The sequence below is a fragment of the Salvelinus fontinalis genome, chromosome 22 (genome assembly GCF_029448725.1).
Source record: "Salvelinus fontinalis isolate EN_2023a chromosome 22, ASM2944872v1, whole genome shotgun sequence".
Lineage (NCBI taxonomy): Eukaryota > Metazoa > Chordata > Actinopteri > Salmoniformes > Salmonidae > Salvelinus > Salvelinus fontinalis.
In genome coordinates this window covers 35,126,178-35,198,108 of record NC_074686.1, presented here as the reverse complement: position 1 = coordinate 35,198,108, position 71,931 = coordinate 35,126,178, and the positions used below count along the sequence as shown (strand labels likewise).

Below are 71,931 nucleotides of genomic sequence, written 5' to 3'. Positions count from 1 at the left end.
TGTAGTGTAGAGTACATTCGTGCAGTCTCGCAATGTGTAGTGTAGTATAGCATAGTACAGTGTAGTGTCGTGTAGTGTAGAGTACATTTGTGTAGTGTAGCATTGTGTAGTGTAGAGTAGTATAGTACAGTGTAGTGTCGTGTAGTGTAGAGTACATTAGTGTAGTGTAGCATAGTGTGCATTAGTGTAGGGTACAGTAGTCAAGTCTAGTGTAGTGTATTGTAGTGTAACGTAATCAAATGTAGTGTTTTGCATTGTAATGTAGTGTGGTGTACAGTAGTATAGTACAGTGTGGTGTACAGTAGTATAGTGCAGTGTACTGTAGTGTAGTGTAGTTTAGTCTATTGTGTTGTATTGTATTGTAGTGTAGTGGAGTTTAGTGTAGTGTAGAGTGTAGTATTGTACTGTAGTCTAGTGTGGTGTAGTGTAGAGTATTGTAGTGTAATGTAGTGTAGTGTAGTGTAGTGTATTGTAGTGTAGTGTAGTGTGTAGTGTATTGTAGTGTAGTGCGGTGTACAGTAGTGTATTGTATTATAGTCTATTGTAGTGCATTGTAATGTCGTGTATTGTAGTGTATTGTATTGTTGTGTAGTGTGGTGTACGGTAGTGTATTGTATTGCAGTGTAGCATAGTCTAGTGTAGTCTATTGTAGTGTATTGTAGTGTAGTGTTCTGCATTATAATATAGTGTAGTGTACAGTAAAGTAGCTTGGTGTTGTGTATTGTAGTGTAGTGCAGTTTACTGTATTGTAGTGTAATGTATTGTAGTGTATTGTATTGTAGTGACAGTAATGAAGTGTAGGGACAGTAGTGTAGTGTATTGTAGTATATTACAGTGTAGTGTAGTATATTACAGTGTAGTGTAGTGTAGTGTGGCGTAATGTTGTGTATTGTAGTGCTGTGACAGTAGTGTAGTATAGTATAGAGTGGTGTAGTGTGGAATAGTATTGTATTGTGTAGTATAGTGTAGTGTGGTCTAGTGTGGAATAGTATTGTATTGTATTGTATTGTATAGTGTGGTGTGGTGTAGTGTAGTATAGCACTGTGTAGTGTAGTGGAGTATAGTGTATATTAGTGCAATGCGGTGTGGTGTGTAGTACAGTGTAGTATTGTGTAGTGGGGTGTTGTGTTGTGACAGTAGTGTAGCCCGGTGTGGTGCAGCGTAGTATAGTATAGTAGAGTATAGTACGGTGCAGTGTAACATAGTATAGTAGAGTATAGCACTGTGCGGTGTAGTGTGGTGTAGTATAGTATAGTGTAGTGTGGTGTAGTATAGTGTACTATAGTATAGTGTAGTGTGGAGGAGCATAGTGTAATATAGTATAGTGTAGTATGGTGTGGTATAGTGCTGTGTGGTGTAGCATAGTGTAATATAGTATAGTGTAGTGTGGTGTAGTATAGTGTAATATAGTATAGTGTAGTGTGGTGTAGTATAGTGTAATATAGTATAGTATAGTGTAGTGTGGTGTAATATAGTATAGTGTAGTGTGGCGTAGTATGGTATAGTGTAGTGTGGTGTAGTATAGTGTAGTGTAGTGTAGTATGGTATAGTACTGTGCAGTGTGGTGTGGTGTAGTAAAGTATAGTGCAGTGTGGTGTAGTACAGTGTAATATAGTATAGTGTAGTGTGGTGTAGTATAGTATAGTATGGTGGTGTGTGGTGTAGTATAGTGTAATGTAGTATAGTGTAGTGTGGTGTAGTATAGTATAGTGCGGTGTGGTGTTGTATAGTGTAGTGTGGTGTAGTATAGTGTAGTGTAGTGTAGTGTGGTATAGTACTGTGCAGTGTGGTGTGGTGTAGTATAGTATAGTGTGGTGCGGTGTAGTATAGTATAGTGTAGTGAGGTGTGGTATAGTGTAATATAGTATAGCGCTGTGCAGTGTAGTTTGGTGTAGTATAGTGTAGTGTGGTGTAGTATAGCATAGTGTGGTGCGGTGTAGTATAGTGTAATATAGTATAGTACTGTGCTGTGTAGTTTGGTGTAGTATATTGTAGTATAGTATAGTACTGTGCGGTGTAGTTTGGTGTAGTATAGTATAGTACTGTGCAGTGTAGTTTGGTGTAGTATATTATAGTGTAGTTTGGTGTAGTATAGTGTAGTGTAATATAGTATAGTGTACGGAACCTATCTGGATAAAGGTTGTTGCTGAGTGGACTATGCTGACTAAATAAAATGCATTCAAGTGAAGAGTTTCAGAGAGCCTGAAGAGCTAGAGCAGTTCAACACACTGTGGGGTCCATTGATTTGATGACAAATGAGATCGAACAGCATTATAGAGAACAATGAGAACTGCGGCCAATTACGTTAGGGGAGGAAAAGGGGACCACCAATGAGAACTGGGGCCAGTTACATTAGGGGAGGAACGGGGACCACCAATGAGAACTGGGGTTAGGTACGTTAGGGGAGGAACTGGGGACCACCAATAAGAACTGGGGCCAGTTACATTAGGGGAGGAACGGGGACCACCAATGAGAACTGGGGCCAGTTACATTAGGGGAGGAACGGGGACCACCAATGAGAACTGGGGCCAGTTACGTTAGGGGAGGAACAAGGACCGCCAATGAGAACTGGGGTCAGGTACGTTAGCGGAGGAACAGGGAACGCAGTTCTCATTGCACTCTTTAATACCGTTCTTTCTCATTTCTCATCGAGTCAATGGGCCTCACTTGTGTTGAAGTGTATTGTATTCTAGTGTAGTGTTTTGTATTGTATTCTAGTGTAGTGTTTTGTATTGTATTCTAGTGTAGTGTTTTGTAGTGTATTCTAGTGTAGTGTTTTGTATTGTATTCCAGTGTAGTGTTTTGTATTGTATTCTAGTGTAGTGTTTTGTATTGTATTGTATTGTAGTGTTTTGTAGTGTATTCTAGTGTAGTGTTTTGTATTGTATTGTAGTGTTTTGTATTGTATTCTAGTGTAGTGTATTGTAGTGTAGTGTTTTGTATTGTATTCTAGTGTTTTGTATTGTATTCTAGTGTAGTGTTTTGTAGTATATTCTAGTGTAGTGTTTTGTATTGTATTCTAGTGTAGTGTTTTGTATTGTATTCTAGTGTAGTGTTTTGTATTGTATTCTAGTGTAGTGTTTTGTAGTGTATTCTAGTGTAGTGTTTTGTATTGTATTCCAGTGTAGTATTTTGTATTGAATTGTATTGTAGTGTTTTGTATTGTATTCTAGTGTAGTGTATTGTATTGTAGTGTAGTGTTTTGTATTGTATTCTAGTGTTTTGTATTGTATTCTAGTGTAGTGTTTTGTAGTATATTCTAGTGTAGTGTTTTGTATTGTATTGTATTCTAGTGTAGTGTTTTGTAGTGTATTCTAGTGTAGTGTTTTGTATTGTATTCTAGTGTAGTGTTTTGTAGTGTATTCTAGTGTAGTGTTTTGTATTGTATTCTAGTGTAGTGTTTTGTATTGTATTCTAGTGTAGTGTTTTGTATTGTAGTGTAGTGTAGTGTTTTGTATTGTATTCTAGTGTAGTGTTTTGTATTGTATTGTATTGTAGTGTTTTGTATTGTATTCTAGTGTAGTGTTTTGTAGTGTATTCTAGTGTAGTGTTTTGTATTGTATTCTAGTGTAGTGTATTGTATTCTAGTGTAGTGTTTTGTATTGTAGTGTAGTGTAGTGTTTTGTATTGTATTCTAGTGTAGTGTTTTGTAGTGTATTCTAGTGTAGTGTTTTGTATTGTATTGTATTGTAGTGTTTTGTATTGTATTCTAGTGTAGTGTATTGTAGTATATTCTAGTGTAGTGTTTTGTATTGTATTGTATTCTAGTGTAGTGTTTTGTAGTATATTCTAGTGTAGTGTTTTGTATTGTATTGTATTCTAGTGTAGTGTTTTGTATTGTATTCTAGTGTAGTGTTTTGTAGTGTATTCTAGTGTAGTGTTTTGTATTGTATTCTAGTGTAGTGTTTTGTATTGTATTCTAGTATAGTGTTTTGTAGTGTATTCTAGTGTAGTGTTTTGTATTGTATTGTATTGTAGTGTTTTGTATTGTATTCTAGTGTAGTGTATTGTAGTGTAGTGTTTTGTATTGTATTCTAGTGTAGTGTTTTGTAGTGTATTCTAGTGTAGTGTTTTGTATTGTATTGTATTGTAGTGTTTTGTATTGTATTCTAGTGTAGTGTATTGTATTGTAGTGTAGTGTAGTGTTTTGTATTGTATTCTAGTGTAGTGTTTTGTAGTGTATTCTAGTGTAGTGTTTTGTATTGTATTGTATTGTAGTGTTTTGTATTGTATTCTAGTGTAGTGTATTGTATTGCAGTGTAGTGTTTTGTATTGTATTCTAGTGTAGTGTTTTGTAGTGTAGTGTAGTCTAGTTTATTGTATTGTATTGTAGTGTAGTGTTTTGTAGTGTAGTGTAGTCTAGTTTATTGTATTGTATTGTAGTGTAGTGTTTTGTAGTGTAGTGTAGTCTAGTTTATTGTATTGTATTGTAGTGTAGTGTTTTGTAGTGTAGTGTAGTCTAGTTTATTGTATTGTAGTCTAGTTTATTGTATTGTAGTGTAGTGTAGTGTAGTGTTTTGTAGTGTAGTCTAGTCTAGTCTAGTGCATTGTATTGTATTGTAGTGTACTGTACTGCATTGTACTGTAGTGTATTGCACTGAGGTGTAGTGTAGTGTTGTGTATTGCACTGAGGTGTATTGTAGTGTAGTGCAGTCTAGTGTAGTGTATTGTATGTATTGTATGTAGTGTAGTATAGTGTAGTGTAATGTAGTGTAGTGTAGTGTAGTGTAGTGTAGTGTATTGTAGTGTAGTCTAATGCAGTGTATTGTAGTGTAATGTTGTGCATTGTAGTGTAGTCGAGTGTAGTGTATTGTAGTGTATTATATTGTATTGTAGTGTATTGTTTTGCATTGTACTGTAGTGTAGTGTAGTGTAGTGTATTGTAGTGCATTGTATTGTAGTGTAGTGTATTGTAGTGTAGTGTATTGTAGTGTAGTGTATTGTAGTGTAGTGTATTGTAGTGTAGTGTAGTGTAGTGTAGTGTAGTGTATTGTAGTGTATGGCAATGTGGTGTATTGTATTGTAGTCTAATGCAGTGCATTGTAGTGTAGTGTAGTGTAGTGTAGTGCATTGTATTGTTGTGTATTGTAGTGTAGTGTAGTATAGTGTATTGTAGTGTATTGCAGTGTGGTGTATTGTATTGTAGTCTAATGCAGTGCATTGTATTGTAGTGTAGTGTATTGCAGTGCATTATATTGTATTGTTGTGTATTGTAGTGTAGTGTAGTGTAGTGTGGTGTAGTGTATTGTATTGTATTGTTGTGTATTGTAGTGTAGTGTAGTGTGGTGTAGTGTGGTGTAGTGTATTGTATTGTAGTGTAGTGTGGTGTAGTGTATTGTGGTGTAGTGTAGTGTAGTGTAGTGTATTGCAGTGTGGTGTAGTGTATTGTAGTGTAGTGTAGTGTAGTGTATTGTAGTGTATTGCAGTGTGGTGTATTGTATTGTAGTCTAATGCAGTGCATTGTATTGTAGTGTAGTGTATTGTATGGTATCATGGCGTATTGTGTTGTAATGTAGTGTATTGTATTCTATGGTATCATATTCTAGGGTGCTGTACTGTAGTGTAGAATATTGTATTGTATTCTATGGTATTGTATCATATTGTGTTGTACTGTAGTGTAGTGTATTGTATTGTATTCTATGGTATTATATCGTATTGTGTTGTACTGTAGTGTAGTCTATTGTATTATATGGTAGCATAGCGTATTGTGCTGTACTGTAGTGCATTGTATAGTATTCTATGGTACCATATGGTATTGTATTGTACTGTAGTGTATTGAATTGTATTGTTTTGTATTGTATTCTATGGTATTATATCGTATTGTGTTGTACTGTAGTGTATTGAATTGTATTATTTTGTATTGTATTCTGTGGTAACATACTGTAATGTGTTGTACTGTACTGTAGTATAGTGTATTGTATTTTATGGTATTATATCGTATTGTGCTGTACTGTAGTGCAGTGTATTGTGTTGTAGTGTATTGTTTTGTATAGTATTCTATGGTGTCATATTGTATTGTGTTGTGTTGTATAGTATTCTATGGTATCATATTGTATTGTGTTGTAGTGTATTGAATTGTATTGTTTTTTATTGTATTATATGGTAGCATAGCATATTGTGCTGTACTGTAGTGAAGTGTAGTGTATTGTATTCTGTGGTAACATATTGTATTGTGTTGTACTGTACTGTATTGTATTGCATTCTATGTTATCGTATTGTTTTGTATAGTATTCTATGGTGTCATATTGTATTGTGTTGTGTTGTATTGTAGTGTATTGTACTGTATTCTATGGTATCATATTGTATTGTGTTGTATTGTAGTGTATTGTACTGTATTCTATGGTGTCATATCGTATTGTGTTGTGCTGTATTGTATAGTATTCTATGGTATCATATTGTATTGTGTTGTATTGTAGTGTGTTGTATTGTATAGTATTCTATGGTGTCATATCGTATTGTGTTGTGCTGTATTGAATTCTATGATAGCATATCGTATTGTGTTGTGTCCTCCCACCTTTGAAGCCTGTGATGTACTCTAAACTCTAAATCAAGATGTTTATCACAAGCCTCAAACGCCATTTGTAATTCGCTAGCAAACGCCAACTTCTTTCATGTTGAAATATGGAGGGTTTGGCTTTTCTCTCTGTGTTCTTGGGTTATTGTTTTCTTACTCAAAACGTTAGATAATTACAGGATGAAATCTGCTAGACTCTCATTATCTTGTTTTTTGGTGTTGTTTCAAATGTTTTGGTGGTTTTTCTGGGTTTGGAGTTTTCTCTTAAGGCCTGTACACATCTCGTTTGTTTGTCCTTGAGAAATCTGGGTTGCGGTTCAAATCTACAGTGAGGCTCGCCACTTCTGAAGTACTGTGTGCGTGCATTTTGAAAGGCGCATTGTTTCTAGTTACTTCCTCTAAGATGGCACGGTCAGTTTGCCCTCACATCATGGCAGTAGTATAGAAGTTGTTGTCTGAGGAAAAGAGACTACCATACTATCTGACACAAACAACAACTCATCCTCCACCGGTGGTCCCACATTCCTCCCCTAATGTAACCGGCCCCAGTTCTCACTGGTGGTCCCCGTTCCTCCCCTAATGTAACTGGCCCCAGTTCTCACTGGTGGTCCCCGTTCCTCCCCTAATGTAACTGGCCCCAGTTCTCACTGGTGGTCCCCGTTCCTCCCCTAATGTAACTGGCCCCAGTTCTCACTGGTGGTCCCCGTTCTTCCCCTAATGTAACTGGCCCCAGTTCTCACTGGTGGTCCCCGTTCCTCCCCTAATGTAACTGGCCCCAGTTCTCATTGGTGGTCCCCGTTCCTCCCCTGATGTAACTGGCCCCAGTTCTCATTGGTGGTCCCCGTTCCTCTCCTAATGTAACTGGCCCCAGTTCTCATTGGTGGTCCTTGTTCCTCCCCTAATGTAACTGGCCCCAGTTCTCACTGGTGGTCCCCGTTCCTCCCCTAACGTAACTGGCCCCAGTTCTCATTGGCGGTCCTTGTTCCTCCCCTAATGTAACTGGCCCCAGTTCTCATTGGTGGTCCTTGTTCCTCCCCTAACGTAACTGGCCCCAGTTCTCATTGGTGGTCCCCGTTCCTCCCCCAATGTAACTGGCCCCAGTTCTCACTGGTGGTCCCCGTTCCTCCCCTAATGTAACTGGCCCCAGTTCTCATTGGTGGTCCTTGTTCCTCCCCTAATGTAACTGGCCCCAGTTCTCACTGGTGGTCCCCGTTCCTCCCCTAACGTAACTGGCCCCAGTTCTCATTGGTGGTCCCCGTTCCTCCCCTGATGTAACTGGCCCCAGTTCTCATTGGCGGTCCTTGTTCCTCCCCTAACGTAACTGGCCCCAGTTCTCATTGGTGGTCCCACGTTTCTCCCCTAACGTAACTGGCCCCAGTTCTCATTGGTGGTTCCTGTTCCTCCCTTAACGGAATTGGCCGCAGTACTCATTGCTCTCTTTAATGCCGTTCTTTCTCATTTCTCATCAAGGCAATGGGCTCTCGAGTGGCACAGCGGTCTAAGGCACTGCATCTCAGTGCAAGAGGTGGCTCTATAGACCCTGGTTTGAACGCGACCCTGGTTTGATCACAACTGTCCTTGATCGGGATTCCCATAAAGCAGTGCACAATTGGCCCAGCATCATCTGGGTTAGGGGATGGTTTGGCAGGGGTAGGTTGTCATCGTAAGTACGGATTTGTTCTTAATGGACTTGCCTAGTTAAATACAAAAAATGCACCCCAGAGCATGTTGAACTTCTCTGAAACTCTTCACTTGAATGCATTTTATATAGTCAACTCAGCAACAACCTTTATCCAGATATGTTCTTTCACACCCACCAATTCCCACATTTAGAAAGCTTGTGAAAGATCTCTGATCCCTTGTCCCCTAAAAAGCCATGTTTGACTCTGGATCACCGGTCTGGGACTGTCAATAAATAACACTTTTACCTTCTCTTCATGGGTCATCACAGTCTTCACCTGACTGACGTTGACACTGACATCACTCTAATGGATGTGTGTTGAGGACACAGGGGGCATAGTGTACACGTTAAATAAAATGGTTGCTCCCTCCCTGCCACTCATGATGTGGCAGCTGCTGCTCTGCGGTGTGTGTGTGTGTGTGTCCCGGCAGTGTGTGTGCACAGCGGTGTGTGTGTGTGTGTGTCCCGGCAGTGTGTGTGCACAGCGGTGTGTGTGTGTGTGTGTGTATGTATTTGTATTGGCTCCTGAGTGGAGCAGTGGTCTAAGGCACTGAATCTCAGTGCAAGAGGTGTCACTATAGTACCCGGTTTGAATCCAGGCTGCATCACATCCGGCCATGATTGGGAGTCCCATAGGATGGCGCACAACTGGCTCATTGTTGTTGGAGTAGGCCGTCATTGTAAATACAAATTTGTTCTTAACTGACGTGCCTAGTTAAATAAAAAATATGCCCAGTGGTATGTGTCAATGTTTGTATGCCCAGAGTGCTGCCCGCAGGGCGATTTATGGCTGTGTTTTCCAAGATGTTGATTTATGACTGTGTTTTTCCAAGACGTTGTCAGAGTTTGCACAACGTATGACGAACGGACGCAGCCCGGATGAGACCATGCTCCTAAAATATCCACCTTGCGGTCCGCAGTCTGCCCTGTGTGTGTCGGTATGTGTGCTCCTACAGCAGACTCAGTCCACACAAAGCAACATTGCCCCATCCCTCCCTGCCTCCCAGAGCCCACAGTCTAGCACCCACTTTCCACACAGCGCAGTAAGAGAATCCTGTCTCTCCATCCTCTATCCCTCCCCCATCCCTCTCTCTCTGCATGTCACGTGTCTGTCAGAAAGCTCAGCTGGGTGGACAGCTCTAGCTGTTTCTTGGGGTCAGCATTGCTCGTAAATGAACTTACAGACATGCAAATAAGGACAGGCTGTCCATAAAATGCCCAGGGCCTTGCCTGTCCTCCTCCACCTGTCTAGAACACACACAGGATCCGAGAGGGGATAAGGCAGGGTAGATGGGAGGTCTTGTGTGGCTAGGATGAAAGGCCGGGTCCTATGAGACCACCCAGACCTTTAGCTGAGTGATTGTTAATATAGAAGTGCAGCCGAGGGACTGTGGTTTGAACCTGGTTACACTGCGTGAGACAAGACTGCTGTTTAGTCGCCTAAGCTAAAGCCTAGGCATTGGTTCAGGGAGTGAACTGAACGACCATAAATATCTGTAGGATAGGTCACTTGATTACTGTGGGGCAGGCATGGCTTTCTGAGGAGATGTGTTCGTACTCCACCAGTTGCCGTAGAGCTGTATTATTCTAGGTGTACTCCTGTCGCTTCTCTAATAAACTTTTATCTGTATTTGTCAATAGACTCTTGGTTTTCCTTGTAAGACACTTCTTCTCTTCTTCCCTCAGTTATGTACTGCACTTATCAGTCCTTTAATATTGAACTGTTTTCTCCTTCGTCTCTCATTTACTTTTCTTTCCATTTTCTTTCTCTCTCCTTCCTCCTTCCTCCGCCCATCTCCCTTTTTACTCTCTATCTCTTCCCCCCCCTCCACTCGCTGGTCCTTCTCTCTCTCTCCCCCTCCCTCCCTCCATCCCTCTCTCTCTCTCTTTATCTCTCTCCTTCTCTCCTTCTCTCCCTCCATCCCTCTCTCCCCCCTCTCTCTCTCCTTCTCTCTCCCCCCTCCATCCCCCTCTCTCTCTCTTTCTCTCCTTCTCTCCCCCTCTCTCTCTCTCTCTCTCTCTCTCTCTCTCTCTCTCTCTCTCTCTCTCTCTTTCTCTCGTCCCTCTCCACCTCTCTCTCTCTCTCCCTCTCTCCCAACCCTCTCTCCCCCTCTCTCTCTCCCTTTCTCCTTCTGTCCTTAGCTGTGTTTGGCTGTGCTTTCTCCCCCTTAGTGTAAATAGCAGGTTGGTGTGTGCAAAGGCCCCAGTACCAGCCCCGTCTAGACAGGGTTTCCTCTGCTCTGTTTATTTTTCTTGCTATTGGAGCGCTGATGTGTACCTTTAGGAATGCCTGAGGGGTGCTGGTGCGCCCCCGTCACCCCCTTACACTTTCTTCCCAAACCTCCCTCCTCATGGCCCTCCTTGCCCCTTCCTGCTGATGATGTGAGGGGGGGGGGGCGGACGTGAGGCAGCATTTCTAACAAGGCGGACCTATACCCCTCAACGTCCCATCACCCGCCTTCTCCCCCACGCACCGTCTCTCCAACGAGCAAATCACTCAGCTGCTCACCTCGCTCCCTCTGCTGTCTGATTACTCACCCGATTGGGGAGTGGATTGGGTGGGTGATTCATGGAGCGGAGGGAGGTACGTGGTGTGGTGGCTGCTGTATCCAAGCACAAAACCCTAACTGTTATTTAGCTTCTCTACCTCCCTTCTCCATCTCCCCCTCTCTGTAAGTTTCCTCTGTGGTTCCCCTTGTTCCGCTCGTACCAGATGTCTTAGGTCAGCTACTCCTTTTTAATTCCATAAGGCCAAAAGTATGTGGACACCTGCTCGTCGGACATTCCTAAATCATGGGCATTAACATGGAGTTGGTCCCCCCCCCTTTGCTGCTGTAACAGCCTCCACCGGAAGGCTTTCCACTAGATGTTAGAACATTTCTGCGGGGACTTGCTTATATTCAGCTACAAGAGCATTAGTGAGGTCGGGGCACTGATGTTGGGCGATTAGGCCTGGCTCAGAGTCTGCCTTCGATGGGGTTGAGGTCAGAGCTCTGTGTAAGCCAGTCAAGTTCTTCCATACCAATCTCAACAAACCATTTCTGTATGGACCTTGATTTATGCACGGGGGCATTGTCATGCTGAAACAGGAAAGTGCTTTGCTCAAACTTTTGCCACAAAGTTGGAAGCACAGAATCCTCTATAATGTCATTATATGCTGTAGCATTAACATATCCCTTCACTGGAACTAAGGGGCCTAGCATGAACCATGAAAAACAGCCCCAGACCATTATTCCTTCTCTACAAAACTTTACAGTTGGCACTATGCATTGGGGCAGGTAGTGTTCTCCTGGCATCCGCCAAACCCAGATTCATCCGTTCGACTGCCAGATGGTGAAGCGTGATTCATCACCCCAGAGAACGCGTTTCTCTCTGCTCCAGAGACAAATGGTGAACGAGCTTTACACCACTCCAGCCGATGCTTGGCATTGCGCATGGCTGCTCGGCCAAGGAAACCCATTTAATGAAGAACCTGACGAACAGTTCTTGTGCTGACGTTGCTTCTAGAGGCAGTTTGGAACTCGGTAGTGAGTGTTGCAACCGAGGACAGTGCTTCAGCTACGCACTTCAGCAATTGGCGGTCCCGTTCTGTGAGCTTGTGTGGCCTACCACTTCATGGCTGAGCTGTTGTTGCTCCTAGACGTTTCCACTTCACAATAACAGCACTTACAGTTGACCGTCACAGCTCCAGCAGGGCAGAAATTTGACTAACTGACTTTGAAAGGTGGCATTCTATGACGGTGCCACGTTGAAGGTCACTGAGCTCTTTAGTAAGGCCATTCTACTGCCAATGTTTGTCTATGGAGATTGCATGGCTGTGTGCTCGATTTTATCCACCTGTCGGTAACGGTTGTGGCGGAAATCCACAAATTTGAAGGGGAGTCCACAGACTGCTGTATATATAGTGTATCAGACCAGACACCTATATCCTGCCAGGCCCAGGCTCCTCTCCTCTCCTCTCTGCCCATCACCACACCACACGCTCCACGAGGACAATAAAGGTATTTAGTGGGGCGTTGGGTGTGTGTTTGGTGTGTGTAAAGTTGCAGTGTGTGTTGGGTGTGTGTAAAGGTGTGGTGATACCGATACTAGCCAGAGACAGGGTCTGATTCTGAATGAACTTCTGGTTTGGTGAGAAGAAGTTGTTCCTAATGTTTTGACTCACTGTATATTAAGGCAATATTTTCTGGTCTAGCTGGATGTTTATGTATTTATTTATTCAGTTGCCAAGATTTTTTATTAATCACTTAAATACATATTAATGTGTGTGTGTGTGTTGTGTGCGTGGGCATCAAACAGGCAGATTGATTCTGCTCACAGGGCCATTGCAGCTGAATCCCTGACCTTTGAGAGTGTGTCAGTGAGGGTGTGTCCACCATTATCTCTAATAGCTGATGTTATCGTCTTTAGTGGCCCATCAATACTGCTGCACACTCAGCCATGGATTAAAGGGGTCTGCCTGCTTTAGGTGGACAGGAGAGCATTCCGGCTCCGTCAGAGAGGAGAGAGGCTGTCATTCTCACCCATAAAGGAGAGCAGGAGGTAAAAACAGCAGCGGTACTGTAGGTAGAAAGGCCATTTGCAGAGGGTCACGTCGATAGCGTAGTTACGTGTGGGTGTGTGTGTGTGTATGTGTGTGTGTGTGAATGAATGCCTGTAAGGAAAAACACGTCGATGAGGTATAAAGACATCTAGACATTTAGGAATTTATTTCTGAGAGCAACTGCTGCTCATCAGTGCAGGAGAAAAGTTGTGTGGGGCTGAAATAAAGTGTGCATGTGTGTGTGTGTGTGTTTGTCACTGAGTTAACCTGTCTAGGATCAGCGTGGCGCTAGCGGCACCCCCCCCCCCCCCCCCACTGAAAAACCAGTGCCGCGAAATTCAAAAAAAATATTTTTTTAAAATATTTAACTTTCACACATTAAAGTCCAATACAGCTAATGAAAGACACAGATCTTATGAATCCAGTCAACATTTCCGATTTTTAAAATGTTTTACAGGGAAGACACAATATGTAAAGATGTACATCTATTACCTAAAAACACATTAGCATATTCCACCATCTTTTATTTGTCCACCAACACCAGTAGCCATCACCAATTCGGCTAAACTAAGATATTTATAGCCCCTAACCAACAAAAAAACTCATTAGATGACAGTCTGATAACATATTTATGGTATGGGATAGGTTTTGTTAGAAAAAAGTGCATATTTCAGGTATATGGCATAGTTTACAATTGCACCCACCATCACAAATGGACTAGAATAATTACAATGAGCAACGTGTTTACCTAACTACTAATCATCAAACATTTCGTAAAAATACACAGCATACACGAATCGAAAGACACAGATCATGTGAATACAGACAATATTTCAGATTTTCTAAGTGTCTTACAGCGAAAACACAATAAATCGTTATATTAGCTTAGCACATAGCAATTAGCAGCCCAGCATTGATTCTAGCCAAAGTGAGCGATAAAAGTCAACATCGCCAAAAGATATTAATTTTTTCACTAACCTTCTCAGAATTCTTCCGATGACACTCCTGTAACATCACATTACAACATGCATATACAGTTTGATCGAAAATGTTTATATTTAGCCACCAAAATCATGGTTAGACAATGTGAAATGTAGACAAGCTGGTAAAGAAAACGTCCTTGCGCCACTTAGACAGTGATCTACTCTTATACATAAATACTCATAAACGTGACTAAAAAATATAGGGTGGACAGGGATTGATAGACAATTTAATTCTTAATACAATTGCGTTATTACATTTTTTAATTTATCCTTACTTTTCAATACAGTTTGCGCCAAGCGAAGCTACGTCAAAAAACATGGCGTCCTAAGCCACTAAAATGTTTCGACAGAAACACGATTTATCATAATAAAAATGTCCTACCTTGAGCTGTTCTTCCATCAGTATCTTGGGCAAAGGATCCTTTCTTGGGAGCAATCGTCTTTTGGTGGAAAGCTGTCCTCTTGCCATGTGGAAATGTCAACTACGTTCGGGATGAACTGAAAAGCGTTTCCAACTTTTCACATCGTTGCAAAAATAAATGTCCCAAAATCGCACTAAACGGATATAAATTGCTATAAAACGCTTTAAATTAACTACTTTGTGATGTTTGTAACTCCTATAACGAGTGAAAAGATGACCGGAGAAATATAACAGGCTAAACTAACGCTTGGAACAGGAGAGGGTCGGTGTCTTCCACGCGCGTTACGCAGCAAGAAAAGACTTGCTAGCTAAAGGTTTTTTTCATTTGTAGGGCCTGTGAACGAGCAATCGAGCCCGTTGGAATCGTCATCACGTAAAGGCATCCAGGGGAAGACGTAAGAAGTGTCCGTATAGTCATAGCAACGACAGAGCCCTTTTAAATGACTTCAGAAAAGTGGCCAACGTTTCTCAAATCTGACTCCATGTCAGGGAAATTGCTGTAGAATGGGCTCTGTTCCACTTAGAGACAAAATTTCAACTCCTATAGAAACTATAGACTGTTTTCTATCCAATAATAATAATAATATGCATATTGTACGATCAAGGATTTTGTGGGAAGCCGTTTAAAAAATTAGCCACATTAGCATAAATAGTCTAAACAGCGCCCCCATCCCCAACAGGTTAAACCTTGAACTTTTATCAGGTAATTTTCCTCATAGCTTTTCATCCTTCCACCTCAACATCCTTCCATCTCTATTTTTAAGTTCATGGAACTATCTGGCAGGGTTCTATGATATAATACGTTCACAGGAGGGGAAAAAAGTTCACCTGTAGTCTCCTGGAAATGTTGGACTCTTTTCTTGGTTTGTGTCAGTAGGTCAGTGAGGATGAGTGGCAGGTCTGCTGAGCAGAGCCTCATTGGAAGGTTAAAGGCCCAGTGCCAATATTGATAATGTCTCTTTAGGGCAGTGCTTCTCAATTATTTTCTAGGATGATGTAAACATTTCGCGCCCCCCAACTCTCCGCCGCGACTGTAAATAGTATAATTTGTCTATAAAATTGTTATAAGTACACCTCTGCATAACATTTGATCCTTATTAACATTAAAGAAATCAAAAAAAGAAAGAAATATAGATCAACTTACAACAAAGAATAACTTTATTAACATTGTTTTTTAGTCTGTAACAGAAAATAGTTAAAGTGCATTGATTTGCCTGAAATTAAAACTAAAATTCAAGCCTTATTTAAACTGTATTTTTTTTTTAACCATTAGATACTGAAAAATAAAATAAAATATAATCAATAAATAATAATACATTCAAATTGATCAGCAACATTAACTCAGGAGCACAATATATGAAACACTTTGACCTATAAAACAAAAATGAATAAAACAAATTGTGCTGATTTTTTTTCTTCTCAAAATGAGGAAGTCATAGTTTTTATTTTTGCAGCACTTGCATCATCCAGCATGACAGAGACCATGTCTAATGCTGCAGGTAGTATCAGCTCCTCTGCTATGGAGTGTTTTTTTTTGCACTGAGCAATTTGGTACGCCACCTTATACGATGCTAACAGTGCTCGCTGGTTTACTGAAGTAGCATTCACAAAGCGGGACGATTGTTGGCAATATTCGGCATGTTTTCGCTGAAAAAACTCAAGCGGCTATCAGCGTGATTGGGGTGTAATGTCTTTAAGTGACGCCTTAATTTATTTGGCTTCATGCTGTCCGCTGCCAACCTTTTTAGACACAGTAAACATACCGGTCTTTCCTCGTCTCCCACCGTAGTCACAGTGAAGCCAAGCGCTACCTAAGCGTCGTCGTATTTCCTCGTCTTAGCTTTCGGTAGACTTACGTTTGTCTCATTATCTCCGTCTTCTCTCCGCCTTTCTTTTCATCCCTGTTAAATATTTTTCCATGGTGTCTCTTAAGGGCTTGTTATCTGCACTTCATATCTCCTGCTGTGTGCTCTTGTTCGGTGCAAAAAAAGGGGGGCGCGCCCCACTATTTGAGAAGGACTGCTTTAGTGTAATAGCTGTTTTGGCGGGATCGAGTTTTGGCCTGCCTGGTGACATCACCGGTAAGAAAGCGAGTCCCACACCTCTCTGGGGCTGAAATGATTTAATACTGAGATAAAAAATAACGGCTACATTGAACCTTTAATAAAGCCTTCTGGACAGAAAAGTTCCTCCTTTTGATTGGTATAATTAATCCAGTCTGACAATTCTCTTTACACTCGCCACGTACGCCTGTGTCTACACACATCCTTTGGAGCGCGATAACCCGAGATTCACATTTTCATATATTAAAGCTCTTTTTGCAACCTGGTGGCATGTTCAAGATTGATTATCAGTGAAAGGAGACTGGTGATTGACAGTCTGACCTCTCCTGCACCTCTTCAACTATGGGATTGTACATTTGGGCAGACTCATTGGGAATAATGCAGTCTCGGATATCCCAGACCTTGGAGCAAAGTAAGCTAGGCAACGGTACAAGGCCTGGGGAGGATGTTGGCTTCTCTCTGACATTTCGAAAGAGGAACAAAAAAAATAAATTCAGAGGAGGGTCCTCTTCAGACAGACAACTCTTCCATCAAATCACGGGTTTGGGTAGGCGGGGCTTTAAATGCGGGCGGGAATTGTGCTCACGTTTATCTGGGCAACAAGTGGATACGGCAGTGACTTGCGTCCTGTTTTGGACTCGTCCTCTCTGTTCCAACTGACGCTGGAACTTCTACAAAAGTGTAAGCTGAAGCATTGGTACAATTGGCATCGGAGGCAACCCGTCTGTCTAGAGAGATGTATCACTAGAGGGGGATGGTTTTGTTTACTTTTCATGTCAACGTGTCATTTTGGGCTCTAACAGAGAAGCAGAGGAGGTGGTCTTGACAATCACTATAAGCCAATTCTGTTTACGGAGATAGTTAGATTGAATCAAATTGGTGATGTTTGTGATGAGAGAAGGCTAGGGGTCAGTAAACGCAAATATAATGAAACTGCTTCTCCAACAGAAATCCCTGATCATGTTTGTAGGCGAAGTCATGGCGACGTTAGCTAGCTAAGTTAATGCGCAGAAACAGGTCATAGGGTATAACGGTCGTGTGGCGCCGAATTGCGCATTTGCAGGCTGTCAAATGAAAGGCCCTGCTACGATATAAGGTTGTTTTGACGAAAATTAAAAACGTGTCACATTCACAAGGTTGTAGATATAACATTTTCAGCTACTTATTTTTCGAGAAAATGTAGAATTTAACACACATTTTTCACTTCTCCCATTGACTGTCAAGTCTGTTTTGCGAGGAATTCCCAAAATGATTTTCCTGTTGGACATCCGGGTTTGAAAACTGTTGATAAACTGCTATTTCTGGTTTGACTGTAGGCCTCCTAGACTATTTAATTTAATCCCAAACTCTGTATTTCCATTTACCTTTTAAAAATGCTAAACTGATTGAAAACACGCTAGCTCTTTAACAACACGTGTCATTTGGCTTGTTCAGGTAGTCTAGAGGTTGCTAGTTCTGATCCCTGAGGGTTGAATATTTCCAATTTAGTATTTACATTTTTTGAATTATGCTCAGTGAGGACTATGGTTGAGGTGATGGTTTCTGGAATAGAAATATACATTTTCTTGTCTTCTTACTGTTAAAGGTTCATCAGAGTCTAAATGTCTCTCCTCCCAGCCAACTATAAAGGCAATATTATATTTTTTATTTGTCTCTCTTAATTGAGACATGTCCAATGCAGTTTTCCTAGATCAAAGGGGAAACTTTGTCTGCTCTGTTTAGTGCCTAAACTAGTTCAATTACTGCTAACAACTTCCTGTAATGTCTATTGAAGGAACTCCCTGGCCCCCACCTTTGCAGCGCACCAGGATTGGAGTCAAATCAGTTTTCAACTTGCCATTAATTCAGGAAGGGAATTTTAAATTCAATTCATGAATTAACAAATCGTCATAGAATCGTCATAAAACAATGGACAATTTTCAAGACTTGTTGAATTTCAACTCTCTTTCCAAGTTGAACATTAAATTGACCCCAAATCCCCAGCACCCCACACCCCTTTCCCAAATCCTGTCCGTCATTTCTCAACTCCAATAATGATGGCACCATCCCAACTATAAGATCCCGGGCCCCTAAAACATACATTGACAGATATGGTAAAGGCCAGGTGACTTAGTGTGCTTAATTAATCTATTGGATTTGTCTCTTGGTCTATGATGGTGTTTTGGGGCTTCTTCTCAATCAACATTCCCTCTTCACTAGATGACAATATATACTGTATATTATTTATTATGTCTCTCTCTCCCCCTCTCTCTTTCTCCCCCCCTCTCTCTTCCCTTTCTCTCCTCTGCTCCTGAAAGACTGAAAACCACAAAAAAGAAGGGGAAAAAACAAAAAAGCTTTCAGACACGGCAGATTTATCAGTGGCTTTTCTCTGTGGTTGTTTTCCCTGTTTTTCCCTCGCTCTCTCCCACATCTGTTTAAGTTATCTCTTTGCAGTCCGGTGTTACCCTAGAAACCAAAGCAAACAGTGAGCCACTGCAGCCTCAGAGCACAATACCTCCCTGTCTCCCTCGCTCCCTCCCTCCCTCCGTCTCTCTCTCTGCTTGCCCCCCTTCATCCCAGAGGCTGCCCTGCCAATCAGACTTCTAAATTGAATTCCTTTTTCTCTCTCCTCCAAAATAAAGAATGATGAGTTTTACAGTGTGTCAGGGGAGAGAAGTGGGGGACAGAGAGCGCTCTGTGGGAATCTATAAGTCTAAGGTTTAAAGAATGAAAAAAGAAACGAGCATTTGGACACACTGTAATATTATATAAACTCAACTTTTTGGAGGGCTCTGTTTTTTCTCCTAATCTGTTTGGGCAACCTATCCTCTACCCTGAAACGGTATTTTGTATGATACAGTGTCTATCCAAATATCACATGAATATCAGTACTGTCCAGAGAAAGGGGAAATCCAGGGCCCACACCTCTATCTAAAGTCCTGTGTGCCAGGCTGCCTCTAGGTGTCTGTAATCACCCACTTCCCCTTTCAATGCCATCAATCTTCCAGTATTACATAAGATTTAGGAGTAGGAAGGGGGGTTTGGGGGGTGTTGTGGGCAGCCACAGGAAGAGGCGAGGGAAGCGGGAGGGAGGAGGGAGTTAAAGAACATCATCTGAAAGTTAAATCAGCCTCATGCATGAGTAACAGATCCATCTTGTTCTTCTCTGTTGTGGCACTGTGCTCGGTTTCTTCTGATCTCCACAGAGGGGAGTGGAGTCTCGTCTGGCTCCAGTGTGGTCTCCTCACTCTCCTCTCTTCTGAGAGCACTAGCAAATTACTAGTTAAGTTATTTAGTTAAGCTAAATACAGACACACCCTTTTTCTCTTTATCTATATCTTTGTCTCTCTCTCTCTCTCTCCGACAGACAGGGTATTTTATTTCTGTCGGTATGTGGTGCTGTGCTGCTGGCTGGCCCCTTATCTCCGTGGTTGCTGTGTGTCGTATCACCCCGTGCCACCCCTCCTGCTTGGGTAGAGAGCCGCCCAGGCCAGAGTACCTAACTCTCTTTCTCTCCTAAACTGCCAGAGGAACTTGAATGCTCCATGTTGTTGACTTTGCTCAATGATCTAGACTGGGACTGGAAAGCAGTCTGTGTTTGTCAAACACTGCAGCCAGGTGGCTCTCATAGCTTGGTCTCTGTCATCCGCATTAATGAAGATAACCACTAAGCTGTGGTGACAATGTCTCTGTGACAATGTTTCCCCACCTTATCTTTGTGTCATTCTACTCTGCCCTGTTGGCTGTGCCTCTTGATTCCCCTGCCCATGTGTTTCGGTTTAAGCGTTTGTACATTAAAGTATGGTTTCTCTACTGTCTGTTGTGGTGTGTTTTGGTATCATGTGTTTTGGTTTCTGTTTAGAATCAAGTCTCTCTGTCCTGGAGTTGTTTAGAAGCCTGTGAAAACACCACAGTCATAAAACACCTCAAACATTAAACCGTTGACATCCTCTGTGAACATATTCGTTTTGGGATTGGTGTGTATTGTTTTGTAGTGCTAGGTATTACTGCACCGTTGGAGCTAGAAACACAAGCATTTCACTGCACCTGCGATAACATCTGCAAATACGTGTACGTGACCAATAACAATTTATTCTATGTAACTATCTTTTTTAATGGTCTTTCATATTGCTAATTTTCCTTTTAGGAGTTGAATTTTGTGTGTGAGGGGGGAGGGGTGTCTTCGTCAATACTTCCTCGTCTTTTGGAAAAACTTGAGTCAGGCTAAATTCATATTATTGTCCAGTGGCGGAAATAAAGAACAAGAAAACTGCTGAGGATATGCATCATTGAAAACAAAAAGTCTTGTTATATGGAAACCCTGAGGAGATGTTAAGTTAAGTTACCAAACACAAGTCCAACGGCAGAATATGAGGGGAAAAAAGAAAGGTTCCCTAGATACCTTTTTATAGCACCACACTAGATAGGACTACAGGATTTCAGATGCTTTTAAAATCCATCTCTTTCATGTTAACAGGGATCCAAACTTTGGAGCTGCAGTTCTTTGAGGAGTGTTTTCATGGTGTCTCCAGGTGTCTCCAGGTGTCTTCAGGTGTCTCCAGGTGTCTTCAGGTGTCTTCAGGTGTCTTCAGGTGTCTCCATAACCCTATTACATTAAAGACTACAGCAGAGACTTCTGTAGGCTATGTTTGTTGGGGGAAACAGCTGCTGCTGTGTTGACTGTAAGATAAACCTTTTAGAGTATACAATTAAAAAAAATATATGTGTGTGTGCCTGTGTGTACATTTAAGATTTAAGTCCAGCGTTGTCCTTCCCCCAGGTTACCAAACACACCTCCCACCTTCCTTCATTTTGTGATGTCAGATTTCTCCTGTAAGATTAATGGGACACCTTATGGCTGATTCAGCCAGATTCAGCAGTGGTAAGGTGTTGGGACTGCTGTTGGGACAGCTTTATGTAGGCCCTAACAGATTGTGGGCACTGTTTGTCACTGTTACAGTGCAATTAATGTATTGTTTAGTGTTGTGTTGTGTAGTGGCTTTGCTGGCATGCTTCCCACTTGTAATGCCCCCCCCCCCCCACACCAAGATTTACATGGTAAAATTGCCACTGTTCCTGTTATATTGAGAGTCAAACACAGGGTGTATATGTGTAAAGACAGCTAAAAGCCTCTGATCCCTCTCTCTTCTCTTCTCAAATCACATTTTATTGGTCACATACACATATTTAGCAGATGTATTGCGGGTGTAGTGAAATGCTTATGTTCCTAGCTCCAACTGTGCAGTAATATCTAACAATTCACAACATTACACACAAATCTAAAAGTAAAAAAATGGAATTAAGAAATATATGAATATTAGGACGAGCAATGTCTGAGTGGCAATGACAAAAATACAGTAGAATAGAATACAGTATGTACATATGAAATGTGTAAACGTTGATAAAGTGACCAGTTCCATGTATATGTACATGGGGCAGTAACCTCTAAGGGGCAGTATCCTCTAAGGGGCAGTATCCTCTAAGGGGCAGTAACCTCTAAGGGGCAGTAACCTCTAAGGTGCAGTAACCTCTAAGGTGCAGCAGCCTCTAAGGTGCAGCAGCCTCTAAGGGGCAGCAGCCTCTAAGGGGCAGTAACTTCTAAGGGGCAGTATCCTCTAAAGGGCAGTATCCTCTAAGGGGCAGTATCCTCTAAGGTGCAGCAGCCTCTAAGGTGCAGCAGCCTCTAAGGGGCAGCAGCCTCTAAGGGGCAGTAACTTCTAAGGGGCAGTATCCTCTAAAGGGCAGTATCCTCTAAGGGGCAGTATCCTCTAAGGGGCAGTAACCTCTAAGGGGCAGTAACCTCTAAGGGGCAGTAATGTCTAAGTTGTAGTAACCTCTAAGGGGCAGTAACCTCTAAGGGGCAGTAACCTCTAAGGGGCAGTAACCTCTAAGGTGCAGCAGCCTCTAAGGGGCAGCAGCCTCTAAGGGGCAGCAGCCTCTAAGGGGCAGTATCCTCTAAGGTACAGTAACCTCTAAGGGGCAGTAACCTCTAAGGGGCAGTATCCTCTAAGGTGCAGCAGCCTCTAAGGGGCAGTAACCTCTAAGGGGCAGTATCCTCTAAGGGGCAGCAGCCTCTAAGGGGCAGCAGCTTCTAAGGGGCAGTATCCTCTAAGGTGCAGCAGCCTCTAAGGGGCAGTAACCTCTAAGGGGCAGTAACCTCTAAGGGGCAGTATCCTCTAAGGTGCAGCAGCCTCTAAGGGGCAGTAACCTCTAAGGGGCAGTAACCTCTAAGGGGCAGTATCCTCTAAGGGGCAGCAACCTCTAAGGGGCAGCAACCTCTAAGGGGCAGCAACCTCTAAGGGGCAGCAACCTCTAAGGTGCAGCAGCCTCTAAGGGGCAGTAACCTCTAAGGGGCAGTATCCTCTAAGGGGCAGTGACATCTAAGGGGCAGTAACCTCTAAGGGGAAGTATCCTCTAAGGTGCAGCAGCCTCTAAGGGGCAGTAACCTCTAAGGGGCAGTATCCTCTAAGGTGCAGCAGCCTCTAAGGGGCAGTAACCTCTAAGGGGCAGTATCCTCTAAGGTGCAGCAGCCTCTAAGGGGCAGTAACCTCTAAGGGGCAGTATCCTCTAAGGGTCAGTATCCTCTAAGGTGCAGCAGCCTCTAATGTGGCAGTATCCTCTAAGGGGCAGCAACCTCTAAGGGGTAGTATCCTCTAAGGGGCAGTAACCTCTAAGGGGCAGCAACCTCTAAGGGGCAGTATCCTCTAAGGTGCAGTATCCTCTAAGGTGCAGCAGCCTCTAAGGGGCAGCAGCCTCTAAGGGGCAGTATCCTCTAAGGTGCAGCAGCCTCTAAGGGGCAGTATCCTCTAAGGTGTAGTAACCTCTAAGGTGTAGTAACCTCTAAGGGGCAGCAGCCTCTAAGGGGCAGTAACCTCTAAGGGGCAGTAACCTCTAAGGGGCAGCAGCCTCTAAGGGGCAGTATCCTCTAAGGGGCAGTAACCTCTAAGGGGCAGTAACCTCTAAGGGGCAGTATCCTCTAAGGGGCAGTATCCTCTAAGGGGCAGTATCCTCTAAGGGGCAGTAACCTCTAAGGGGCAGTAACCTCTAAGGGGCAGTAACCTCTAAGGGGCAGTATCCTCTAAGGGGCAGTATCCTCTAAGGGGCAGTAACCTCTAAGGGGCAGCAACCTCTAAGGGGCAGTAACCTCTAAGGGGCAGTAACCTCTAAGAGGCAGTATCCTCTAAGGGGCAGTATCCTCTAAGGGGCAGTAACCTCTAAGGTGCAGCAGCCTCTAAGGGGCAGCAGCCTCTAAGGGGCAGTATCCTCTAAGGTGCAGCAGCCTCTAAGGGGCAGCAGCCTCTAAGGGGCAGTATCCTCTAAGGGGCAGTAACCTCTAAGGGGCAGTAACCTCTAAGCGGCAGTATCCTCTAAGGGGCAGCAACCAGGTGGTAGCCAACTACTCCTGAGTGGCGCAGCGGTCTAAGGCACTGCATGTTAGTGCTCGACGCATCCCTACATACTCTGGTTCGATTCCAGGCTGTATCACAACCCACTGTGATTGGGAGTCCCATAGGGCGGTGCATAATTGACCCAGCATTAGCTTGGGTAAGGCTGTCATTTAAAAAAATAACTTCTTAACTGACTTGCCTGCTTAAATAAAATACTTTTAACAGTCTGATGGCCTTGAGATAGAAGCTGTTTTCGGTCCCAGCTTTGATGCAGCTGTACTGACTTCACCTTCTGCATGGTAGCTGGGTGAACAGGCAGTGGCTCGGGTGGTTGATGTCCTTGATGATCTTTTTGGCCTTCCTATGAAATCGTGTGCTGTAGGTGTCCCGGAGGGCAGGTAGTTTGCTCCCGGTGATGCATTGGGCAGACCACACCACCCTCTGGAGATCCCTGTGGTTGCGAGGCGCTGTTGCGCCTTCTTCACCACACTGTCTGTGTGGGTGGACCAATTCAGATTGTCAGTGATGTGTACGCCTAGGAGCTTGAAACTTACTACCTTCTCCGCTGTGATCCCGTCGATGTGGATAGGGGGGTGTTCCCTCTGCTGTTTCCTGAAATCCACGATCAGCTCCTTCGTTTTGTTGACGTTGAGGGAGAGGTTATTTTCTTGGCACAACTCCACTACTTCTCTAGGGAATACACTGTTGGGATGTTATCCGGCTGTGCCGTTTGCTGTGCGTGTGTGTATGTGCCTGCACACACATTTGTGTGATGGTAGAGGAATGGTGCTGTGGTAGAGGTGGGTGATCTGTGTCCATGGATTGAGTTGAGGTGTTGAATACATTTGTACTGGTGCTGTTAGTTTCCCCCTATTTAATCTCTCTGGCAGAAATCCTGTGAAATCCATCTCTCTCTCTCTCTCTCCCGCTCTCCCCTTTGTCTCTTGTCTATTTTTCTTCTCCCACAGTAGTGTTCTTCACCTGGAAAGAGGCTTGGAGCAGCTGGGATGGAGTGGATAGCATGAGTTAGGAAATGATGTACAGAACATCACAGCTACAACAACTTGCGGTAGGAACAGCAGGTAACTGCCTCCAGAGATAAAGCTGTCCACTCTCTCTCTCTCTCTCTCTCTCTCTCTCTCTCTCTCTCTCTCTCTCTCTCTCTCTCTCTCTCTCTCTCTCTCTCTCTCTATTTCTCTCTATCTCTCTATTTCTCTCTCTATTTCTCTCTCTCTCTCTCTCTCTCTCTCTCTCTCTCTCTCTCTCTCTCTCTCTCTCTCTCTCTCTCTCTCTCTCTCTCTCTCTCTATGTCTCTCTCTCCATGTCTCTCACTCTCTCTCTCTCTTTCTCTCTCTCTCCTACCACCTGCTTTTGGAATAAAAAGAGAGAAAACTTCCAGACTCTCATTTCTGTAACAGTCCTACCGTTCACACAACAAGCTCACACAGTCTCACGTCAGAATTAGTTTAGGCATTAACTCTGAATATAGAAGGTTAGTCCCTTACCTTAACCATTCAGAGTTAAGTTTCGGGAATAGGCTTAAAACAAAAAAACGACTTTATATCGCTGGATGAAACTTGCAACCTTTGGAATCAGAGGCAGATGATTACGCCCATCCAAACCAAAACCTACTTGAAGGTGACAGCGTTCACTATTGCCCCTAGTGACCAGTTTCCGCATCATCTCCCGACGTCCTCAGACATGGATGGACGTCGAATACTGACTTGTATCACGGTTGACCTGAGCGACGTCGACAAGGACAATCTGTAGTATGAAGGAGCTATTTCAAGAGTGGATCCAGACTGATCGCATCGAGGACGTCATCCAGTCTGACCTAAAAGTCATTCTCCAGATTCTCTCGTTGACTCGTGCTTCTCTCTATTTGCCATTTACCCAGATCCATCCAGGCAAACCAATGTTCTCACACACACACACACACACACACACACACACACACACACACACACACACACACACACACACACACACACACACACACACACACACACACACACACACACACACACACACACACACACACACACACAATGTTCTCCAGTAAAGTAACTCTCCTTTTATCTCCATAGCACACGAGGAAATCAAACCAACCGTTTTTCTCTAGCTTTTGGGTTTGGGGTAAGAAGAGAGAATGGGAGAGAAACAGATAAGTAGGATCACGGGTGGTAACAGTGAGAGGGAGATTGCAATGAAACACGTGTGTCAAAAGCACCGGCTGCCGTTTATCTCACCTAATTGAACTAGCTGTCAGCGTGGTGTCGTGGGGCTGGCGAACAAGGCTGTTCAAGGCTGGGGTATGGTGCAGTGAGTGCTCCCCCACTCAGATGTACAGTATGCAGGGCTGGGTAATGGGACTGCGTCTGAATAGAGGAACACCTTTCTACTCATGTGTGCTTTGATCTCGGTGTGTGGCGAGGCCCAGGGGAGCTGTGTGTGGCGAGGCCCGGGGGAGCTATGTGTGTGTGTGTCTGTGTGTGTGTGGCGAGGCCCGAGGGAGCTATGTGTGTGTGTGTGTGTGGCGAGGCCCGGGGGAGTTGTGTGTGTGTGTGTGTAGCGAGGCCCGGGGGAGGTGTGTGTGTGTGTGTGTGGCGAGGCCAGGGGGAGGTGTGTGTGTGTGTGTGTAGCGAGGCCCGGGGGAGGTGTGTGTTTGTGTGTAGCGAGGCCCGGGGGAGGTGTGTGTGTGTATTTAGCAAGGCCTGGGGGAGGTGTGTGTGTGTGGCGAAGCTTGGGGAACTGTGACTCACTGGAACCAACTGACGCTGCTGTCGCGTCCCCTCCTCTGCTCTCCTTCCTCTCTCCTCTCTTCCCTCTCTCTCCTCCTCTAACTCCTCTCACCCCCTTCTCCTTCTTCAGCTCCCCATCTCCCTCCTCTCTCCCCCTCCTCCCTCTCCTCTCCCCATCATGCTCCTCTTACTGTCTATCCCTCCTCTTGCTTTCTCTTCCTCCTTTCCATCCTCTCTACTCTCACTCCTTTCTATCATTCTGCTTTTCCCTCTCTCTGTATCCATGCATGCTAATGGGCAGAGCACAGGACCCTACTACTGTAGCCATGCATGCTAATGGCCAGAGCACAGGACTCTACAACGGTAGTCATGCATGCTAATAGTAGAGCACAGGACCCTACTACTGTAACCATGCATGCTAATGGCCAGAGCACAGGACCCTATTACTGTAGCCATGCATGCTAATGGCCAGAGCACAGGACCCTATAACTGTAGCCATGCATGCTAATAGCAGAGCACAGGACCCTACCACTGTAACCATGCATGCTAATGGCCAGAGCACAGGAACCTACTACTGTAGCCATGCATGCTGATAGCAGAGCACAGGACCCTACTACTGTAGCCGTGCATGCTAATAGTAGAGCACAGGACCGTACTACTGTAGCCATGCATGCTAATGGCCAGAGCACAGGACCCTACTACTGTAGCCATGCATGCTGATAGCAGAGCACAGGACCCTACTACTGTAGCCATGCATGCTGATAGCAGAGCACAGGACCCTACTACTGTAGCCATGCATACTAATAGCAGAGCACAGGACCCTACTACTGTAGCCATGCATGCTAATAGCAGAGCACAGGACCCTATTACTGTAGCCATGCATGCTAATGGCCAGAGCACAGGACCCTACTACTGTAGCCATGCATGCTAATGGGCAGAGCACAGGACCCTACTACTGTAACCATGCATTTTAATAGCAGCGCACAGGACCCTACTACTGTAGCCATGCATGCTGATAGCAGAGCACAGGACCCTACTACTGTAGCCATGCATGCTGATAGGAGAACACAGGACCCTACTACTGTAGCCATGCATGCTAATAGCAGAGCACAGGACCCTACTACTGTAGCCATGCATGCTAATGGCCAGAGCACAGGACCCTACTACAGTAGCCATACACGCTAGTAGCCAGAGCACAGGACCCTACTACTGTAGCCATGCATGCTGATAGGAGAGCACAGGACCCTACTACTGTAGCTATGCATGCTGATAGGAGAGCACAGGACCCTACTACTGTAGCCATGCATGCTGATAGGAGAGCACAGGACCCTACTACTGTAGCTATGCATGCTAATAGCAGAGCACAGGACCCTACTACTGTAGCCATGCATGCTAATGGCCTGAGCACAGGACCCTACTACAGTAGCCATACACGCTAGTAGCCAGAGCACAGGACCCTACAACGGTAGCCATGCATGCTACTAGCAAAGCACAGGACCCTACTACTGTAGCCACACATGCTAATAGTAGAGCATAGGACCCTACTACTGTAGCCATGCATGCTAATGGCCAGAGCACAGGACCCTACTACTGTAGCCATGCATGCTGATAGCAGAGCACAGGACCCTACTACTGTAGCCATGCATGCTAATGGCCAGAGCACAGGACCCTACTACTATAGCCATGTATGCTAATGGGCAGAGCACAGGACCCTACTACTGTAGCCATGCATACTAATGGCCAGAGCACAGGACCCTACTACTGTAGCCACACATGCTAATAGCAGAGCACAGGACCCTACTACTGTAGCCATGCATACTAATGGCCAGTGCACAGGACCCTACTACTGTAGCCATGCATGCTAATAGCAGAGCACAGGTATTCATATATGTTCAGTCTTGGCCTAACATCCCTGGTTTGTTTCTATGTACCATACTGAAGAGTGGATCCAGGTAGACTAGTGGTTAGAGCGTTGGGCCAGGAACTGAAAGGTTGCTGAATCGAATCCCTGAGCTGACAAATCTGTCGTTCTCTCTCTGAACAAGGCAGTTAACCCACTGTTCCCTGGTAGGCTGTCATTGTAAATAAGAATTTGTTCTTAACTGACTTTCCTAGTTCAATAAAATACTCTAACTGCATATATAAACAGGAGTTCATAAACATTTGAAGGGAAATCCGTGTGAGATGTAGATTTGTTCCCCTTGATTTACTTTTATGCAAATTATCCCCGGCACATGCTATGCACACATTTTGGTATTCAAGGTCCCATACTTACTATGTTAATTGCTAATGCAGTCTCTCAGCATACAGATGAGACATGTTAAACCCTAGTCACCTCTACAGGCTAGCTGGATGGGTGGTGGGGAGATAGCTAGTGCTGCCTCTACAAGGCCAGGGTGTGTGTATGTGTGTGCTTGCGTGCTTGCTTTGTGTGTGTGTGTGTGTGTGTGTGTGTGTGTGTGTGTGTGTGTGTGTGTGTGTGTGTGTGTATGTGCATGCTTGCTATGTGTGCGTGTGTGTTTGTTTTTGTGTGTATGCTTATGTGCTGTGTGTGTGTGCATGTGCTCGTGCATCCGCGAGTGTGTATGCAATGCAATTCTGCCAGGGCCTATTGTAACTTCATTTGATCACCCTGCAATGCAGGAAATGTCAAACTTGTAGTGTATTTGAGGTTTTAAAAGGCTTCTGTTTGTAATTTACACTTTGAATTTCAGACTTGATTTTCCCTTACGAAAAATGTATCAACCCCTACAAAAATGTCAATTTCCTATTGGTGCAGGATTATTTTCCTGCTGTAGCAAACTGACTCAAAATGAAGATCCTACATCTGCACTATCCATTAGAACTGAACAAGGGACTGGAGCTGTAATGTACTAGTCCTGTACCAGTCCTGTACAAGTCCCTTATCAGTCCTGTACCAGCCCTGTACCAAGGCCTTATCAGTCCTGTACCAGCCCTGTACCAAGGCTTTATCAGTCCTGTACCAGCCCTGTACCAAGGCCTTATCAGTCCAGTCCTGTACCAGCCCTGTACCAATGCCTTATCAGTCCTGTACCAATGCCTTATCAGTCCTGTACCAGCCCTGTACCAAGGCCTTATCAGTCCAGTCCTGTACCAGCCCTGTACCAAGGCCTTATCAGTCCTGTACCAGCCCTGTACCAAGGCCTTATCAGTCCTGTACCAGCCCTGTACCAAGGCCTTATCAGTCCTGTACCAGCCCTGTACCAAGGCCTTATCAGTCCTGTACCAGTCCTGTACCAGTCCTGTACCAATGCCTTATCAGTCCTGTACCAATGCCTTATCAGTCCAGTCCTGTACCAGCCCTGTACCAAGGCCTTATCAGTCCTGTACCAAGGCCTTATCAGTCCAGTCCTGTACCAGCCCTGTACCAAGGCCTTATCAGTCCTGTACCAGCCCTGTACCAAGGCCTTATCAGTCCTGTACCAGCCCTGTACCAAGGCCTTATCAGTCCTGTACCAGTCCTGTACCAAGGCCTTATCAGTCCTGTACCAATGCCTTATCAGTCCTGTACCAGCCCTGTACCAAGGCCTTATCAGTCCTGTACCAGCCCTGTACCAAGGCCTTATCAGTCCTGTACCAAGGCCTTATCAGTCCTGTACCAGTCCTGTACCAAGGCCTTATCAGTCCTGTACCAGTCCTGTACCAAGGCCTTATCAGTCCTGTACCAGTCCTGTACCAAGGCCTTATCAGTCCTGTACCAAGGCCTTATCAGTCCTGTACCAGTCCTGTACCAATGCCTTATCAGTCCTGTACCAATGCCTTATCAGTCCTGTACCAGTCCTGTACCAAGGCCTTATCAGTCCTGTACCAGTCCTGTACCAAGGCCTTATCAGTCCTGTACCAAGGCCTTATCAGTCCTGTACCAGTCCTGTACCAATGCCTTATCAGGCCTGTACCAATGCCTTATCAGTCCTGTACCAGTCCTGTACCAATGCCTTATCAGTCCTGTACCAGCCCTGTACCAAGGCCTTATCAGTCCTGTACCAGCCCTGTACCAAGGCCTTATCAGTCCTGTACCAAGGCCTTATCAGTCCTGTACCAGTCCTGTACCAAGGCCTTATCAGTCCTGTACCAGTCCTGTACCAAGGCCTTATCAGTCCTGTACCAGTCCTGTACCAAGGCCTTATCAGTCCTGTACCAAGGCCTTATCAGTCCTGTACCAGTCCTGTACCAATGCCTTATCAGTCCTGTACCAATGCCTTATCAGTCCTGTACCAGTCCTGTACCAATGCCTTATCAGTCCAGTACCAATGCCTTATCAGTCCTGTACCAAGGCTTTATCAGTACTGTACCAGTCCTGTACCAAGGCCTTATCAGTCCTGTACCAGTCCTGTACCAGTCCTGTACCAAGGCCTTATCAGTCCTGTACCAGTCCTGTACCAATGCCTTATCAGTCCTGTACCAAGGCCTTATCAGTCCTCTACCAGCCCTGTACCAAGGCCTTATCAGTCCAGTCCTGTACCAGCCCTGTACCAAGGCCTTATCAGTCCTGTACCAGTCCTGTACCAATGCCTTATCAGTCCTGTACCAAGGCCTTATCAGTCCTGTACCAGTCCTGTACCAAGGCCTTATCAGTCCTGTACCAATGCCTTATCAGTCCTGTACCAGCCCTGTACCAAGGCCTTATCAGTCCTGTACCAGTCCTGTACCAAGGCCTTATCAGTCCTGTACCAATGCCTTATCAGTCCTGTACCAGTCCTGTACCAAGGCCTTATCAGTCCTGTACCAAGGCCTTATCAGTCCTGTACCAGCCCTGTACCAAGGCCTTATCAGTCCAGTCCTGTACCAGCCCTGTACCAAGGCCTTATCAGTCCTGTACCAATGCCTTATCAGTCCTGTACCAGTCCTGTACCAAGGCCTTATCAGTCCTGTACCAGCCCTGTACCAAGGCCTTATCAGTCCTGTACCAGTCCTGTACCAAGGCCTTATCAGTCCTGTACCAGTCCTGTACCAAGGCCTTATCAGTACTGTACGAGTCCTGTACCAGTCCTGTAACAATGCCTTATCAGGGATACAGGGCTGAGGAAGAGTAGCCATGTTAGGCCTTATCAGGGATACAGGGCTGAGGAAGAGTAGCCATGTTAGGCCTTATCAGAGACACAGGGCTGAGGAAGAGTAGCCATGTTAGGCCTTATCAGGGATACAGGGCTGAGGAAGAGTAGCCATGTTAGGCCTTATCAGGGATACAGGGCTGAGGAAGAGTAGCCATGTTAGGCCTTATCAGGGATACAGGGATGAGGAAGAGTAGCCATGTTAGGCCTTATCAGAGACACAGGGCTGAGGAAGAGGAGCCATGTTAAGCCTTATCAGAGACACAGGGCCGAGCAGGAGGAGCCATGTTAGGAATGCTGTCCTGTTAGAACTCTGTACTAGTCATGACTGGAGGAGAATCCTGAAGTAGCCTCTGGTCATAATAAAAACTGTCCAGTGTATTTCTATCTATGACAGTGGTAAGGGAGACAGCACCAGATTCCGGCACAAGTCCATTCTCAATGGGAGCATTCATTTATTGGAACTCAATAGGAGACCTCTCTCTAATACCTCTCACTGGCCTGTGAGAGCTCCCTCCCATGTAGGGGAGAGAGGGCGGAGGGGGAAAGGGCGAGAGGGGGGAGGGAATGGGAGAAGGAGGAGAGAGGTGGGAGAGGGAGGACGGGGAGGAGAGGGGGAGAGAGGGGGAGAGGGAAGAGAGAGAGGGAGAGCGAGAGCGAGAGGGAGAGGGAGGAGAGAGGTGGGAGAGGGAGGACAGGGAAGAGAGGGAAGAGAGAGGGAGAGGGAGGAGAGGGGGAGAGAGAGAGGGAGGGGAGAGGGGGAGAGAGAGCTGGAGAGGGAGGAGAGAGAGGGAAAGGGAGACTGGGAGGAGGGGGAGTGGGAGAGGGAGGAGAGAGGGGGAGTGCGAGAGAGGAGGAGAGGGTGGGAGAGAGGGTGAGAGGGAGGGATAATTGGATTAGCTGAGGCTGCTCTGAGGTTAATTACAAAGAGGACCGTTATCAGATTAGAATAAACTGTTTGCATATGTCTCTCTTTCCTTGCTCCCCTTCTGCCCCCTCTCTCCCCGTCCCTCGCTCCCCTTCTGCCCCTCTCTCTCCCCGTCCCTCACTCCCCTTCTGCCCCTCTCTCTCCCCGTCCCTCGCTCCCCTTCTGCCCTTCTCTCTCCCTGTCCCTCGCTCCCCTTTTGCCCCCTCTCTCCCCGTCCCTCGCTCCCCTTCTGCCCCTCTCTCTCCCTGTCCCTCGCTCCCCTTCTGCCCCTCTCTCTCCCTGTCCCTCGCTCCCCTTCTGCCCCTCTCTCTCCCCGTCCCTCGCTCCCCTTCTACCCCTCTCTCTCCCCGTCCCTCGCTCCCCTTCTGCCCCCTCTCTCCCCTTCTGCCCCTCGCTCCCCTTCTGCTCCTCGTCCCTCGCTCCCCTTCTGCCCCTCCCTCTCCCCGTCCCTCGCTCCCCTTCTGCCCCTTTCTCTCCCTGTCCCTCGCTCCCCTTCTGCCCCTTTCTCTCCCCGTCCCTCGCTCACCTTCTTCTGTAGGTTCAAAGATGTCAGATGGGAAGATCCATTCCACCCACAGACTTGTAAGGAAGACACATTATCGTACTAGAGGAGTACCCATTTCCTGCCCATTTCCGGTTCATTCCCAGACCTATTCCCGGTTCATTCCCAGACCCATTCCCGGTTCATTCCTAGACCCATTCCCGGTTCATTCCTAGACCAATTCCCGGTTCATTCCTAGACCCATTCCCGGTTCATTCCTAGACCCATTCCCGGTTCATTCCCAGACCCATTCCCGGTTCATTCCTAGACCCATTCCCGGTTCATTCCCGGTTCATTCCCAGACCCATTCCCGGTTCATTCCCGGTTCATTCCTAAACCTATTCCCGGTTCATTCCCAGACCATTCCCGGTTCATTCCCGGTTCATTCGCGGTTCATTCCCAGTTCATCATTCCCAGACCCATTCCCGGTTCATTCCCAGACCCATTCCCGGTTCATTCCCGGTTCATTCCCAGACCCATTCCCGGTTCATTCCCGGTTCATTCCTAAACCTATTCCCGGTTCATTCCCAGACCATTCCCGGTTCATTCCTAGACCAATTCCCGGTTCATTTCTAGACCCATTCCCGGTTCATTCCTAGACCATTCCCGGTTCATTTCTAGACCAATTCCCGGTTCATTTCTAGACCCATTCCCGGTTCATTCCTAGACCCATTCCCGGTTCATTCCCGGTTCATTCCCAGACCCATTCCCGGTTCATTCCCGGTTCATTCCCAGACCATTCCCGGTTCATTCCCGGTTCATTCGCGGTTCATTCCCGGTTCATCATTCCCAGACCCATTCCCGGTTCATTCCCAGACCCATTCCCGGTTCATTCCCGGTTCATTCCCAGACCCATTCCCGGTTCATTCCCGGTTCATTCCTAAACCTATTCCCGGTTCATTCCCAGACCATTCCCGGTTCATTCCCGGTTCATTCGCGGTTCATTCCCGGTTCATCATTCCCAGACCCGTTCCCGGTTCATTCCCAGACCCATTCCCGGTTCATTCTCGGTTCATTCCCAGACCCATTTCATGTATTGACACTATTCTCGTCACTGGTCAGGTTGTCTCTTCATCTCTGTCCCCCCCCCCCATGCGTGTCTATGTGGATGTGGATGTTAACGTTCACGCATTCACATGCACGCACACGCACATACTCATGCAAAGACGCACACACACCTCTCTGTCTGCCTCTCTGTAGCATGGTGACAGTGAGGTTTAGTTAGATTGCTCTCCTCCCAGCTGCTCTTTAGCTGTCACTCCATGCTGAGTGCCAAATAGCACCCTATCCCCTATATAGTGCACTACTTTAGACTAGGGCCCAGCCCATCACAGCACTGAGACATGAGTATTCACTGCTGCTACCAATTATCCACCCTCCTCTGAAATGAAAGCAGGCCTAAATGAACACTTCATGACAGATACTTTCAATTGGTTATCACTTCTGTATCACTTCAGGAGTGAATGGATCCCGTCAAGTAGATGTTACTTGAACTGAGACACTTGGAAATTATTTTATAACATTCTTCAAATATTCCTATAAATATCTGTTTTAGTCTACTGAAGAGGAAGCTGTTGAGGGCTGTGCTATTATTATTATCTGGTTGTGGCTGAATCTGTCAATGTAGAGTAGCTACAGATGTAGGATCTTAATTTGACCTGTATTGTCACTGCAAAATAATCCTGCAGCAACAGGATTTGAAGGTTTAGTCCATAAATGCTGCTTGCTCGGTGGTTAGTCGATGTAGCTGGTCAAAATGAGGCTACATGAAAAGTGGTATACTGTTAATATTAATAATGTGTGTAATGTGTAATATAATACAATAATGTGTGTTTAGTGCAGGTTTTCAGTGAATTTATGTAAATCCCAAAGCTCATCTGCATTTCCTGTGGGCCAGGAAAATTCTCAGCAACAAAAGGGTGATCAAATTAAATCTTACATCTGTAGGTGTTTTAATCTAAGAAAATGTATGCCCAATGCAACTTTCAAAGCTAACCCATTTTCCATAACTTCAGGCAACAGAGATCATGGAGTGTGTTGCCGTTTTACCTTTAATTATGGAGTGTGTTTCCCTTTTAATCACAGAGTGTGTTTCCCTTTTAATCACAGAGTGTGTTTCCCTTTTAATTAATCACGGAGTGTGTTTCCCTTTTAATTAATCACGGAGTGTGTTTCCCTTTTAATCACGGAGTGTGGTGCCATCTGTAGATTATGGAGTTTGTAGCTGTTTTCATACACACTGAGTGTACAAACATTAGGAGCTGATATGGACTGACCAGGTGATGTCACCTGTTAAACCACTTCAATCAGTGTAGATGAAGGGGAGGAGACAGGTTAAAGAATATTTTTTAAGCCTTGAGACAATTGAGACATGGATTGTATGTATGCCATTGGGGGTGAATGGGCAAGACAGAAGATTTAAGTGCCTTTGAACGGGCTAGCACGGCGATGCAGAGACTTAGAGGCCCGCTATTAATCATTTTTACCCATAAAATACAATACAACAACACTGAATGGAATGAGTTGAATCCATGCTGGAATTGATGTTACCACAAATCTATGTTTTCAAATGTGTCTTTCCCCCTGTTGTGTTTTCACAGGACAGTGGTGGGAATACAGAGTTTGGCTGGAGCTCTCTGTCTGTGGAGGCTGGGTAAGATGCAGGAAGGCTGGGTGAGCAGCTGGAAGGCTGGGAGATTGGGTGGCAGGAAGACTTGGTGGCAGGGAGGCTAGAAGAATAGGAGGCTGAAAGACAGGAATGCAGGATGGCTGGGTGGCAGGGAGGCTTGGTGTCTGGATGGCAGGGAGGCTTGGTGGCTGGTTGGCAGGGAGGCTTGGTGGCTGGTTGGCAGGGAGGCTTGGTGTCTGGTTGGCAGGGAGGCTTGGTGTCTGGTTGGCAGGGAGGCTTGGTGGCTGGTTGGCAGGGAGGCTTGGTGGCTGGTTGGCAGGGAGGCTTGGTGGCTGGTTGGCAGGGAGGCTTGGTGGCTGGTTGGCAGGGAGGCTTGGTGGCTGGTTGGCAGGGAGGCTTGGTGGCTGGTTGGCAGGGAGGCTTGGTGTCTGGTTGGCAGGGAGGCTTGGTGTCTGGTTGGCAGGAAGGCAGGGAGGCTTGGTGTCTCGTTGGCAGGAAGGCTGGGTGGCTGGAAGAATGGGTAGCAGGGAGGCTGGGAGGCTGAGTCGGAAGGAGGTATGGTTTGGTGGAAGGCTAGGTGGAAGGGAGGTAGGGTGGGTGGAAGGCTAGGTGGCAGGGAGGTAGGGTGGGTGGGAGGCAGGGTGAGAGACTGGGTGGCTGGGAGGCTGGGAGGAAGAGTGGCTGGGAGGCAGGGAGGTAGGGTGGCTTTGAGGCTGGGAGGTAGAGTGGCTTTGAGGCAGGGAGGTAGGGTGGCTGGGAGGCAGGGAGGTAGAGTGGCTGGGAGGCAGGGAGGAAGAGTGGCTGCGAGGCAGGGAGGAAGAGTGGCTGTGAGGCAGGGAGGTAGAGTGGCTGGGAGGCAGGGAGGCAGGGAGGTAGAGTGGCTGGGAGGCAGGGAGGTAGAGTGGCTGGGAGGCAGGGAGGTAGAGTGGCTGGTAGGCAGGGAGGTAGAGTGGCTGGGAGGTAGAGTGGCTGGGAGGCTGGGAGGTAGAGTGGCTGGTAGGCAGGGAGGTAGAGTGGCTGGGAGGTAGAGTGGCTGGTAGGCAGGGAGGTAGAGTGGCTGGGAGGTAGAGTGGCTGGGAGGTAGAGTGGCTGGGAGGCTGGGAGGTAGAGTGGCTGGTAGGCAGGGAGGTAGAGTGGCTGGGAGGTAGAGTGGCTGGTAGGCAGGGAGGTAGAGTGGCTGGGAGGTAGAGTGGCTGGGAGGCTGGGAGGTAGAGTGGCTGGTAGGCAGGGAGGTAGAGTGGCTGGGAGGTAGAGTGGCTGGTAGGCTGGGAGGTAGAGTGGCTGGGAGGTAGAGTGGCTGGGAGGTAGAGTGGCTGGGAGGTAGAGTGGCTGGGATGCAGGGAGGTAGAGTGGCTGGTAGGCAGGGAGGGAGAGTGGCTGGTAGGCAGGGAGGTAGAGTGGCTGGGAGGCAGGGAGGTAGAGTGGCTGGTAGGCAGGGAGGTAGAGTGGCTGGGAGGCAGGGAGGAAGAGTGGCTGGGAGGCAGGGAGGTAGAGTGGCTGGTAGGCAGGGAGGTAGAGTGGCTGGTAGGTAGAGTGGCTGGGAGGCTGGGAGGTAGAGTGGCTGGGAGGCAGAGTGGCTGGGAGGTAGAGTGGCTGGGAGGCAGGGAGGTAGAGTGGCTGGGAGGCAGGGAGGTAGAGTGGCTGGGAGGCAGGGAGGTAGAGTGGCTGGGAGGCAGGGAGGTAGAGTGGCTGGGAGGCTGGTAGGCAGGGAGGTAGAGTTGCTGGGAGGCAGGGAGGTAGAGTTGCAGGGAGGTAGGGCCTCTGGCAGGCTGGAAGGTAGGGCGGCTGGGATGCTTGGTGGTAGGGTGGCTGGGAGGCTTGGCGGCTGGGAGGCTGGGAAGCTGGGAGGCTGGGCGGCAGGGAGGCTGGGAGGCTTGGCGGCTGGGAAGCTGGGAGGCTGGGCGGCTGGGAAGCTGGGAGGCAGGGGGGCTGTGAGGCTGGGAGGCAGGGGGGCTGTGAGGCTGGGAGGCAGGGGGGCTGGGAGGCAGGGGGGCTGGGAAGCTGGGAGGCAGGGGGGCAGGGAGGCTGGGAGGCTTGGCGGCTGGGAAGCTGGGAGGCTGGGCGGCTGGGAAGCTGGGAGGCAGGGGGGCTGGGAGGCTTGGCGGCTGGGAAGCTGGGAGGCTGGGGGGCTGTGAGGCTTGGAGGTAGGGTGGCTGGGAGGCAGGGGGGCTGGGAAGCTGGGGGGCAGGGAGGCTGGGAGGCTGGGAGGCTGGGAGGCAGGGGGGCTGGGAGGCTTGGTGGCTGGGAAGCTGGGAGGCTGGGCGGCTGGGAAGCTGGGAGGCAGGGGGGCTGTGAGGCTTGGAGGTAGGGTGTCTGGGTTAGGGGGTGATTGAGCACCCCTGGCCACAGAGGTAGTAGCCATCATTCTTCACCTTCTCTTAATGGCTTTTAGAACAACAGAGCGAGGGTCTGACTCTAACCAGCTACGAGTGGCGCCCTCCTTCGTACCCCGCCAAGCAGAAAGCCAATCACTTAGGAGCTGCGGTTGGAGCTTCGGCCAACCCCAGAAACATAATGGAGGACATTAACACTGAAGCGCTCCACCAACTCCTACTGCCGACTGCCCCCAAAGAGCTCACCTCATCTGGGTTTCTGCATTTTCACTTTCTCTCTTCCTCTCTTGCTCCCTGTGGCCAAATCAAGCTGATGCTAAAGCTGCTGTTTCCAGGCAATGGTCTGTGGAGTCGTTGATCTCAAAGAACAATGATGAACCACCTCGTGGCTAGAGACTGGTGAAGGTCACAGGAGGACTTCAGAGGAAAGGAGGGCAGGACAACGGAGGAGAGGACAGAAGAGGAGAGGCCAGGCCAGGTGCTGGAAGGAGAGGAGAGAAGAGGTGAGGCTAGGTGCTGGAAGGAGAGGAGAGGAGAGGTGAGGCTAGGTGCTGGAAGGAGAGGAGAGGAGAGGTGAGGCGAGGTGAGTCGATGCCAGGTGCTGGAAGGAGAGGAGAGAAGAGGTAAGGCCAGGCCAGGTGCTGGAAGGAGAGGAGAGAAGAGGTGAGGCTAGGCCAGGTGCTGGAAGGAGAGGGGAGAGGAGAGGTGAGGCCAGGCCAGGTGCTGGAAGGAGAGGGGAGAGGAGAGGTGAGGCCAGGCCAGGTGCTGGAAGGAGAGGAGAGAAGAGGTGAGGCGAGGTGAGTCCAGGCCAGGTGCTGGAAGGAGAGGAGAGAAGAGGTGAGGCTAGGCTAGGCCAGGTGCTGGAAGGAGAGGGGAGAGGAGAGGTGAGGCGAGGTGAGTCGAGGCCAGGCGCTGGAAGGAGAGGAGAGAGGAGAGGCGAGGCCAGGCCAGGCCATGCGCTGGAAGGAGAGGAGAGAGGCGAGGCAAGACCAAGCGCTGAAAGGAGAGGAGAGGAGAGGCCAGGCGCTGGAAGAAGAGGAGAGGCGTTACGAGGAGAGGAGGGGAGGACACCAGAGTTAAAGATGCAATATGTAACTTTTTGGGCGACCTGACCAAATTCACATAGAAACGGCAGTTCTAGATCTGTCATTCCCATGGAAAGCTAGTCTAAGAAGCGGTAGATGTTCTATGTGCGCTGTTTCCTGTTCTTATGTTTCCTTTTTGCCTCCTCTTGCTTTCGGTTTTGTACACCAGCATTAAACAGCTGAAAATACAATATTATTGAAAAAATATTTCACAGCAGTTTAGAGGGTACAATGATTCTCTACAAGTGGTCCCATTGTGGCTCAGTCGGTTGAGCATGGTGCTTACAATGCCAAGGGTTGTGGGTTCAACTCCGGCTGGAGGTACCCATATGTAAAATGTATGCATGCGCAGACTATAAGTCACTTTGGACAAAAGTGTCTGCTGAATGGCATATATGAGTTACTTGTTTTGTTACATGAAGTGAAATTAGGCAAACTATTTTAAATTTCAGCAACCAGGAAATGGCGGAGTGATTTCTGCATAGTGCACCTTTCAGAAAACTTCAATCATAAATGTGTTGTTCTCTAGAGAGAACCTGTCAACCTTTGTTTATGAGACTTCTTACCAATAAATGCTGCATTATTTGACTTTCTTCCCTCGCTCCAGAGACGTAGCAGTGAGCTCCGTTGTTCTCTTAGTGGTCCATTCGGTTCCTTGTGTCAGATTGGAAGCTAAAAGGAACACAGAAAAATAAAAAAACACAGAAAATAAAACCAAGACGTGCTTCTGACATAATGAGAGCTTAGCTCGTCTGTATTTCCCCACTGCCCAGACAAGCTGTCACTGGAAACAAAGGCTTCTGACAACTCTAGAGTATTTACTGGAGCATACGGAAAAGTAAACAAACACACACACACACACACACACACACACACACACACACACACACACACACACACACACACACACACACACACACACACACACACACACACACACACACACACACACACACACACACACACACACACACACACACACACACACACACACACACACACACACAGTCTTCTACAACTAGCCTTGTTACAACTAATCCTATTTTCCCTAACCCTAACCCTAAACCAAACTCTAACCTGTACCTTAACTTTAACCCAAAAACCTAACCTTGATCCTAAACCTATTCTAACCTTAACCCCCTACAAATAGCGTTTGACCTTGTCCCCACAAGTATAGTTAAACACGTCCACATCCACATCCACAACCACACACACACAGGGCCGAATCCAGGCATAAGCGACGTAAGCCCCCCCCCCCCAATATCTCTCTCTCTCTACAGTACCAGTCAAAAGTTTGGACACACCTACTCATTCAAGGGTTTTTCTTTATTTTTACTATTTTCTACATTGTAGAATAATAGTGAAGCAATCAGGACTATGAAATAACACATATGGAATCATGTAGTAACCTGTTTACAACATATGACAACATATTTTGAAACAAATCAAAATAGACTTTTGATTCTTCACCCTCTGCTGCAGATTAGAGGTCAGTACTCTACCGCCACCAGCCTGTATCAATCATATCACTTTTAAAGTCGCTTAGGCCACTAGTTTTGCCAATTCTAACATTCAATCAAACAATGACTGAATGCCTCAATTCCTGTCTGCCTGTTTTATATAGCAAGACACGGCCACGTGACTCACTGTCTGTAGGAGCGATACATTTTTGTGAACGGGGTGATGTACCTAATAAACTGTCCGGTAAGTGTGTGTATGTATGTATATACACTGCTCAAAAAAATAAAGGGAACACTTAAACAGCACAATGTAACTCCAAGTCAATCACACTTCTGTGAAATCAAACTGTCCACTTAGGAAGCAACACTGATTGACAATAAATGTCACATGCTGTTGTGCAAATGGAATAGACAAAAGGTGGAAATTATAGGCAATTAGCAAGACACCCCCAATAAAGGAGTGATTCTGCAGGTGGTGACCACATACCACTTCTCAGTTCCTATGCTTCCTGGCTGATGTTTTGGTCACTTTTGAATGCTGACGGTGCTCTCACTCTAGTGGTAGCATGAGACGGAGTCTACAACCCACACAAGTGGCTCAGGTAATGCAACTCATCCAGGATGACACATGAATGTGAGCTGTGGCAAGAAGGTTTGCTGTGTCTGTCAGCGTAGAGTCCAGAGCATGGAGGCGCTACCAGGAGACAGGCCAGTACATCAGGAGACGTGGAGGAGGCCGTAGGAGGGCAACAAGCCAGCAACAGGACCGCTACCTCCGCCTTTGAGCAGGAGGAGCACTGCCAGAGCCCTGCAAAATGACCTCCAGCAGGCCACAAATGTGCATGTGTCAGCATATGGTGTCACAAGGGCTCTGAGGATCTCATCTCGGTACCTAATGGCAGGCAGGCTACCTCTGGCGAGCACATGGAGGGCTGTGCGGCCCCACAAAGAAATGCCACCCCACACCAAGACTGAACCCCCGCCAAACCGGTCATGCTGGAGGATGTTGCAGGCAGCAGAACGTTCTCCACGGCGTCTCCAGACTCTGTCACGTCTGTCACATGTGCTCATGTGCTCAGTGTGAACCTGCTTTCATCTGTGAAGAGCACAGGGCGCCAGTGGCGAATTTGCCAATCTTGGTGTTCTCTGGCAAATGCCAAACGTCCTGCACGGTGTTGGGCTGTAAGCACAACCCCCACCTGTGGACGTCGGGCCCTCATACCACTCTCATGGAGTCTGTTTCTGACCGTTTGAGCAGACACATGCACATTTGTGACCTGCTGGAGGTCATTTTGCAGGGCTCTGGCAGTGCTCCTCCTGCTCCTCCTTGCACAAAGGCGGAGGTAGCGGTCCTGCTGCTGGGTTGTTGCCCTCCTACGGCTACCTCCACGTCTCCTGATGTACTGGCCTGTCTCCTGGTAGCGTCTCCATGCTCTGGACACTACGCTGACAGACACAGCAAACCTTTTTGCCACAGCTCGCATTGATGTGCCATCCTGGATGAGCTGCACTACCTGAGCCACTTGTGTGGGTTGTAGACTCCGTCTCATGCTACCACTAGAGTGAAAGCACCGCCAGCATTCAAAAGTGACCAAACATCAGCCAGGAAGCATAGGAACTGAGAAGTGGTCTGTGGTCACCACCTGCAGAACCACTCCTTTATTGGAGGTGTCTTGCTAATTGCCTATCATTTCCACCTGTTGTCTATTCCATTTGCACAACAGCATGTGACATTTATTGTCAATCAGTGTTGCTTCCTAAGTGGACAGTTTGATTTCACAGAAGTGTGATTGACTTGGAGTTACATTGTGTTGTTTAAGTGTTCCCTTTATTTTTTTGAGCAGTGTATATATGTATATTTTATTTTTAAGTTGTCATTACGTCAGAAGTACTTGGCTTTATCTTTCTGTGTTCCTTTTAACTTCCAACCTGACACAAGGAACCGAATGGACCACTAAGAGAACAACGGAGCTCACTGCTACGCCTCTGGAGCGAGGGAAGAAAGTCAAATAATGCAGCATTTATTGGTAAGAAGTCTCATAAACAAAGGTTGACAGGTTCTCTCTAGAGAACAACATATTTATGATTGAAGTTTTATGAAAGGTGTACTATGCAGAAACCACTCCGCCATTTCCTGGTTGCTGAAATTCAAATAGTTTGCTCAGTCGGGGTCTCAACTTATTGTTGCGAGTTAAAATAATACAATACACAAGGTGCAAGTTCGAAATTTGGTTGTTGATCCCTTTGTCAGTAACAGACAGTCACTCAATTAGCCGCCTCCGCTAACAATTTTTAGAGTGGTAAATTAGTCTAGCCAGTTATCTAAACATGTAGTATTCATGGCTGAATACCGACCGGGCACCCAGGGCATGTGCCCAAGGGCCCTGACCTCCAGGGGGCCTGTCATGCCAAATAGTGTCCCCATCTACGCCACAATGGGATTCGATGAGTTCTACTGTAGATTATGTTGCTAGGGCTGTTGCTAGGGCTGTTACTTGAATTCTGACCGGATTATGTAATGAGCCAAAGCGTCCGTTGCTATGCTGGTTGCTTGGCTATTTCACCTCAGAAGCGCTCGCATGGTCCGCACAAAAAATGAATCATAATAGAGGACTACTGAAATGATATTATTTCAGTGTAGATATGGGAAGCGCAGATGAAAATAAAAACATGACGGCCAGACAAGCCAGTGAATGAATCAAACGTATTTGCGTATGAATGTAGTGGAAATTAGCTGACTTGGTGATCTGTAAGGTGTATTTAATTTGAATGTGTCAAACAGATGACACGTTTTCTTTGACATTTCTGAAACGTAGCAGCGTTTAAGACGTGGATTTCATGTTGTCACGTTAACAAGTTCCCCAAAAGTAGTTTGAATTAACATTTTTGTTTTATTAGCGAAACAAAACTTGTTTAAACAGGAAAATTGTCGTGGAAATCAGCCTTGTTCGCATTGCGATGATGAAAAGAACGTCATTTAGGCTGTAATGATCTCCAACATTCGAATCATTAGCTAATTACACCGTTGATATGACAACGGACGCTAATAGTTTATCAAATCCCATTGTAACGTAGAGGGGGACACTATTTGGCCAGGGGACACTATTTGGCAGGGAACACCATTTGGCCAGGGGACACCATTTGGCCAGGGGACACTATTTGGCAGGGGACACCATTTGGCCAGGGGACACTATTTGGCAGGGGACCCCATTTGGCCAGGGGGCACTATTTGGCCAGGGGGCACTATTTGGCCAGGGGACACCATTTGACCAGGGGACACTATTTGGCCAGGGGACACTATTTGACCAGGGGACACTATTTGGCAGGGGACACTATTTGACCAGGGGACACTATTTGGCCAGGGGACACTATTTGGCAGGGGACACTATTTGACCAGGGGACACTATTTGGCCAGGGGACACTATTTGGCCAGGGGACACTATTTGGCCAGAGGGCACTATTTGGCCAGGGGACACTATTTGGCCAGGGGGCACTATTTGGCCAGGGGACACTATTTGGCCAGGGGACACTATTTGGCCAGGGGACACTATTTGACCAGGGGACACTATTTGACCAGGGGACACTATTTGGCCAGGGGACACTATTTGGCCAGGGGACACTATTTGGCCAGGGGACACTATTTGGCATGACAGGCCCCAAAAGGCTATAGCCAGCCTTATACACACGCATTCATCAAGTCAAGTGCAAACATTCCCTTTTCCTTCACAAAAGACTACTTTAACTTCTTTCTGCACTTTGTCCAACACCTTGCTTCTGTAACCTCTAACTCCTGTAACCTCTGTAACATCTAACTCCTGTATCCTCTGTTGCCCTGTAACCTCTGTAACCTCTGTAGCCTCTGTAACTCCTGTAACCTCTGTTTCTCTGTAGCCTCTGTAACCTCTGTAGCCTCTGTAACTCCTGTAACCTCTGTAACCCCTGTAACTCCTGTAACCTCTGTTACCTCTGTATCCTCTGTTGCCCTGTAACCTCTGTAGCCTCTGTAACCTCTGTAGCCTCTGTAACCCCTGTAACCTCTGTAACCCCTGTAACCCCTGTAACCTCTGTAACCCCTGTAACCCCTGTAACCTCTGTAACCCCTGTAACTCCTGTAACCTCTGTAGCCTCTGTAACCCCTGTAACCCATGTAACCTCTGTAACCTCTGTAACCCATGTAACCTCGGTAACCTCTGTAACCCCTGTAACCCCTGTAACCTCTGTAACCTCTGTTGCCCCTGTAACTCCTGTAACCTCTGTTGCCCTGTAACATCTGTAACCTCTGTAACCTCTGTAATCCCTGTAACCTCTGTATCCTCTGTTGCCCTGTAACCTCTGTAACCTCTGTAACCTCTGTATCCTCTGTTTCTCTGTAACATCTGTAACCCCTGTAACCTCTGTAACCCCTGTAACCCCTGTAACCTCTGTAGCCCATGTAACCTCTGTAATCTCTGTATAATCTGTTTCTCTGTAACCTATGTAACCCCTGTAACCTCTGTAACCCCTGTAACCCCTGTAACCCCTGTAACCTCTGTAACCTCTGTTGCCTCTGTATCCTCTGTAACCTCTGTAACCCCTGTAACCTCTGTAACCACTGTAACCTCTGTTGCCTCTGTAACCTCTGTAACCTCTGTTGCCTTTGTAAGCCCTGTAACCCCTGTAACCCCTGTAACCTCTGTAACCCCTGTAACCTCTGTAACATCTGTATCCTCTGTTGCCTCTGTAACCTCTGTAACCCTGTAACCTCTGTAACCTCTGTAACCCCTGTTTCTTGTGTTACCTCTAACTCTGTTACCTCTGACTCTGTAGCCTCTGTAACCCCTGTAACCTCTGTAACTCTGTAACCTCTGTATCCTCTGTTGCCCTGTAACCCCTGTAACCCCTGTAACCCCTGTTTCTTGTGTTACCTCTAACTCTGTAACCCCTGTAACCTCTGTAACCTCTGTAACCCCTGTAACCGCTGTAACCCCTGTAACCCCTGTAACCTCTGTAACCCCTGTAACCGCTGTAACCCCTGTAACCCCTGTAACCTCTGTAACCCCTGTTTCTTGTGTTACCTCTAACTCTGTTACCTCTGACTCTGCAGCCTCTGTTTCCCCTGTAACCCCTGTAGCCTCTGTAACCCCTGTAACCCCTGTTGCCTCTGTAACCCCTGTAACCCCTGTAACCCCTGTAGCCTCTGTAACCTCTGTAACCTCTGTAGCCTCTGTAACCTCTGTAACCTCTGTAGCCTCTGTAACCTCTGTAACCCCTGTAGCCTCTGTAACCTCTGTAACCCCTGTAGCCCCTGTAACCCCTGTAACCCCTGTAACCCCTGTAGCCTCTGTAACCTCTGTAACCTCTGTAGCCTCTGTAACCCCTGTAACCCCTGTAGCGCCTGTAACCCCTGTAGCGCCTGTAACCCCTGTAGCCCCTGTAACCCCTGTAGCCTCTGAAACCTCTGTTGCCTCTGTAACCTCTGTAGCCTCTGTTGCCTCTGTAGCCTCTGTAACCTCTGTTGCCTCTGTAACCCCTGTAGCCCCTGTAACCCCTGTAACCCCTGTAGCCTCTGTAGCCTCTGTTGCCTCTGTAACCTCTGTAACCTCTGTAGCCTCTGTAACCCCTGTCACCCCTGTAGCCTCTGTAACCCCTGTAACCCCTGTAACCCCTGTAGCCTCTGTAACCCCTGTAGCCCCTGTAACCCCTGTAACCCCTGTAGCCTCTGTAGCCTCTGTTGCCTCTGTAGCCTCTGTAACCTCTGTTGCCTCTGTAACCCCTGTAGCCCCTGTAACTCCTGTAACCCCTGTAACCCCTGTAACCCCTGTAGCCCCTGTAACCCCTGTAGCCCCTGTAACTCCTGTAACCCCTGTAACCCCTGTAGCCTCTGTAACCCCTGTAACCCCTGTTGCCTCTGTAACCTCTGTTGCCTCTGTAACCCCTGTAGCCCCTGTAACCCCTGTAACCCCTGTAACCCCTGTAGCCTCTGTAGCCTCTGTTGCCTCTGTAGCCTCTGTAACCTCTGTTGCCTCTGTAACCCCTGTAGCCCCTGTAACTCCTGTAACCCCTGTAACCCCTGTAGCCTCTGTAACCCCTGTAACCCCTGTAACCCCTGTAGCCCCTGTAACTCCTGTAACCCCTGTAACCCCTGTAGCCTCTGTAACCCATGTAACCCCTGTTGCCTCTGTAACCTCTGTTGCCTCTGTAACCTCTGTTGCCTCTGTAACCTCTGTTGCCTCTGTAACCTCTGTAACCTCAGTAAACTCTGTTACAATAGTATCTCTCTGTACCATATCATGTTACCCTGAATGATGCTCTTTTTCATATTTCTGTCTCTGCCTGTCATTCTGTAGTGGAAATTCCACTTCACTTTAGTTTGTTCCTCAATTCATGCACCTTGGTTGGAGAGTAAGGTGCTGTGTTCCCTTCCGTCTGTCTTTCTGTCCGAACCTCTGTCTGTCCCAACCTCTGTCTCTACATGGTCCTGATGAGGCAGACCTTGGCCATGGAGAGCTTTACTGGAGTGAATCTCAGACCAATGGCATTGCTGCCGTCGCCACAAACATGAACCGTAAAATAATGATCTCAACCGTACGCCTTTTCTGATTCTGCAGTGCCCCCTGTGATTGTTCCCTCTCCTTTGCTTCTATTCTTTGGATCCCTTAAGTGTGTAAAAAGGAAAAGGCCATCCCACACAAAGCCTTGTGGTTAAAGGACAGGTGTAGTGACAATGTTCTTTTGGACAGGAAATGAACTTTGGAGAGGTGGCCCTCTTTCATTTGAAGATAATAGATCCACTGTCAATTCCCTCTACTACATCTATCACAAATGTCATTCCTACTGTCATATTTCCATGCACACTGTAATGCTAATGTAATCTTGTCTTGGTTGTCTGTTGTGCTTTAGTTGTACATCAGCAAGTGTCCTGTCTGGCCATGGAGAGCTTGTTGATTAGATTGCCACCCAGTGCCTTGAAACACCTGTCCGCTTTGACTGACTTAAAAAAACAGCACACGAGGCAGACAGTCCCTCAGCAAGCTTTTTCTCCGAATTTCATTCATGAATAAAATCTATCTGAGTTTCCTGATCTGATTCAACGTTTCTCCGACGTACTACTTTTCAGCCGCGTTTCCCCTTTTCATCTGGCAAAGGCCTCATGATTCATTTACATTTCAAATCTTGTCTTTCTAGTCTTTTTTTAAGTAGCGTTATTCAGACTGCAGAACAAAACATGGCCAACCACCTCTATGATTTCTGGTAGACTGCATTACAGACAGGACATGGCGACAAAGAGACGTCTTTTGTGTGCCTCTCTGGTGTGTATGTACTGTATTTGTGTTTCTGTGTGTCGGTCTGTCTGTCCGCCGGGGTGTGTGATCCAGACTTGAGGGCTTTGAGATGTGTGATCCTCTCATATACATGGCGTTACAGTAAGCCGACAGTGATGAGGGGTTGAGTAGAGAATGTTACGGCCCACTTTATCTCAGTGTTAGGATGTGTGTGTGTGTGTGTGTGTGTGTGTGTGTGTGTGTGGGGGGGGGTGTGTGTGTGTGTGTGTGTGTGTGTGTGTGTGTGTGTGGGGGTGTGTGTGTGTGTGTGTGTGTGTGTGTGTGTGTGTGTGTGTGTGTGCTTGCGTCCCACTCCAGCTTAGTCTAACTGGTCACATACTTCAATTCAACGTTGGTTCATCATATATGCATAGTCACTTTAACCATACCCACATGTACATACTATCTCAATAAGCTTGACTAACCCGTGTCTGTATATAGCCTTGCTACTCTTATTTTCAAATGTCTTTTTACTGTTGTTTTATTTCTTTACTTACCTACACACACACACACACACACATACTTTTTTTTCTCCGCACTATTGGTTAGTAAGCATTTCACTGTAAGGTCTACCTACACCTGTTGTATTCAGCATTTCACTGTAAGGTCTACCTACACCTGTTGTATTCAGCATTTCACTGTAAGGTCTACACCTGTTGTATTCAGCATTTCACTGTAAGGTCTACACCTGTTGTATTCAGCATTTCACTGTAAGGTCTACTACACCTGTTGTATTCAGCATTTCACTGTAAGGTCTACACCTGTTGTATTCAGCATTTCACTGTAAGGTCCACACCTGTTGTATTCAGCATTTCACTGTAAGAATGACAGGCAGAGAATGACAGGCAGAGACAGCATTTCACTGTTTCACTGTTTTATTTTACCATGTAAGTTGACTGAGAACACATTCTCATGTACAGCAACAGGAAGCTTCAGTCGGGGATACTACAAACAAGTTCATATAGGAGTGTGGATCTAGTGTGGATGTCATCGGAGCCAGCAGCATACCACCCTGTATCCCACTGCTGGCTTGCTGGAAGTGGTTTTGGAGGGCCAGTAGGAGGCACCCTTTCCTCTGGTCTAAAGAAATATATATATCCCAGTGTCCTAGGGCAGTGATTGGGGACATTGCCCTGTGTAGGGTGCTGTCTTTCTGGATGGGATGTTAATCGGGTGTCCTGACTCTCTGTGGTCACTAAAGATCCCATGGTGCTTATTGTTAGAGTAGGGGTGTTAACCCCGGTGTCCTGGCTAAATTCCCAATCTGGCCCTCGTACCATCATGGCCACCTAATCATCCCCAGATTCCCATTGGGTCATTCATCTCCCCTTCCTCTCCCCTGTAACTATTCACCAGGTTATTTCTGTAAATGAGAATGTGTTCTCAGTCAACTAACCTGGTAAAATAAGGGATAAAAAATAAAATAATTTTTATAATTCCATCCAACACCACATCCTCAGAATAAATCAAAACATGTTTTAGTGCATCATTGCCTCAGAGACCTTTTTTCCTGCTTAGTTTGGGTATTTCTCTGGCGTTCACGCTTGGCTGCCTTTTAAGAGCCCCAATGTTTGTTTTGTTTTCTGTTTTATATTTTTTTCCACCCAGTTTAACTCACCGACCCACTGGGGGGAAACTGTGAAATGACAATGGAGATGGGGCGTGCTAACAAATTCCCTCAATATAAGATACACTTTTGTCATGCACTAGAAAAGGACCTGAGATATGGACACATCCCTGATGGTATTAGGTGTGCATATTTTGTATGGCAAAGGGAGTGGAAGGAGGGAGGGATGGATAGGAGAAATGGGGCTGAGTGACTGGCATTCAGTTCGTGCATTGTTTAAAGGCCCAGTGAAGTCAAAAATAAGATTATACTGTGTTTTACATTTCTACACTATGAGGTTAGGATAATACTGTGAAATTGTGAAAATGATGACAGCGCCCATTTAATGTAAGAGCGGTGTGACGACCCTCCCACTGTCTGCTGTATTCTTTCTCTTTGATCTTGTTTTCCTTATTAGGATGTCGGTGGGCGGAGCTGGGAGGGTCGTCAGCTACATGGGAAACACCTGGGCCCGGGTGTGTCCCGGGATAAATATACCTCTTCCCCATTCATTGAGGAGACTCTCTCCATGAAGACACACTGATAGATTTTTGGTTGTGGCTGTTTTTGTGGCTGTTTTGTGTGTTTGCTTTGGCACCTTTCAACACCCCTCATTATCACATCTATACACTCAACCACTCACTTACACTACTGACTACTGACTACACACAACAGTGTTAATTGTATTTAGGTTACTTCAGTTAATTAATAAATATATTTTTGTTATTCCTTATCTCCACATTGTGTCCCTTTTTGTTACAGACTTTGAGTGACAGCAGTTTGGAAAGACTACCTGAAATTTCAGACTGTTTTGCTGCCAATAACAGTTAGTTTTCAGTTCAGTACTCCCAGACAGTCCTACCAAATTATTGCTTGAGAAATTATTCTTTGCTAAGAAGCAATTTTTTTAATATATTTTTTTAAATGATTTTCATTAGAAACAATCACAGTAAGGTTCTTAATTGTTACCCAGATAAAAATGGCTCCATTGGACATTTAAGCTGTGTGACAGAAACTAGATTAAAGCTGGAAGGATGTGTGCAGCTAGCTTCCGGGAACAGCCTATAGAACAGCAGGGTATATTGATGATGGCTGGGGAGTAATGGCGTGGGTTTAGTGTGGGTCATGGGGATTGGCTAATGAAGACTTATGTGGGGAGGGGACGAAAGCATTACTTCAAATTAATTTCAGCCTGAGACCGAGAGCAGATCACCTTGGTTCAGAATTAGCAAGAAGACTGTAACATTCTCAAAAGTGCTGGAAAAAACACCTTGTTGGAAGAGAAGTCCCCTCCAGAACCTCCTACCTTTAATTCCTCTGTGGGTGAAATGACGTCAGTATTAAAATAATCTGGACCAATTCGTTTTTAGGGGATGATACTAGTGGGGTGAAATCAATAAGGCTAAATTATATAATGTGAGTGTGGTCTGTAAGCTGCTCATGTGCATAAGCATGTATATGTTTTGAGAGAGAGAGAGAGACAGACAGACAGACAGACAGACAGACAGACAGACAGACAGACAGAGCGAGGGTAGTGACTCAACATATCTCTGAAGGTTGGAAAGAGCGTCACACAATGTGAATATTCCAGTCAATGCAAAAGCTTTACAGTAACTCTGACAGTGGGGAATGTGAAAAGAGTCGCTTAACTATGATCAACTACTCTTTCTGTCCTTAATGATACAGCGGTTCAAAAAGGATCCATTGCAGGCCATCCCTGAAGTCTAACTGCAGAGTACAGCTGTAAACTCTCTCTCTCTCTCTCTCTCTCTCTCTCTCTCTCTCTCTCTCTCTCTCTCTCTCTCTCTCTCTCTCTCTCTCTCTCTCTCTCTCTCTCTCTCTCTCTCTCTCTCTCTCTCTCTCTCTCTCTCTCTCTCTCTTCTCTCTCTCTCTCTCTCTCTCTCTCTCTCTCTCTCTCTCTCTCTCTCTCTCTCTCTCTCTCTCTCTCTCTCTCTCTCTCTCTCTCTCTCTCTCTCTCTGTGTGTGTGTACTGAGTCCTCTCAACGCTATCAGGAGGCAGTACTAGCAGTGATCAGGAAGTCACCAACCACATCGCCTCCCAAACAAAATCATCAATACTTCTTCTACTCCTATCACCATGGCAACAGCCGGAATAAAAATGCCAAAGGCACTGTAGTAGGAGCCTTGAGATTTCCCACACCCCGCCTGCATGGATATCATATCGCCATTCAAACACTTCAGAATGATTGATTAGAGAAGAGGGGGATGAAGAGAACACAAGGTGAAGATACTGTATGTGTGTTGCAAGAGAAGAGTAACGGAGTAGGGGAAAGATAGTCTCCAAAATGGTCTCACTTTCAACTCCAAAGCTCGTGTTCTACACCACTACCTTCGTCAGATGAAGTGATGTAGGGCAATGTTTTCTATCATACCCAGAGAGGGGGAGAAAAGAGAGAGAGAGATAGATAGATAGATATAGGGGGGAGGGGGTTCAGCACACAGCTGTCACAAACCCTTCTACACACCACACACACCACAGAAGGAAACATGGGAATATTCTAATTATTTCTCTCTCTCCCCCTGTCTCCCCCCTCTCCCCTTGTCTCCCCCCTCCCCCCCTCTCCCCCTGTCTTCCCCCCTCTCCCCCTGTCTGCCCCCCCCCTCTTCCCCCCTCTCCCCCTGTCTTCCCCCCTCTCCCCCTGTCTTCCTTTGGCGTTTGAAGGCTTCAAACCCCTGAGTGTCTTCTCAGTTCTGTCTCATGAATATTGTCTAATTGGATTCTGTACACCATAAAAAATGAGCAGAGATGTGCGTCTGATACACGGGGAAGGTGCATTGGGGATGACACTAGAAAGGATACACAGCCAGGTCTCTCTCTCGTTCTGTCTCTCTCTTTTTCTTTCTTTCTTTTTTAAATCTCTTTCTTGGTTGAGTCTAATTGTGTTGCTGTCCTGGGGCTCTGTGGGGTCTGTTTGTGTTTGTGAACAGAGACCCAGGACCAGCTTGCTTAGGGGACTCTTCTCCAGGTTCATCTCTCTGTAGGTGATGGCTTTGTTATGGAAGGTTTGGGAATCACTTATTTTTTGGTGGTTGTAGAATTTAACGTCTCTTTTCTGGATTTTGATAATGAGTGTGTATAGGCCTAATTCTGCTCGCATGCATTATTTGATGTTATTGCAGAGTCTCAATTTGGTGTTTGTCCCATTTTGTGAATTCTTGGCTGGTGAGCGGACCCCAGACATCACAACCATAAAAGGCAATGGGTTCTATAACCAATTCTAATTGGTATGTCCTTTTGATGGCATTGCCTTGTCTCTCAGATCGTTCACAGCTTTGTGGAAGTTATTTGTGGCGCTGATGTTTAGGCCGAGGTATGTATAATTTTCTGTGCTCTTTTTTTGAACACTATTATCTTGTCTTACTGGGATTTACTGTCAGGACCCAGGTCTGACAGCATCTGTGCATAAGATCTAGGTTCTACTGTAGGCCCTCCTTGGTTGGGAGGGACCACCAGATCATCAGCCAACAGTAGACATTTGACTTTATATTGTAGTAGGTTGAGGCCGGGTGCTGCAGACTGTTCTAGTGACTTCGCTAATTCGTTGATATATATATATATATATAGAAGAGGGTGGGGCTTAAGCTGCACCCCTGTCTCACCCCACAGCCCTGTGGAAAGAAATGTGTGTGTTTTTTTTGCAATTTTTTACCTCACACTTGTTGTTTGTGTACATGGATTTTTTTAATGTCACATGTTTTTCCCCCAACACCACTTTCCATCAATTTGTATAGCAAACCCTCATGCCAAATTTAGTAAAAAGCTTTTTTGAATTCAACAAAGCATGACAAGACTGTGCCTTTGTTTTGGTTAGTTTGTTTGTCAATAAGGGTGTGCAGGTTGAATACGTGGTCTATCGTATGGTCAGTTGGTAAAAAGCCAATTTGACATTTGCTGAGTACATTGTTTTCACTGAGGACAAGTCTGCTGTTAATGATAATGCATTATTATTGGGGTCAGATTTGTCTCTACTTTTGTTTATTGGGTTGATCAGTTCTTGGTTCCAAATATTGGAGAAGATGCCAGAGCTAAGGATGATGTTAAAGAGTTTAAGTAAAGCCAATTGGAATTTGTGGTCTGTATATGTTATTTTACTTAGGATACCATTAATACCACAGGACTTTTTGGGTTGGAGGGTTTGTATTTTGTCCTGTAGTTCAATTAATGTAATTGGAGAATCCAGTGGGTTCTGGTAGTCTTTAATAGTTGATTCTACGATTTGTATTTGATCACATACAGTTGGAGTCGGAAGTTTACATACACTTAGGTTGGAGTCATTAAAACTAATTTTTCAACCCCTCCACAAATTTCTTGTTAACAAACTATAGTTTTGGCAAGTCGGTTAGGACATTTATTTTGTGCATGATACAAGTAATTTTTCCAACAATTGTTTACAGACAGATTATGTCACTTATAATTCACTGTATCACAATTCCAGTGGGTCAGAAGTTTACATACACCAAGTTGACTGTGCCTTTAAACAGCTTGGAAAATTCCAGAAAATGATGTCATGGCTTTAGAAGCTTCTGATAGGCTAATTGACATAATTTGAGTCAATTGGAGGTGTACCTGTGGATGTATTTCAAGGCCTACCTTCAAACTCAGGTCCTCTTTGCTTGACATCATGGGAAAATATAAAGAAATCATGCAAGACCTCAGAAAATAATTGTAGACATGTACAAGTCTGGTTCATCCCTGGGAGCAATTTCTAAACGCCTGAAGGTACCACGTTCATCTGTACAAACAATAGTACGCAAGTATAAACTCCATGGGACCACACAGCCGTCATACCGCTCAGGAAGGAGACGCGTTCTGCCTCCTAGAGATGAATAATACTTTGATGCGAAAAGTGCAAATCAATCCCAGAACAACAGCAAAGGACCTTCTGAAGCTGCTGGAGGAAACAGGTACAAAAGTATATATATCCACAGTAAAACGAGTCCTATATCGACATAACCTGAAAGGTCACTCAGCAAGGAAGAAGCCACTGCTCCAAAACCACCATAAAAAAGCCAGACCACGGTTTGCAACTGCACATGGGGACAAAGATTGTACTTTTTGGAGAATTGTCCTCTGGTCTGATAAAACAAAAATGGAACTGTTTGGCCACAATGACCATCGTTATGTTTGGAGGAAAAAGCACGGTGTCTCCAGTTCCCATTCATAGACCGGTGCGCTCTATTCCAGCTCCTCGCATTTGCCGGGCTAGAATGGGCATCCAGACAGGACGCATTCAGCCAGGTCTACGTTCCAGATCTCCAATGCGTCTCCACGGCCCGTTGTATCCTGTGCCTCCTCCCTGCACTCGCCCTGAGGTCCGTGTCCCCAGCTCGGTACCATCAGTGCCGGCACCACGCATCAGGCCTCCAGTGCGCTTCCACAGTCCAGTACGGCCTGTGCCTCTTCCCCGCACTCGCCCTGAGGTGCGTGTCCTCAGCCTGGTACCACCAGTTCCGGCATCACGCATCAGGCCTCCAGGGCGCTTCCATAGTCCAGAGCTTCCGGCGACAGTACCCAGTCCAGAGCTTCCCGGCGACAGTACCAAGTCCAGAGCTTCTGGCGACGTTTCACAGTCCGGAACCTCCTGCGACGGGCCACAGTCCGGAACCTCCAACGACGGACCACAATCCGGAACCTCCAACGACGGGCCACAGTCCGGAACAACCAACGACGGGCCACAGTTTGGAACCTCTTATGACGGGCCACAGTCCGGAGTCTCCAACGACGATCCCCAGTCCGGAGTCTCCAGCGACGATCCCCAGTCCGGAGCCTCCAGCGACGATCCCCAGTCCGGAGCCTTCAGCGACGATCCCCAGTCCGGAGCCTCCAGCGACGATCCCCAGTCCGGAGCCTCCAGCGTCGATCCCCAGTCCGGGGCCTCCAGCAACGGTCCCCGGCCCGGGGTCTCCAGCGACGGTCAGGAGGAATGGGCCAAAATTCACCAGTTTGACCCAAGTTAAACAATTTAAAGGTAATGCTACCAAATACTAATTGAGTGTATGTATACTTCTGACCCACTGGGAATGTGATGAAAGAAATAAAGCTGAAAATAAATCATTCTGTCTACTATTATTCTGACATTTCACATTCTTAAAGTAAAGTGGTGATCCTAACTGACCTAGAAAGGGGATTTTTATTAGGATTAAATGTCAGAAATTGTGAAAAACTGAGTTTAAATGTAGTTGGCGAAGGTGTATGTAAACTTCCGACTTCAACTGTATATGTTTTTGCTGTTCTTTGATATAGGGCCAAAAATATTAGAGAAGTGGTTTACCATACATCTCCTTTTTGGATAGATAACTCTTTGTGTTTGTTTTTTGTTTTCCAATTTTCCCAGAAGTTGTTAGATTCTATGGATTTTTCAATTCCATTGAGCTGATTTCTGACGTGCTGTTCCTTCTTTTTCCAAATCAAATCAAATCAAAGTTTATTTGTCACGTGCGCTGAATACAACAGGTGTAGGTAGACCTTACAGTGAAATGCTTACTCACAGTCTCTATCCAATTGTGTAAAAAAGGTGTTAGGTGAACAATAGGTAAGTAAAGAAATAAAACAACAGTAAAAAGACAGGCTATATACAGTAGTGAGGCTATAAAAGTAGCAAGGCTATATACAGACACCGGTTAGTCAGGCTGATTGAGGTAGTATGTACATGTAGATATGATTAAAGTGACTATGCATATATGATGAACAGAGAGTAGCAGTAGCGTAAAAGAAGGGTTGGTGGGTGGGAGACAATGCAGATAGCTCGGTTAGCCAATGTGCGGGAGCACTGTTTGGTCGGCCCAATTGAGGTAGTATGTACGTGAATGTATAGTTAAAGTGACTATGCATTTATGATAAACAAAGAGTAGCAGCAGCGTAAAAGAGGGGTTGGGGGGGGACCACACAATGCAAATAGTCCGGGTAACCATTTGATTACCTGTTCAGGAGTCTTATGGCTTGGGGGTAAAAACTGTTGAGAAGCCTTTTTTGTCCTAGACTTGGCACTCCGGTACCACTTGCCATGCGGTAGTAGAGAGAACAGTCTATGACTGGGGTGGCTGGGGTCTTTGACTATTTTTTGGGCCTTCCTCTGACACCGCCTGCTGTAGAGGTCCTGGATGGCAGGCAGCTTAGCCCCAGTGATGTACTGGGCCGTACGCACTACCCTTTGTAGTGCCTTGCGGTCAGAGGCCGAGCAATTGCCGTACCAGGCAGTGATGCAACCAGTCAGGATGCTCTCGATGTTGCAGCTGTAGAACCTTTTGAGGATCTCAGGAACCAGGCCAAATCGGTTTAGTTTCCTGAGTGGGAATAGGCTTTGTCGTGCCCTCTTCACGACTGTCTTGGTGTGTTTGGGCCATTCTAGTTTGTTTGTGATGTGGACACAAAGGAACTTGAAGCTCTCAAACTGCTCCACTACAGCCCCGTCGATGAGAATGGGGGTGTGCTCGGTCCTCTTTTTCCTGTAGTCCACAATCATCTCCTTAGTCTTGGTTACGTTGAGGGATAGGTTGTTATTCTGGCACCACCCGGCCAGGTCTCTGACTTCCTCCCTATAGGCTATCTCGTCGTTGTCAGTGATTAGGCCTACCACTGTTGTGTCGTCTGCAAACTTAATGATGGTGTTGGAGTCATGCCTGGCCATGCAGTCGTGGGTGAACAGAGAGTACAGGATGGGACTGAGCACGCACCCCTGGGGAGCTCCAGTGTTGAGGATCAGCGTGGCAGATGTGTTGCTACCTACCCTCACTACCTGTATTTCTGTATTGTTTTAAGGATTCACCATAGTGAAAGCATAGGTCTCTCAATTTCTTTCTTAGGTTTTTGCATTCTTCATCAAATGATTTATCATTGTTGTTAAGTTTCTTAGGTTGTCTGCTTGAATTCTTTAGATTTGATAGGGAAGCTGAGGTCAAATATACTGTTTAGGTTTTCTACTGCCAAGTTTACACATTCATTTTTACAGTGAAACATTTTATCCAGGAAGTTGTCTAAAAGGGATTGAATTTGTTGTTGCTTAATAGTTTCCACACTACTCTCCTTCCTTCTATAGTGTTTCTTATTATTCAGTTCCTTTGGCTTTGATGCCTCATGACTGAGTATTGCTCTGTTCAAGTAGACTGTGATTTTGCTGTGATCTGATAGGGGTGTCAGTGGGCTTATTGTTAACGCTCTAAGAGACTCTGGGTTGAGGTCAGTGATAAAGTAGTCTACTACCAAGAGATGAGCTATAGGTGTGCCTACCGTAGGAGTCCCCTTGAAGCCTACCATTGACTGTGTTCATACCCAGCATGTGACAGAGCTGCAGGACTTGTGACCTGTTTTGTTGGTTATATTGTCGTAGTTGTGCCTAGGGGGGCATATGGGGGAGGGAATGCTGTCACCTGCAGGCAGGTGTTTGTCCCCCTGTGTGATGAGGGTGTCAGGTTCTTGTCCGGTTCTGGCATTTAGGTCGCCACAGACTAGTACATGTCCCTGGGCCTGGAAATGATTGATTTCCCCCTCCAGGATGGAGAGGCTGTCTTCATTAAAGTCTGGAGGTGTGTTGGGTCATTGTCCTGTTGAAAAACAAATGATAGTGCCTATAAGCGCAAAGCAGTTGGGATGGACAGATTTCCACGGGTGTCATGTCCATTGCTCGTGTTTTTTTGGGCCAAGCAAGTCTCTTCTTCTTATTGGTGTCCTTTAGTAGTGGTTTCTTTGCAGCAATTTGACCATAAAAGCCTGATTCACTCAGCCTCCTCTGAACAGTTGATGTTGAGATGGGTCTGCAATTTCTGAGGCTGATAACTCTTAACTTATCCTCTGCAACAGAGGTAACTCTGGGTCTTCCTTTCCTTTGGCAGTCCCCATGAGAGGCAGTTTCATCATAGTGTTTGATGGTTTTTGTGACTGCACTTGAAGATACTTTCAAAGTTCTTGACATGTTCTGCATTCGCTGACATTCATGTCTTAAAGTAATGATGGACTCTTTGCTTATTTGAGCTGTTCTTGCCATATTATGGACTTGGTATTTTACCAAATAGGGCTATTGTCTGTATACCACCCTTACCTACCTTGTCACAACACAACTGATTGGCTCAAACGCATTAAGATGGAAAGAAATTCCACAAATGAACTTTTAACAACCTGTTAATTGAAATACAATCCAGGTGACTACCTCATGAAGCTGGTTGAGAGAATGCCAAGAGTGTGCAAAGTTGTCATCAAGGCGAAGGGTGGCTACTTTGAAGAATCTCAAATATAAAATATATTTTGATTTATTTAACACTTTTTTTAGTTACTACATGATTCCATATGTGTTATTTCATATTTTTGATGTCTTCACTATTATTCTACAATGTAGAAAATAGTAAAAATAAATAACCCTTGAATGAGTATGTGTGCCCAAACTTTTGACTGGTACTGTGTGTGATAAGTATGTATATACTGTATATATATATTTATTTGTATGTATGTATGTATGTAATGTATGTATGTAATGTATGTATGTAATGTATGTAATGTATGTGTGTGTGTGTGTGTGTGTGTCTGTGTGTGTGTGTGTGTGTGTGTGTGTATGTATGTATGTATTACCATGCATGTCCGAACAGTGACATGACATAAAATAAACAATTGACATTATGCCAAATATCTCTTACTGCGATTACCACACCCATAAAGCACAACTACTACCTATCATGCTGCCATGTCGCTCGCTGCATCTGCTTTCATTTGGTTTTCAATCTAATAACACTTGTAATTAGTGGGAGTGCAGCTTTCCTGTGTGCTTCCTCCTCAGGGCACCAGTGTGATAGACCTTCTCTAGACTGAGCTGGATCTATAATGGCTCCATGTAACACAGCTCTCAATCATCGTCAACTCGAAACTCAACTCCCGACTGCATGGACCCTCTCCAGCATCTGGTCTTCATCCTGATAATCCTTATATGCATTGTATATATACCAGTCCTTGACTTGGGCAGGAGCTCACCGGAGCAGAGTACTGTGGAGTGTTGTAGAGCTCCTCTACTTAAATATGAACAGTACCGGCACCCAAAATGAGTCCCGCCACCTGTTTCAGTCCAAGTCAAGCACTGATGCATACGTATTTGTTCCATTGGCGGGTGATTTGCCAAATGGGCCCGGTCATTGCCAAGTCCCTGTGGAAACTATTTTATCAGCCACAGCCATCAATACAGGTCCTCTCTCAGTCCGCTTTAGAGTGGTAGGTAGCCACCATCTGTCTGTTACCGTGATGACTGGAGGCTTATGGAAGCTGGTGTGTGTGTGTGTGTGTGTCAGGGAGGGGTGTACTGTGCAGACTGGGTGTAGAGTGACCTTATACATACTGTCTCAGCTTCTTACTTACTTGGGCCTTAATTTCCATGATTACAGAGAACTATTATTATAAACCACCTGGCTGTTTGTGTCCGGGAATCAGAATGAGAATGCCTTAGAGAATCAGAATGAGAATACCTTAGAGAATCAGAATGAGACTGCCTTAGAGAATCAGAATGAGAATGCCTTAGAGAATCAGAATGAGAATACCTTAGAGAATCAGAATGAGAATGCCTTAGAGAATCAGAATGAGAATGCCTTAGAGAATCAGAATGAGAATACCTTAGAGAATCAGAATGAGAATGCCTTAGAGAATCAGAATGAGAATGCCTTAGAGAATCAGAATGAAAATGCCTTAGAGAATCAGAATGAGAATACCTTAGAGAATCAGAATGAGAATGCCTTAGAGAATCAGAATGAGAATGCCTTAGAGAATCAGAATGAAAATGCCTTAGAGAATCAGAATGAGAATACCTTAGAGAATCAGAATGAAAATGCCTTAGAGAATCAGAATGAGAATGCCTTAGAGAATCAGAATGAGAATGCCTTAGAGAATCAGAATGAGAATGCCTTAGAGAATCAGAATGAGAATGCCTTAGAGAATCAGAATCAGTCTGCCTTAGAGAATCAGAATGAGAATGCCTTAGAGAATCAGAATGAGAATGCCTTAGAGAATCAGAATCAGTATGCCTTAGAGAATCAGAATGAGAATGCCTTAGAGAATCAGAATGAGAATGCCTTAGAGAATCAGAATGAGAATGCCTTAGAGAATCAGAATGAGCATGCCTTAGAGAATCAGAATCAGTATGAGAATGCCTTAGAGAATCAGAATGAGCATGCCTTAGAGAATCAGAATGAGAATACCTTAGAGAATCAGAATGCCTTAGAGAATCAGAATGAGCATGCCTTAGAGAATCAGAATGAGAATACCTTAGAGAATCAGAATGCCTTAGAGAATCAGAATCAGAATGCCTTAGAGAATGAGAATAACTTAGAGAATCAGAATGAGAATGCCTTAGAGAATCAGAATGAGAATGCCTTAGAGAATGAGAATGCCTTAGAGAATAAGAATGAGAATGCCTTAGAGAATCAGATAGAAAATGCCTTAGAGAATCAGAATGAGAATAACTTATAGAATGAGAATCAGAATGCCTTAGAGAATCAGAATGAGAATGCCTTAGAGAATCAGATAGAAAATGCCTTAGAGAATCAGAATGAGAATAACTTAGAGAATGAGAATGAGAATGCCTTAGAGAATCAGAATGAGAATGCCTTAGAGAATCAGAATGAAAATGCCTTAGAGAATCAGAATGCGAATGCCTTAGAGAATCAGAATGAGACTGCCTTAGAGAATCAGAATGAGAATACCTTAGAGAATGAGAATGCCTTAGAGAATCAGAATGAGAATACCTTAGAGAATCAGAATGAGAATGCCTTAGAGAATCAGAATGAGAATACCTTAGAGAATGAGAATGCCTTAGAGAATCAGAATGAGAATGCCTTAGAGAATCAGAATGAAAATTCCTTAGAGAATGAGAATGCCTTAGAGAATCAGAATGAGAATTCCTTAGAGAATGAGAATGCCTTAGAGAATCAGAATGAGAATTCCTTAGAGAATGAGAATGCCTTAGAGAATCAGAATGAGAATTCCTTAGAGAATGAGAATGCCTTAGAGAATCAGAATGAGAATTCCTTAGAGAATCAGAATGCCTTAGAGAATCAGAATGAGAATTCCTTAGAGAATCAGAATGCCTAAGAGGGAGAAAAGAGAAGAGGTGCTCCACTGCAGTGAGAGCGTGTCCAGACCCTTTCCAGTGCCAGTACATCATCTTGTATTAATAGAGGAAGCCAGGAGACTACTGCCATTACTCTCTACACAAATATTAAATTAATATTCCTGCTCTTCCATGACGATATCTTCCCGGGCTATGGTCATTCTTAGAACGCATCCCATAGCGCTCTGGGTTGCAGGGTATATGTAATATCTGGAAAAACTGAAATTCCCTACCGGAATTTTCACATGGACTGTGAAATGACTTGATAACCCGTCTCGATTACATAAAAAAATAAAAAAAATAATGAAGTAAAATAATGTATCTTTCGTCTCTCTGTGTTTCATCATTTTACTTAATTACGCAATTGGCTGAATATTTCTCACAGGAGCAGGCATCCGAGAGAGAGAAACAGCCCCCTCTGTCTCTGTATGGTAGACCATCTATCTGATGATGTCTGGTTAAAAAGAGAGTGATACCGTTGCCGCCCGTAGCATTGAATGCAAGGGAAGCCAGCGAGAATTTGTGCTCCCTTGATAAAAAAAACTGATACAATAATAGCCAATCAGCGTTGAGCTAAACTGAGTGAGCTCAACTGAATGATCCTGGCGCACCAAAAAAATGTCAAGGGTAGCCAGTTTGGATTTGGCTTCACACCAATCACAGTACATCGAGCCAAACGTCATTAACAGAAAAAAAAAAACGTGAATTGTTGCATTTCATTGTGTTGTTGTCCTCCGGTGGCTAGCTAGCTAAAACTGTCCCTTTTCTAAATTATCAAATGGACGGAGATTTGGACTTGTGGTTTTACACTATTGTCCCTACTTCCAATGGTTATAACAGCGATCCTGATCTAACCCTAAATTCATACATTGTGCCTCTGGCCTGAGTGGATGTAAGTTCAATATGTAGCTAGATGTAGTAGGCTAATGTTAACTAGCTGGCTCATCGATGCCCATGAATGGAAGTTAGCCTAGCGAACAAGCAAGCATTTTAGCCTGATAGCCTTGGACAACAAAACTGAAAGCGTTTACTGTATGAATCTCATAGAAAAAGAGAGGATTGCATTGCTGTTTCTCTGCAAGTACGGTGAATCAACATGTTTTTTCTACTTACGGACACGCACGCACGCACACACACACACGCACGCACGCACGCACGCACGCACGCACGCACGCACGCACGCACGCACACACACACACACACACACACACACACACACACACACACACACACACACACACACACACACACACACACACACACACACACACACACACACACACACACAGAAATCAGTACCATGGACAGTCACATCATATTTACTGTGGCTTACGTTGGACTAAATAGTTTTTGGTATCTTTTAGTTGTTACTGTAGAAATGTTGAAGTTGAAAATGGTGGAGGCAGCTCCTGTTTTCTTTGATACTTGCGATAACACTTGCAGTGGTAGAAATCAATAGTTGTTCAGTATTCCGAAAATGGCGGAAACATTAACTTGGTTGACCCTGCTGTATGCTTTGTGGACCCCACCGGACAGATGTTGCTCTGCGGTTTTGTGATGAAACAAAGGTGTGGTTGAATTTATTCTGCCACTGTGTGTGTGTGTGTGTGTGTGTGTGTGTGTGTGTGTGTGTGTGTGTGTGTGTGTGTGTGTGTGTGTGTGTGTGTGTGAGATAGATATATAGATATATAGATAGATAGAGATATATATCTCTATCCTAACGAATTGGCGAGGGCGCTAGAACAGTCTGCAGCACCCGGCCTCACCCTACTAGAACCTGAAGTCAAATGTCTACTGTTTGCTGATGATCTGGTGTTTCTGTCCCCAACCAATGAGGGCCTACAGCGGTACCTAGATATTCTGCACAGATTCTGTCAGACCTGGGCCCTGACAGTAAATCTCAGTAAGACTAAAATAATGGTGTTCCAAAAAAGGTCCATTTGCCAGGACCACAAATACAAATCCATCTAGACACATTTGCCCTAGAGCATACAAAAAACTATACATAGATGAGAGATGTTGAGGGTAGAGGAAAGACAGGACTTAAAACAAACAGAATATAACTATTGTAAAATAAATTGTGTCCGTAAAATGTATATAGAATGTATAAGCTGGAAGTAGAACCCAAAGTGTTGTAACACATATGGAATCATGTAGTAACCAAAAAAGTGTCAAACAAATCAAAATATACACTCTTGGCATTCTCTCAACCAGCTTCACCTGGAATTATTTTCCAATAATCTTGAAGGAGTTCCCACATATGCTGAGAACTTGTTGGCTGCTTTTCCTTCACTCTGTGGTCCGACTCATCCCAAACCATCCATATGTGTTATTCATGGTTTTGAGGTCTTCACAATTATGAACGATAGTGAACGATCTGAGAGGCAAGAAGGGCATTCCATCAAAAGGAACATTAAATTCGACATACCACTTAGGATCTGGCTAAAAATACTTGGATCAGTTATTAAAGAACCCATTGCCCTTTATGGTTGTGAGGTCTGAGGTCCGCTCAGCAAACAATAATTCACAAAATGGGACAAACACCAAATTGAGACTCTGCATTACAATGTAAAACACCAAATAACGCATGCAGAGCAGAATTAGGCCTATACCCGCTAATTATCAAAATCCAGAAAAAAGCCGTTACATTCTACAACCACCTAAAAGGAATCAATTCCCAAACCTTCCATAACAAAGCCATCACCTACAGAGAGATGAACCTGGAGAAGAGTCTCTTAGAAAACTGTTCCTGGGGCTCTGTTCACAAACACAAACCACAGAGCCCCAGTGCAGTAGCAATTAGACCCAACCAAATCATGAGAAAACAAAAAGATAATTATTTGAACACATTGGAAAGAATTAACAACAGATACATTATACACATATGTTTCCCATGCCAATAAAACCCTTGAGTGAGAGACAGAGACAGAGATAGAGAGAGAGAGACAGAGAGAGACATAGAGACAGAGCGACAGAGACAGAGAGCGAGTGAGAGACATAGATAGAGAGAGAGAGAGAGAGACATAGAGACATAGAGACATAGAGAGACAGAGACAGAGAGAGAGAGAGAGAGACATAGATACAGAGAGAGACAGAGAGAGAGACAGAGAGAGACAGAGACAGAGAGAGAGAGACATAGAGACAGAGCGACAGAGAGAGAGAGAGAGAGAGACAGAGCGACAGAGAGAGAGAGAGAGACAGAGAGAGAGATACATAGAGATAGAGAGATGTACAATGTAGAACACCAAATAATGCATGCAGAGCAGAATTAGGCCGATACCCACTAATGATCAAAATCCAGAAAAGAGCCGTTAAATTCTACAACCACCTAAAAGGAAGCGATTCCCAAACCTTCCATAACAAAGCCATCACCTACAGAGAGATGAACCTGGAAAAGAGTCCCCTAAGCAAGCTGGTCCTGGGGCTCTGTTCACAAACACAAACAGACCCCACAGAGCCCCAGGACAACAGCACAATTAGACCCAACCAAATCATGAGAAAACAAAAAGATAATCACTTAACACACTGGAAAGAATTAACAAAAAAACAGAGCAAACTAGAATCCTATTTGGCCCTAAACAGAGAGTACACAGTGGCAGAATACCTGACCACTGTGACTGACCCAAACTTAAGGAAAGGTTTGACTATGTACAGACTCCGTGAGCATAGCCTTGCTATTGAGAAAGGCCACCGTAGGCAGACCTGGCTCTCAAGAGAAGACAGGCTATGTGCTCACTGCCCACAAAATGAGGTGGAAACTGAGCTGCACTTCCTAACCTCCTGCCCAATGTATGACCATATTAGAGAGACATATTTCCCTCAGATCACACAGATCCACAAAGAATTCGAAAACAAATCCAATTTTGATAAACTCCCATATCTACAGGGTGAAATTCCACAGTGTGCAATCACAGCAGCAAGATTTGTGACCTGTTGCCACAAGAAAAGGGCAACCAGTGAAGAACAAACACCACTGTAAATACAACCCATATTTATGCTTATTTATTTTCCATTGTGTACTTTAGCCATTTGTACATTGTTACAACACTGTATATACACTGCTCAAAAAAATAAAGGGAACACTAAAATAACACATCCTAGATCTGAATGAATGAAATATTCTTATTAAATACTTTTTTCTTTACATAGTTGAATGTGCTGACAACAAAATCACACAAAAATTATCAATGGAAATCAAATTTATCAACCCATGGAGGTCTGGATTTGGAGTCACACTCAAAATTAAAGTGGAAAACCACACTACTGGCTGATCCAACTTTGATGTAATGTCCTTAAAACAAGTCAAAAGGAGGCTCAGTAGTGTGTGTGGCCTCCACGTGCCTGTATGACCTCCCTACAACGCCTGGGCATGCTCCTGATGAGGTGGTGGATGGTCTCCTGAGGGATCTCCTCCCAGACCTGGACTAAAGCATCCGCCAACTCCTGGACAGTCTGTGGTGCAACGTGGCGCTGGTGGATGGAGCGAGACATGATGTCCCCAATGTGCTCAATTGGATTCAGGTCTGGGGAACGGGCGGGCCAGTCCATAGCATCAATGCCTTCCTCTTGCAGGAACTGCTGACACACTCCAGCCACATGAGGTCTAGCATTGTCTTGCATTAGGAGGAACCCAGAGAACCCCAAAGAAATGCCACCCCACACCATGACTGACCCACCGCCAAACCGGTCATGCTGGAGGATGTTGCAGGCAGCAGAACGTTCTCCACGGCGTCTCCAGACTCTGTCACATGTGCTCATGTCCTCAGTGTGAACCTGCTTTCATCTGTGAAGAGCACAGGGCGCCAGTGGCAAATTTGCCAATCTTGGTGTTCTCTGACAAATGCCAAACGTCCTGCACGGTGTTGGGCTGTAAGCACAACCCCCACCTGTGGACGTCGGGCCCTCATACCACCCTCATGGAGTCTGTTTCTGACGGTTTGAGCAGACACATGCACATTTGTGGCCTGCTGGAGGTCATTTTGCAGGGCTCTGGCAGTGCTCCTCCTTGCACAAAGGCGGAGGTAGCGGTCCTGCTGCTGGGTTGTTGCCCTCCTACGGCCTCCTCCACGTCTCCTGATGTACTGGCCTGTCTCCTGGTAGCGCCTCCATGCTCTGGACACTACGCTGACAGACACAGCAAACCTTCTTGCCACAGCTCGCATTGATGTGCCATCCTGGATGAGCTGCATTACCTGAGCCACTTGTGTGGGTTGTAGACTCCGTCTCATGCTACCACTAGAGTGAAAGCACCGCCAGCATTCAAAAGTGACCAAAACATCAGCCAGGAAGCATAGGAACTGAGAAGTGGTGTGTGGTCACCACCTGCAGAACCACTCCTTTATTGGGGGTGTCTTGCTAATTGCCTATAATTTCCACCTGTTGTCTATTACATTTGCACAACAGCATGTGAAATATATTGTCAATCAGTGTTGCTTCCTAAGTGGACAGTTTGATTTCACAGATGTGTGATTGACTTGGAGTTACATTGTGTTGTTTAAGTGTTCCCTTTATTTTTTTGAGCAGTGTATATAATATTACATTTTTAATGTCTTTATTGTTTTGAAACTTCTGTATGTGTCATGTTTACTGTTAATTTTTATTGTTTATTTCACTTTTGTATATTATCTACCTCACTTGCTTTGGCAATGTTAACACATGTTTCCCATGCCAATAAAGCCGCTTGAATTGAATTGAGAGAGAGAGGGGGAGAGAGAAAGAGAGGGGGGGAGAGAGAGAGGGGAGAGAGAGAGAGAGGAGAGAGAGAGGGGGAGAGAGAAAGAGAGGGGGGGAGAGAGAGAGGGGAGAGAGAGAGAGACAGAGAGAGAGAGAGAGAGAGAGAAAGGGGGGGGGGGGGGCGAGAGCTCTTGGGTTTGTTTGTGGTCTGAGGCAGGGCCCATTGTCAAGGGCCTGGCTGGCCCAAGGCCTCTGCTGCTGATGTCAGCTCTTCTGGCTCCCAGCTCTTTTATTCTGGATGATTGTGTGCCCTTTCTGAGGCAGTCCAGCCTTGCTTCACAGGGATGATTTATCTAGTAGACAGGGAAGATTAAAAAACATAAGATGAGCTTCAGAGTTCAAAAGGCATTACTTTAGCAGGGCCATTTGACCACTGGCAGCCAGAGGAAATTCCATGTGTTATATTGTGGAGATTGTTTGCAGTGGAATTAGAATGTTCATAATGAAAAATGAGAGTGCAGCAATAAGGAAAAGGAGGGTAGGAGGACAGCTGGTGGTGGGTGGATTTCATCCTTCAGCATCCGTATTTAGCCCATCACATGCCCAGTTGGTGGTGGGTGGATTTCATCCTTCAGCATCCGTAGTAGCCCATCACATGCCCAGCTGGTGGTGGGTGGATTTCATCCTTCAGCATCCGTAGTAGCCCATCACATGCCCAGCTGGTGGTGGGTGGATTTCATCCTTCAGCATCCGTAGTAGCCCATCACATGCCCAGCTGGTGGTGGGTGGATTTCATCCTTCAGCATCCGTAGTAGCCCATCACATGCCCAGCTGGTGGTGGGTGGATTTCATCCTTCAGCATCCGTAGTAGCCCATCACATGCCCAGCATTTGTTTTGGGTGAAATTATCATCTGTATTTGCGTGAAAAAATTTGGCAACTTAATTATTTCAAAGGTCAGTATAGGGTGAAAGTGATGTTTTATTGTAAAGATAAATAAGAAGTTTTAATACAATTTCTAATACAACCGTTGTTGAATATTCACTGGGGCATGCTTCACAGTGAGACGCAGTAGAGCAATCAATGGGTCCATATAATACAATTTCTCTCCCTCTCTCTCTCTCTCCCACCCCACCCCTCTCTATTCTCCCCCATTTTTTTCCCATCTATCTTTTACCGGCTGTCGTTGTAGAGATTAGTGCCTGCCCTGTCCCGAGCAGGCAGCGCAAGGCTTCCCATCGGATGGTCAGGTCAAACTTTTACAAGATCCGTTCACGCCGGGCCAAATTACCCAATTTCCCTGCCTCGGCTGTCCTCGGCTGTCCTCGGCTGTCCTCGGCTGTCCTCGGCTGTTCTGTTCTGTCCTCGGCTGCAGCGAGGCTTTTGTTTCAACTCAGCTAAAAAGAGCAAGAAGTTGTGCTGTGCAACACTGGCTGGAAAATATGAATCCTGCTAAACGTGCCAGCAGCCCACCAATCACAGGAGGACTTTTGTCCTCCGACCACCTGGAGCGAGGGAGGGGGGAGTTTGAGAGGTAAACTAGTGGGAGTGGCCATTTACTCCACATGCTGCAGGGCCATTAGTAGGACTGTAAAGCCCACATGCTACAGGGCCGTTAGTAGGACTGTAAAGCCCACATGCTACAGGGCCATTAGTAGGACTGTAAAGCCCACATGCTACAGGGCCATTAGTAGGACTGTAAAGCCCACATGCTACAAGGCCATTAGTAGGACTGTAAAGCCCACATGCTACAGGGCCATTAGTAGGACTGTAAAGCCCACATGCTACAGGGCCATTAGTAGGACTGTAAAGCCCACATGCTACAGGGCCATTAGTAGGACTGTAAAGCCCACATGCTACAGGGCCATTAGTAGGACTGTAAAGCCCACATGCTGCAGGGCCATTAGTAGGACTGTAAAGCCCACATGCTACAGGGCCATTAGTAGGACTGTAAAGCCAACATGCTAGAGGGCCATTAGTAGGACTGTAAAGCCCACATGCTGCAGGGCCATTAGTAGGACTGTAAAGCCCACATGCTACAGGGCCATTAGTAGGACTGTAAAGCCCACATGCTACAGGGCCATTAGTAGGACTGTAAAGCCCACATGCTACAGGGCCATTAGTAGGACTGTAAAGCCCACATGCTACAGGGCCATTAGTAGGACTGTAAAGTCCACATGCCATTAGTAGAACTGTAATGTCCACATGCAACAGGGCCATTAGTAGGACTGTAAAGCCAACATGCTACAGGGCCATTAGTAAGACTGTAAAGCCCACATGTTACAGGGCCATTAGTAGGACTGTAAAGCCCACATGCTACAGGGCCATTAGTAGGAATGTAAAGCCCACATGCTACAGGGCCATTGGTAGGACTGTAAAGCCCACATGCTGCAGGGCCATTAGTAGGACTGTAAAGCCCACATGCTACAGGGCCATTAGTAGGACTGTAAAGCCCACATGCTACAGGGCCATTAGTAGGACTGTAAAGCCCACATGCTACAGGGCCATTAGTAGGACTGTAAAGCCCACATGATACAGGGCCATTAGTAGGACTGTAAAGCCCACATGCTACAGGGCCATAATACCCTCCCTCTGTAATCGTTCACTGCATAATGGCATTACCTCTGGCCCAAATCATCCCAATGTTGATTCTTTGTCCCTTTCTGAAATGTAATTGCAATGAAAGGTGCTTTAGAAAAATATGAGAGTGGCGAGAGAGAGAAGCTGTCATTTCCTCCTGTTTTGTCTCAAGATAATTAACATGTGCCCTACACAGTGTACTGCTGCTCAGTCCTCTTCTCTCCCCTCCCCTCTCTCTCCGCTTCGTTCAGATCTGCACCACCAAAAACATGGTTCTCATTATCAACAAAAACAGAGCTGAGAAACCCATATGTCAAAACGATTGCTTTATTTCTTTCTGAACAGTTCTGGCAAAACAACCACGACAAATGAGGGGGAAACTGAGGGAAAATTCAAATGTAGTTAGTTTTTATTTTTAACATTTTTATTTCACCTTTTTTTAACCAGGTTAGCTAGTTGAGAACAAGTTCTCATTTACAACTGCGACCTGGCCAAGATGAAGCAAAGCAGTGCGACACAAACAACAACACAGAGTTACACATGGAATAAACAAACGTACAGTCAATAACAAAATAGAAAAAAAGAAAGTCTATATACAGTGTGTGCAAATGGCGTGAGGAGGTATGGCAGTAAATAGGACATAGGTAGCGAAGTAATTACAATTTAGCAGATTAACACTGGAGTGATAGATGAGCAGATGATGATGTGCAAGTAGAGATATAGTTCTATGGTATATGACTGTGCTCCGACGTACGGGGACACACTGCTGTTTGCGTTATAATAATACTTGTTTTTTCAGTTTTTTTTTTCATATACGAATCAGGAATAAAATTTTATTAATTTCTAGTTCTAGTTCTCTGAAACATTATTTATTAAGATGTCTGATAGCTTAACATTGTTAAATGTAGGATCATTCATATTTCATAACTGTAATGAAGAGTAATGCTTGTGAGAATGAAAGGTGGTCATTTTACTACACAGTAATGTAAACATGTACTTATCAGAGTATGTATATTAACCACACATTAGCAAAGAAAAGATACAAGTTGGAATTGATGAAACTGATTTATTTTTTATTGAATACAATGATCTGGAAAGTATTCTCTTGGATCACTGGTGAAACAATTATTGAAAGATTGTGAAATGTCTATATTTTTTTTAAGTAATCATATTATGGAAAACGTATGTAGTATTTCATTGAAGTGACACATTTTGAAAAAATGCAAACGCTATTTGACATGTACATCAGAAAAATAATCTCAATACTAGTGGACTAAATTGAATCAGAGATAGAATCAGAATTATTTGACGATAAATTATTCTTCAGACCCTTTCAGACCCCCAAAACATACAGACTCAAAGAGGGGATGCAGTGAAAATGAACCTGTGGAACGTAAATAACACTTTCATAAAATATGCATCGAACGAAGACAGACTCTTGTCGTGTTCACATGCTCTTCGGGAACTCTGAAATGTCCAACTTGCTAACTGATTGTAGTTATACACGTGCCACGTTCAACCAGTTAGCAAGTCAAACATTTCTGAGTTTCCTAGTTCTGCCTGGCATGTGAACGCGACATCTCCCTCCCATCCCGCCCGTCCGACATGGATGACCAGGGGATGAATAGACCTCGTTACCCCAGAAACTGATCTCCTACCCTGGGCTGTTGCTCCGTCCTCTCCCCTCTCCCTCCTCTGTGTCCTCAACACTGGTTCACTGTGAAACAGTTGTTCTGTGGATAAAAAATAATAATCATGAAAAGCAATCAAAAAACAACCGTCTAATCCACTTTGAATTGTATTTATTGTTTTGCTCCAGGATTTAAATCTAAACCTGGTCCTCAAACAAAGGACCATTATTAAAAGAAAAGGCCTTAGAGAAATAATTGTCTGCTGTACAAACAAACAGAGAACAGGCGAATCAAGCAACAAAGCCAACCCACTAAAATAATTTGTTGCTTTTTCGACGGGGCCTGTCTTCGCTTGTTGTGATCAAGTATATAGATTTGCAATTTCCACGACCAGAGACAAGCCCAATAACCTTCATAATAAAGTGTGCAGGTTAACAGGGGGTTATTTTCACCAAGCTTCCCCATAACTATAAATCCTGGGGCTCGTATCCAGCCCAGAGGGCTATTTATCACCCAAGGCACTCACACCATGGAACCCAACACAACACTGTGCTGTAGCACATTCTACTGCTCTGTTTTAAGTGTATATTCTTCTAATCAATATGTGCTTCTTGGACTTGTATATCATTGGGATAACTTGCTGAACATGGTCCTTCCAGTCGCCATATTGAAGTGAGAC

General features: G+C 45.5%; 1 protein-coding gene across 1 annotated transcript; it reads right to left on the bottom strand.

Moving 5' to 3' along the window:
* Nucleotides 1–36,091: 36,091 nt before the first annotated feature.
* On the bottom strand, nucleotides 36,092–42,789 carry LOC129820346 (uncharacterized). Its single transcript, XM_055877412.1, has 3 exons — nucleotides 42,720–42,789; nucleotides 39,494–39,576; nucleotides 36,092–37,783 (listed from the first exon to the last, which is right to left on the bottom strand). The coding sequence occupies exons 1-3, from the start codon at nucleotides 42,787–42,789 to the stop codon at nucleotides 36,092–36,094; spliced, it is 1,845 nt and encodes a 614-aa protein (XP_055733387.1).
* Between the last annotated feature and the right edge of the window lie 29,142 nt (nucleotides 42,790–71,931).

What these genes read in the sequence shown, in the direction of transcription:
- LOC129820346 (XM_055877412.1), bottom strand. Translation starts at nt 42,789, where the DNA reads ATGGGGACACTATTTGGCATGACAGGCCCCCTGGAGGTCAGGGCCCTT. An exon ending in GCACATGCCCTGGGTGCCCG is followed by an intron (nt 39,577 to 42,719) that starts GTCGGTATTCAG and finishes TGTTCCTTTTAG; the next exon opens with CTTCCAATCTGACACAAGGA. An exon ending in CTCTGGAGCGAGGGAAGAAA is followed by an intron (nt 37,784 to 39,493) that starts GTCAAATAATGC and finishes CCTACCTCCAAG; the next exon opens with CCTCACAGCCCCCCTGCCTC.